Source organism: Cebidichthys violaceus, unplaced genomic scaffold, assembly GCF_023349555.1.
Source record: "Cebidichthys violaceus isolate CVI_PGR_0920_01 unplaced genomic scaffold, fCebVio1.0.p SCAF_20, whole genome shotgun sequence".
Taxonomy (NCBI): Eukaryota; Metazoa; Chordata; class Actinopteri; order Perciformes; family Stichaeidae; genus Cebidichthys; species Cebidichthys violaceus.
In genome coordinates this window covers 6,229,648-6,291,396 of record NW_027176373.1, presented here as the reverse complement: position 1 = coordinate 6,291,396, position 61,749 = coordinate 6,229,648, and the positions used below count along the sequence as shown (strand labels likewise).

The 61,749-nt window shown below is 39.8% G+C and overlaps 4 protein-coding genes across 4 annotated transcripts in view; 2 read left to right on the top strand and 2 right to left on the bottom strand.

Moving 5' to 3' along the window:
• Positions 1-17,101: 17,101 nt before the first annotated feature.
• On the bottom strand, positions 17,102-30,137 carry ltn1 (listerin E3 ubiquitin protein ligase 1). Its single transcript, XM_068715898.1, has 32 exons — positions 30,005-30,137; positions 29,700-29,906; positions 29,413-29,511; positions 29,082-29,312; positions 28,939-28,991; positions 28,655-28,835; positions 27,800-27,973; positions 27,495-27,685; positions 26,500-26,647; positions 26,148-26,405; positions 25,686-25,991; positions 25,341-25,556; positions 25,208-25,249; positions 24,910-25,099; positions 24,454-24,693; positions 24,223-24,376; positions 23,928-24,078; positions 23,550-23,760; positions 23,273-23,417; positions 22,995-23,108; positions 22,752-22,879; positions 22,422-22,557; positions 22,154-22,298; positions 21,679-21,892; positions 21,155-21,392; positions 20,354-20,431; positions 19,790-19,976; positions 19,468-19,633; positions 19,160-19,380; positions 18,839-19,033; positions 18,252-18,419; positions 17,102-17,873 (listed from the first exon to the last, which is right to left on the bottom strand). The coding sequence occupies exons 1-32, from the start codon at positions 30,044-30,046 to the stop codon at positions 17,811-17,813; spliced, it is 5,292 nt and encodes a 1,763-aa protein (XP_068571999.1). The 5' UTR covers positions 30,047-30,137; the 3' UTR covers positions 17,102-17,810.
• Positions 30,138-32,475: 2,338 nt separating this feature from the next.
• On the bottom strand, positions 32,476-39,968 carry tmem135 (transmembrane protein 135). Its single transcript, XM_068715897.1, has 15 exons — positions 39,784-39,968; positions 39,106-39,233; positions 38,582-38,674; positions 38,360-38,393; positions 38,191-38,256; positions 37,792-37,838; positions 37,629-37,670; positions 37,374-37,532; positions 37,222-37,291; positions 36,959-37,126; positions 36,776-36,839; positions 35,957-36,033; positions 35,407-35,505; positions 35,228-35,295; positions 32,476-34,496 (listed from the first exon to the last, which is right to left on the bottom strand). Exons 1-15 carry the CDS (start codon positions 39,919-39,921, stop codon positions 34,361-34,363), a joined length of 1,389 nt encoding a protein of 462 aa, XP_068571998.1. The 5' UTR covers positions 39,922-39,968; the 3' UTR covers positions 32,476-34,360.
• Positions 39,969-42,732: 2,764 nt separating this feature from the next.
• Positions 42,733-57,867, top strand: hephl1b (hephaestin-like 1b). Its single transcript, XM_068715894.1, has 20 exons — positions 42,733-43,045; positions 44,947-45,191; positions 46,696-46,908; positions 47,314-47,532; positions 47,830-48,084; positions 48,695-48,863; positions 49,771-49,910; positions 50,050-50,181; positions 50,700-50,905; positions 51,226-51,370; positions 51,560-51,772; positions 52,775-52,994; positions 53,110-53,249; positions 53,507-53,632; positions 53,714-53,820; positions 53,955-54,189; positions 54,954-55,093; positions 55,976-56,129; positions 56,288-56,308; positions 57,483-57,867. Exons 1-20 carry the CDS (start codon positions 42,873-42,875, stop codon positions 57,563-57,565), a joined length of 3,336 nt encoding a protein of 1,111 aa, XP_068571995.1. The 5' UTR covers positions 42,733-42,872; the 3' UTR covers positions 57,566-57,867.
• Positions 57,868-60,560: 2,693 nt separating this feature from the next.
• The window catches only part of slc43a2b (solute carrier family 43 member 2b), a 10,528-nt gene continuing 9,339 nt past the window's right edge, over positions 60,561-61,749 (top strand). The window contains exon 1 of the mRNA XM_068715895.1: positions 60,561-60,867. Within this exon, the coding sequence (XP_068571996.1) occupies positions 60,708-60,867 (160 nt within the window). The 5' untranslated portion in view covers positions 60,561-60,707. The remainder of the gene's footprint in view (positions 60,868-61,749) is intronic.

The window sequence follows — 61,749 nt, the reverse complement described above, 5'->3', positions numbered from 1 at the left end:
AGCACAAAACTGTAGACAGGATATTAAAATCCTCAATTATGAAAATTAGTTTTTTTTTTAAGCCAGGATGTTGTGAAGCAAAGACTTAATTAATCAATCTCTAATGGTCAAATGTCTTTATAGCATCTAGGGAGAGAATATCCCGAGGGGTTTATGACCTGGGGGGTGCATCACATAATATGAAGCAGATGTTAAACATAATCAGAGCTGCATCTTAATTTTAATGAATCCTTTAGGGTCATAATAAGTGCCATTAAATACCACATGGCACCACAAAGCCTAAAAACCATGGCGATAGCTGGTTTCGATTATGCGACAATATGGAGCGCGAGAAACTATTTAGTACTGTGAGTGGGGTGTTTTAAGAGGTGATATAGTGCAGGAGATACTTTATTTCAACAAGTAAGCCAACCAAAGTCATATGCCAGTCTATTCCTATGCCCATATGCCAGTCTATTCCTAGCAAGTCCAGAGGCAACACTTGTGCAAAGAGTACAACATAAAGACAGTATCTTTTTCCCCCTAAAAAATGCAGTGTCCTGAGACACTCAAGGCTGCTGATGGAAGACAGGCACACAGGGAAAATTCTGAATCATGCATATCATTAACGTTACACTCTGCCAAGCTCTGCACATTTAGTGTCTCATTAAAGGTCTGGTTTGACATCAGGTTCGGTGCGTTATTGCAGTGATCGTGTATAAGGAAAAGCTGCTGCATCAACAAACTTTTTGTTTGTTTGTAAGAGCCTGACACTGAAGTCCATACCACAGTCAGCAGACACTGCGGCTACTTTCAAATTAAAAGCCCAAATCTTTTCCTGAAAACAGTTTTGAAGAGTCTCCAGTTCCCTGTTTCTGCCTTACCTCCCTCTCTAGAAGCTGTATAGTCCCACACACACACATAGACAGGGAGCAGTTTTTTGTCAGTTAAGATGACATTGCATTAACTTAATTATCCTGGAGAATTACCATAACATGCTACGACTATTAGGTTAAAGCTCTCGGGGACCTAATGTGAGTTGAATCCCCATAATGTGACTGTGTGAACTGACTTTTGTCCCCACAACATCATAGAGAAAAGACACACACACACACACACACACACACACACACACACACAGACACACACAGACACTCATGATACCAGATATGATTGTGATTCTGTTCCATTTCAATAAATGTGTATATGTAAAATTTGTACACGCAGTAATTATCATCTCTCTTTGTTTGATTGATTTTGTGTTTGAGAGAATAAAGGAAACTACAGGACACAACTTTATTTAGTACAAAAATACAGGGCATCTTCCTGAGCTGTAACTGTATCCCTTACAATGATGTAATAATACCATCAACATCATTCTCTACATAAAGCATAATTGATGTTATACTGAATATCTTATCAACCAAAACCATAATTGAAAAGTAATTGAAAGTAGTGTCTGTTGACTTTTTTTTTGGGGGGGGGGACTTCTCAGTTTTGTATCAGAGCAGAAAATAACAAGAACAAGTACAGGTTAATATAGAATTTAATCTATAATGATGCTAAAGCGATTCAATATCATTGTTGCTGTCTAGGTTTATTGAAATACACAATTTTTTCATTCTCACTTTGTATTTAGCAGCTGGAACTACCGATCCTAAGCCTTTGACTAGTTGTTTGTATAAGGCTTCAAAATATTTCTGTAGGCAACAGCAAATGAGAAGAGCTGCTCTTACATATATTTAGTATAGTTATTGACCTCAAACCTCCATCCCTGTATGCAAATGTGATCTTTCTCTTTGTCAGCTTTTTCAATTCCTTTGAGGTACATTAAGTAGAGGTGGAGTGTCCCTTAATGCTTGCCATATCATTCTAGTTTAATTGAATCTAAGAATCTGTTACATGTATAGGTTTGTCATTATTCTCAATACCATTGATATATTGTCATATTTATGTTACAATAAATTAATTGTCGCCTCTTATGTCTATATTGATTGTTCTTGCGAGGTGAACACAAATTGCTGAATGTTTCCAAAATATTTGTTGCCATAAACTCTTCACTGCTAACTTACTCTAGACCCTTACACTTATTCCATACATCACATGCCAACAGAGGTGTATGGGATGCAACATCCTTCTGCTTATATAACAAACATATCTGCATCCTTGGGCCTCAACTTGTCCACTTGAGGAAAGCAAAACAAATGTAAATTTTGAGTGGATTATTTATAAATTAGCATAGGCTGAATCCATGTTGATGACATAACTCCGGAACCTTGTTAAAATCTCCTAAGCGTAACCATTGTAGCTAACCCCAACCCTTATAAAAACATACACATAAATACATATATAAAAGTCTTGCAAGTAAACATTTTTGGATATGTTCATCAACAATGCTCTTCCATAAGGAACAGCCAGGTATTGTCCTTAAGCTTGTTGCTTACATAGACTGTGTAACAAACATCTATCAAACATGTCCTTGCCAAAGTCATCTGTTGGCCTGTCATCACCAAACAAATGATTGCCGTGCCTTCATTGTCTCACCTCTCTCCCTTTTCTAACTCTACATAGATCTCTATCACCATGGGCATAAAGCCATCTTAGCATGTCATGTTTTTTAATATCCCCTTGTGCCACCTATAAATATGTATTAAAGATGTGCCATTAAGATGGGCCAAAAAGGACCCGGTGCTAGACTGCAAGCAAACACCTTTTGTTTGACTTCTGTAATACTCTTCTGGTTTAGAAGCCAAACTGCAAACGTTATAAGAGAGCAGACATGCTCCAGCATCGTAAGGCATGAGGACTTTTGCGCCCTATACAGCCATAAGCCTAGTCATGACTTTGATTTAGCAATTTAAAGCTCAGAGCCATGTGAGAAGACAAAGTAATGTAAGATTTAGAGGTAAGAAAAGAAAAAGGAAAAAACATACTGATATCCATATAGTTGGTACAAACTTCTAAATATCAGATACTGAGTTTGGAAATGCGAACAGGTTACATAATGTCTAGAATATTTCAGTACCCTTACAGGCCAAACAGTGTTTGGACACTTTCAGCAGGGCACACATCACAGTCTTAACAGGGATTAGACCCTCATGACTTCATGCTGAGGTGAAATATTTGACTGCGTGAAAAGAATTACCTTAACTTTGGAACAGCATTGTCATTGACAATGACGGCGTATCTAGGCATTTAATGGGAGAATACTGTAAATGCATTCATTTGAAAAGAGTGAGATGAGAAAGAAACTTGTGTTTTTAAGCCAAAGGGGCTTAAAAACATTGTCCTCTATCTGTCCCTTCTCATGTCTCTCCTTCCCATAACTCTTCACCTTATTCCTATTTCTTCCCTCTTCCCCAGTCACACCAGCCCTCCAGCCCCTCCACCTCTCCATTTGGCTGCTGTACTTTCTGTCCTGCTTCGTTCTCCCTCCAAGGCCCTGTCTGGCCCAGTTTAGATCAGCGACTTAAGTGTGTGTGTGTGTGTGTGTGTGTGTGTGTGTGTGTGTGTGTGTGTGTGTGTGTGTGTGTGTGTGTGTGTGTGTTTGTGTGTCTGTGTGTCTTTGCACCTTTGTCTGTGTGTGATGACAGTATGTGCTTATCAGCCACAATGTTCAGCTTTGCTCTGATTAGCTCATTAAGACTATTGGAAAGTTATATCTATGTTAATAAATTATACTTTCATGTCCATACTTAGGGAACGTGAGGTGAAGTACAAAAAGATACATTTACAGCAGCTGCAGTGACATTAACATCGAGTTTTACAATTTCTTAAGTAAAGTTAAAAAGTGCAAATGGGATGTCAAAGTAGCAGGCTTATGATGTTCATGTAATCCTTACGTCAACACACACAATGCACAATGCAGGGGAGGTATCAAAATGCAAATGCATCAGTGCAACCATATTTGTAAATCAAAAAGCATATAGCATTACTAAAAATCAATAAAGATCACAAGGGCAAAGCATCTGCCCTATTTTCTGCACAACTTCTTGCTTGTTTAACTGTGAGAGTGATACGCACGAGTTTTGAACTGACATATAGTCAAATTAGCACAGTGTTTGGCTCCGTGTTCTTCTTCTGGAATGCTGGCATTGTATCAACAAATAAGTGAAATGTATGTATCAAACTGAGCTTGATTTTCTGCACAATCTAGTAGTTACCCAATCAACGCATTGGCTACTTCCATTCTGTCCGTTTTGGTGATTGAAATCTTTACGTTTAATGCAAATTCATCTTTATTTGTGTAGTAAACACAATTTACACACATGTAAAGAAAGAGTGACATGGTGTATTTCAGGTTGTGGTAAATCGGTAAAAAATGAAACTTCTAGTTGTCCACACTGAAGAAAGCATTATATAACCAACTCATATTTAATAGTCACAACACTGTTAAAGAAGTGACTAAATACACTCAAGTTAATTATTTTAAGGAAAAAATTAAGCAGAGTTCCCGACAATTGCAGATGGTGGAACGAATGAAAAACTAAAAAAAATACATGTTTTAACTAAGTTTAACTTTTTGATATTAGGAAACACTGGCAATAATACCACAACTACATTGCCAACCATCTTTGAACATAGTCTCATGTGAGTAATTATAGTAATTAAGTAGTAATTAAGAGATCAAATTAATATGTTTATGATGTATTGGAGCAAAAACTAAATACTACTTGTGTGAATGTTTTATCTCAATTTTCTACACTCTTACAGCATCTAGCAGTAAATGTATTTTTTTCTGTAATAATTCACCATGTTGACGTTGATGTGCTGCTTCCTTTCTTGTAAAAACAGACATGTTGAAGTGCTCTTGGAGGAGCTCACCTTGTTCATGGCACCCCAGTGGATCATGCTCCAGAGCAGGTGTTGCTAACCTTTGGCTCCAGGGCACTCTCTATTAAAAAAAAAAAAAAAAGAAAGTCTGAGAAGTAATTTAATTGTGCAGTCCAAACTTCTTTTAGTCAGATGAATACTAATGACGAGACTGCAGGCAAGTCTTAGATGTGTTTTATAGCCCTCCCGATGCCTATAAAAGAAGTTAAAGAGAAAAATGATTACCTCATCTATCCATCTGTCTAAGAGACATGCAAATTAGAGTGGGTCAAGAAAGGGTCACTGAGGGGGGGTCAAAAAATATTGTACAAAAATGAGGTGAAGGAAATTGTGACCTCTTCGAGTCTATAAAAACACCTAAAGCTAATTGTTTGAGTAAAGCTTGAAGTCTGGTACAAGATCACAGCCAACACAGAGATTATTTAATCTTAAATCTGCACATAAAGAGAACACTGTGAGTACAATCCACAGGAAATGTCAGTGGGGAAATTATGTTGCACCGATAATAGTAGTCAGATGATTTTAAATTTATATAAATATATAAAGAGAGACAAGCTGGCTTTGACTGTTTCAGCACCTTGGAAAGAGACAAAATTGAAGACTGGAGGGTTTTACATTTGGTATTTTCCATCACTGATATCTATTCTTGTGCTATTCAGGTATTTCACTAACAAGCTGGTGCCATATGAGATACCTGTTTTTACTCATAGAGAAAACAGTTACTAAAAGTTATTCCTAGTAGCACATAGAAATGTACTGTATGGACACAGTAAACCATCAACCATAAATGGGTACACTTCCTAATGTTGGGTACACATACCTGGTAATAAACAACACTTGATCTGTTTGAAAACACGGTCAGTGGAGTACCTTTCTTTTTGCAAGAGGACACAAAGGAAATAAACAACTTAAATGATCATTAAAGAAAGGAACAATAATGTATTTTGAAAATCATGTATTGGTTCTGCTTTAGCACAAAATATGAGAGGACAAGAGTGTGATATACTGTATGTCCTCAATGGAGAACTGAGAATATTAACACTCAAACATCATAATAAATCCAATTAAAATATAATTAACACACATTATCTTCCAGGGCACTGACCTTTAAAATCCACCAGTGACCACAAGTGACCTTTGAGGAAAAGCACAAATAAAGGAAATTGAAGTGCAGTTCTTCAACATAAAACACTTCTCCATTATTTCCAGCAGTTAGTCACCTCTCAACCTTAAAAGCTTAATAAAGCCATTTTCGACCATTTGCAATGTTGAGAAATACATTGCAGGTGTGATAATCAACTGAATACAAAACACACAACAATACAAAGCACACTTCCTTTAAAGGGGTACTTTCTGTAATAGACCTGGTTTTGATCAATGGGATGTCTGAAGCAGAATGGTCCACTGAACATATGGTCCAGTTCAATAGTGCATTGATCCAGCTGTAGTCTGCCTTTCATTGCAGTTACTTCATTGTAATTTGAATGTGGACCATTAGGCTCAGTTTTGATGATATCTTAGAAGAATATCTAATGAGCATGTATTTATGTATATATTGAAATATTGTATATGTACATTATGTGTTTTAGCAAATATGGTAACTAATCCTGTATTGTGACATGCATTCAGTGCAACGGTTGTCTTTCGTACAGAGAGCATCTTTAAACACAATACTGTAGAGCAAGATTCATTTCCTATTTTTTTTGTTGAGCTGTTAAAATACATAAATAATATACATTTTAAATTCATCCATGATCATGAAACGCTTTTGGTACCTTTTGGCCTATTTTTCAGATATTTTGCAGCAGGCCTGGTGTCAAAAATGCTCAGAGTCAATCTCACTGACTTACTATGAAATATATATGTAGTCAAGGCTTGTGCAGTGCGCATTGTGCAAGAGTTCATGTCAGAAATGTCCTCAGTCAGTCTTTGGGACTTAATGTGTTTGACATTACGTCACACACCTGGTCACAGTGGCACTTGGCTAAAATGACACTGGAAACAAAAGTAGCTCATATGTTGTATTACAATATCCCCAAAATATAGTTACAAAAAAAAGTTGAAGGTTAAGTATGTAACCAACAATATAATTGTGTTATTCCAACCTCATAAAACAATGCTTTAACGGTGTCCTTGTTTAACTTTTACCAGTTTTCCTCCATAAAAATATCTCTCATAATAAATCAGATGGGGATGAAGGAGGCACTAACAACAAACTTGCTTTTTATTGCCTCACTAAGTGCGTGCTGACTTGACAAGATAAAGTGCCTAAAAAGGAGAAAATTTGGGACCATTTGCATTCAAGCGCTCTATTAACTGATTTATCTCAGACTAAACAAAAGGAAAAGAGTTATACAGTCTCAGTTTAAATACTCGTCCTATGAGCTCTCTCTGAATAGACCCTTACTACTGCAATAAAATAATTCACATCACTATTTCACAGACTTCAGGTTTATTTTCAGGTATATGGGAATTATTTGACAGACTGTTGTTTGGAATCTAGATACTGTACAGTGTGTGTTTGTGATACAAAAGCAGAGCAAGGAATATCTGATTGTGGTTCTGCCAGTGTTCATGCATTCATGCATGTGTGCAGAGTGTGTCTGTGCGTGCTTACATGTGAAGTTGATTATGTACATCTTTGTGTCTTCGGCATGGAAATCAACAATAATATTAATACCCTCGGGAGCTTATTAAAGAGTATGGTCTGTTCTGTGTAGTGTATATGTGTGTGTGTGTGTGTGTGTGTGTGTGTGTGTGTGTGTGTGTGTGTGTGTGTGTGTGTGTGTAAAAATAGGAGCCATGTGTTAGAGAGTTAGAGTGAAGCTTACTCAGGGGGTCTCTATTCAAATTAGCTTTTTTTCCCCCACCTTCCGTACAAGGACTCAAATATGGTGTGAATAGGTGTGTGTGTGTGTGTGTGTGTGTGTGTGTGTGTGTGTGTGTGTGTGTGTGTGTGTGTGTGTGTGTCTGTGTCTGCATGTGTGTCTGCATGTGTGTATGGATGCGTGCATGTATACACAAAAGGACTAAACGTTGTTTTGTCAGTGCGACTTACATTCCTGGATGTTCGTTCTTGAACACCACAAACAAACCATGGTACTATGGTACACATTCACTGTGGTCATCACACATCCCATTTTTTGTCAAATTGTGTGTGCCTAATCTTTTTTTTTTAGTAGCTAAAATAAGGCAATGAAACATTCTTATTTTGAAAAGAGGCTCTCAAAAAAAATCCTTAAAATGGAATAAAATTACTAAAAAGGCTCAATAATGGAATCCAAATAAAGGTGCATTCAGCTTACAACACAACACACCATCCTCTGTGTTTCATTGGCTGTACTGTGATCCTCTAACAGAGTGTGGTGTGCTATCACAGTTGGACAGCTGTGCAGCCATGTCGCTGAAGCATGCTATGACAGTAACACCGTGCTAATTTGACTGTCAGCATGTTCATTATAATACAAGCGAAAATGGGACAGAGGGACATGGACACATTCTGTTCTGGTAAAATCCAACCAAGATGTCTAGTGTGGTAGCACGGTGCTCAAACACAGCACATTACAGTAATGACAGGGACTCTTATCTTCAATAATGCATGAAGAAACAGCACAAGATTCCTGGCAGACAAACAGAGGAGGACAAATCTGAATGACTACAAATCTGTTTACTGTGTGTGTGTGTGTGTGTGTGTGTGTGTGTGTGTGTGTGTGTGGGGGGGGGGGGGGGGGTATGTCTGAAGTTAAAACACTTTACGTGTCCAAAGGGAAAATATCCACTCTGAAAAATGTGCAAACAAAAACCTGTTTTATAAAGTGTGCAATTCTCTGTTCTCTTGACCAAGTGAAACCAAACATAACAATGCTTAAAAACACAACCTATTTGTGTGTAAAAGTATGTTGCATGGTTGAAATGTATCATCAACGTGTTATAGACTTAAGACAGTGTGCTCAGTCTGTCGTTGTTTGTTTCTTTTTAAGGAACCGCATTTCTGCACCTTAACTTAGTTTGTAGTCAATTAAAATGGCAGTGAGATGAATGTACGAACAGATGAGGGATTTGAGGTGATTGTTTACTTCGGTTTTAGTAATCATGAAACACCAATTAAGTTCTGATTAGCATATTCAGAAATATCATTGAGATGAATGCTTACCGAGCTTGCTTGTGTCAACATGATTTGACAAAAGTGCAAACAGAGAACAAACAATAACAAGTATAAACCATAAAAATGCATGAGGAATGTAACAATATGCTCTTCAATCAAAATTTGCTACTTTGTTTTCCCTTCTTTTTTTATCAAAAGCTCATGTACAAACTGCTAGTTGAGCCACAAATGTGGAATCAGACTTTTTGGTTCAACATTAATGCATCTATCCTCGTTTAAAACATGAAATACAAACTGAATATGTGACAATACCAAAAGAACAATTACAGTTGCAGTTAGGCAGCTTGGATGATTGGCTGAAGACAGGCAGCCATGACAATTTCACAGAATCAGGCTGTAAAAAGGTGTAATGAGTCTGTTGTGAAACTGGGCCCTAAGTGTTTTTTTCTTCCTTTGTTGTATTTGCACTGCACTGTTTTGACTACAGATTTCTGACTATTTGAAAATGTATTTTCTTACCCGTGAGTGTCAGTATGCTGGCCATATATATATAAAGGAGTTCTCCATGTTCCCCACAGTGTGACCATTGCCTTTTAACAGTTCATACAGGGACTCATAAAAGAGAATCTGAAATAAACAATATCTCAACACTGATGTCTCTTCTTGAGTCTGTCGGATGGGAGAGGCCTGCTGTGTTGCCTCTATCAACTGTGTATCTGTGCACAGTAAGCAAAGTATCTAATGCATTCGTCTGTTAGATGCCGAAACAATTTTGCTTTACATCCTCCTCAGAAGACAAGAGTACACTACACTGCGGGGATATGATCTTTCATTTTATGAAGATTCAATCAAAAAGAGATTTAAGTCTATATAACATTGGCTTCGAGAAAGTATCTCAATCCTTTGGAAGCTTTGTCCCTACAAACAACTTCCTTATGTATGTTGCAGATGCAGTCGTGTGCGTTGTGCTGTTCATTTTGGGATGGAGGCTTACAGCAACCAGTGGGACTCCACTTCGCAGCTCTTATACTTGAGCCTGAAATGGCATTACTAACTCTGTAATCTAATCACTGGCCAGTGTAGTAATGTGGTCCACAGCACAAGCCCAAGGAAACTCCTGGGCATACAAGCAATTAATTAACTTAATTGCATGGTTAACTTAATTGATTACCTTGTTATTTTGCTAGCCTTGATATGGCTCTATTGCACAGTGAGATAATGTAGACATAATGTGAGTATTATTCCATTGGCAGCATTGGTTTCAGGTATCTCTCTCCCCCTCCCTCTGCTCCCAGCTCAGTGAAATACTAAAGTGTCCTAGTTGTGCAGGGGGTAATTGATGTTGAATTATCATTCCATTGTCATAAGCTTAATTTGTTTTATTTATTAACCATTAGCTGAATACATGCAGAAAATGACAAGCAGGGCATGTGAGTGTACATGAGTGCCGCTGACTGGTGCTAGCATGGCCGAGTCACGCTAATGTCACAGAGATAAAGGCTGGGTAGGACCACAGCATGGGAATGAATTATGTTTCAGATCAGCCAATAATAGTCTCCTTTTGTTGGGAGTTTATAATTATAGCTCAGATATGACTTATCTAAAATGGAAGTGTTACAAAAGAGTCGTTCTCTTAGATACAGAAAAAGAGCGAGAAAGTAGTTGTGCATTCATCCCTCAGTATGAAGGTTGGTAAAGCCAGAGGCATTCATCAGTGGAATGAGTTGGCCTCCGATTTGGCCTCAGACAACTGTCATATCATCACTGCTTTAGGGTAGGGCAGTCAGCTACACTCTTTTCCTCTCCACTCTTCCTCCCCCACTCCCTGTTCCAGTTCTCCATTATCTAGTTGCCTCCTCTCTCCGTCTTCCCCATCTGACTGTCCTAATCTTCCCTTCTCCCCTTCTGCTCGCTCATCTCCATTCTTTCCTCGGTCTCACACTGTTCCTCCCTCCTCTCTCTCCTCCAGTCCTCCGTCTGCTGTGTGTATGAGGAATGACTCTTTTTCCTGGAGTATATTAGTTCCCCGGCCTCACTCTTTCTTGACAGCTTTGACCTTGTTAGAACTGGAGAGTGAGACGTCCACTTTTACAGCTGTAAAAAGCTGCATGGGCAGTGAAACACCTTTTTTTTTACCTTTTAGCTTTAGATGAATGTACATAAACACATCATCATCAGGGGATGATCATTAAGAGGGGAGCTGCCAGCACCAAAACATCTCACTTCACAACATCTACAGTTGGGATTTTCGAGATTCTTTCCTGAACTTCTTTTGTAGGAAATGTTCTTGTAATGGCTCCACCCACTTCACAAGCACACCTTGATTTTTACACTTCTTATAAAAACCAATTACCATTCTCTATCATGCTCCATGGCACCATTAAATGAGCTCATTAAATACCTTTAGGATTACAAATCAAAGTAATTGGCAATTAGGATTTACCTAATTGTGTAAAAACTTCCAAGGATCTGATGCTTTGTCACTTAGTTTGTGGCACTGCACCGGGCCATATCACTTGTTTATCAGCTGAGCCATTCTGATGATTGATGCGGACAAGCAGAACCAGCCTGTATCGGATTTTGATATACTCACTGCAGTAAATGCTACAACTGAAGCAGAGAGGCAGGCAGTCCAGTAACTTAAAAAAAGGTGTCTCTCTGAATGATGTCGGCAAAGATATCAAGACAACCTTTATGTCAAGGTGAGAAAATGATGGAGTTTTGTTTGAGCCTCATGACTTTTTATTCGACTGACACTGAAAAATCTTTTGAGATAAAAAGACTAAGACTCTACAGAAGTGGTACATTTACTCAAGCATTGCACTCAAGTACAATTCGGAGGTACTTGGACTTCACCTGAATATTTATGCTGATTGATGATTTAAACTTCTACTCCACTGTAATTTGGAGTCAAATGATGCACTTTTTACTCCACATTATCATGCATTAGTTACAAGTTACTTTGAACATTTAGATTATCAATACAATATATAAATCAACCAATAAATTATGATATATTACTTAAAATTAAGCAACCCAGCAGTACATAAAGTAATAAAAACTACCGCCCACCCCTTTTACCAAGGGCAACATAGTTGTGATTTAGTGATTTATACATTAATGCATCAATAATTATTATCCTGTAATAGGATTCTGAAATGGGCCATTTTGCATAGTGAGTACTTTTACTTTTGATGCTTTAAGTATATTTTGATAATAATACTTTTGTACTTTTACTCAAGTATGAGTTTGACTGCTGGACTTTTACTTGTTTACGCAGTAAGTATTGCAACCTTTACTTGAGCAAAAGATCTGAATACTTCCCAACTCTGTGAGGCTACAGTGCTATGAGTTAAATCCTACTGTCAGCATTCTAACATGCTCACAATAACAATGTTAAAATCATTTGCTTGTTATCATTTCAGTCTGGACCAAAGTGGTGGACTGATCAACCGACCGACTTTGATATACATAGAGCCACACTGACAGCCTGGCTAAAAATACAGCTGTAAAAAGTTTGCAGTTTTGCTCAACAACAACAAAAAGGGAATGTGAAACATTCTCATGATAGAAAAAAAGTATCAAAACAAGAGCCAAATGTTGGATTTAAATGCAGAGTATGATTTTAATGTGATAATTGCAGTGCTTTCCTCTACTCCATGTGCCTTCTGCATTGCATGTTAAATGGATACTTTACAGCCTGATGTATCTAAACACCCCTAGGCTTAGCTATGGTAACACCAACCTTTCTGAAAGAGTGTGGCCATTTAAATAGAACAGTAAATCAAATTTTGCCACAGGGAATAGAAGTCCATTTCCTTAGCCTCTATCACAATATATAGAGCATTTGTACAATATATGGGCATGCCTGTGGGTTTCTCTAACTTTAGGGAATGGGATGTGATTGAGGTCTGTATGTGGACTCTCGGTAGGTCCCAGTAAGTCTCTACTTTTAATGACAATAACACTAAAGAGTAAACTCACAGTGAGCTAAAGCCTAGCTGTCACTATTCCCTGCATCTATTTAGCTCATGTTCAGGAGTTAACACACACACACACACACAACCTAAAATATTCAGGATGTACCACTCGTGTATGTGTCCTAGTTGCATCTAAAAGGATATGGTCGTGCTCGGATTCCTTTAACACTTCTCATGTGCTGTTAGTCCTGAAGACTAGGGCCCCACTTTTGGATCGGTTGACTGAAGCTACATGTAGAGGTTTTTCTGTTAGGACAAAAAGTACACAGCCAGTGCTATTTGTAGGCAGACTTGTGCTGCTGGTGCTTGCCTGTGAACTTAGGCAGAGCTACAGAATACTTAAATAGTCCTTTGCCATGCATTGCCCCTTCGGCTGCTAAGTTTCATCATGGGAGAGTTAGTTCAACTGGACTTAAAGGTGCAGTGTGTGGAATTTGGCAGCATCTAGCGGTGAGGTTGTAGATTTCAAACAACTGAAACTTCTTCTGCGTGCCAAGCTTGTAGGAGAACTGCTGTGGGCGATGCGAAAACGTCAAAATGCGAATGGCTCTATTGATTGGTTTGTCCGTTCTACTGTAGAAACATGGCGGCCAGCTCCTTGAAGAGGACCCACTCCGTATGTTGATATAAACGGCTTATTCTAAGGTAACAAAAACACAACAATTCTTAATTTCAGGTAATTATCCACTAAAGAAAACATACTTATTAGTATTATATTCAATTTCTGCCAATATATTCCCCTATAAATGTCCTTTTAAAATACACTTTTCTGATTCTAAGATATATATGTAATTAGCCTCTTTACAGTTATTCTGATAAAATGTTTTATAATAACATGATAAAATGAATATTCAAATTGTCATGAATAGAACATGCAAACATGCCTATTGATAACAGTAGGCCTTTCAATTCTTCTTTTTACTGTTACCACACATTCTGTAACAAAATTATATTGCATGCATTCTTCTACTTGCTCTTTTTAGTTTCTATAGTCTTAAAATATAGAATTTTCTAGCACTTTTTTAAACCAGAACACTCAGCCACCTGGTCTTTGGTGTCCTCCAATGCTGCTATAACCCAGCAGTGGTAATAGAAAACCATAAAAGGCCTGTACGTGATGACAGAGTAATAACATTAGATTTAAACTGTGGCAGACCAGGCGGCCTTCTCCAGCCTTAATGACTAACACAAATGAATGTCTAGGAGGCAAGAGATTGAGGTCAATAATCATTGTTTATTACCTTAATTATATGAAAATGGCAAATGTTAATAAAATTGATCATTTTGCTTCTGAGTGCAGTTGAGAAAATAACCCCAATAGAATTATAAAGTCCCCTGCTTTGCTTTAGGACAAATGAACCTGATAAATTCCCAGGATCGCATTCAACAAATTCAGATATTGATTGTATGCTGTGTGTAATTTCATAGTGTGCTATATGATGGTGAACATGAGAGAGAGGCACAGAGAGAGAGAAAGAGAGAGAGAAAGATAGAGAGAGAGAGAGACAAAGAGAGAGAGAGAGAGAGAGAGAGAGAGAGAGAGAGAGAGAGAGAGAGAGAGAGAGAGAGAGAGAGAGAGAGAGAGGAGCAGGAGGAGATGGAGACCAGCTACACAGAGGCAAATAAAATGAGTGGGATTCATTTCAATAGAATTAATATCAGAGTTACACTGACAGGAACATGCACGTGTACATGTAACACACACACACACACACACACACACACACACAAATTCAAAGACATTTCCAGAGCTGAGAAGTTGCCTGCAGTGTTGAGGAGTGGCGTGACTAGGATGGGACCAGCCACCTACAAACTGCTTGGAATGTTAATAGGCTCACAAATGGGTCAGGGAGAGCTAAATGAGAGCTAACTAGGCCTGGCTAATTATGAAGTAACCGAGCCTCCACCAATCAGGTTCGAAGGCCAGAAAGGCTGGTGAATTGACTGGTTGAAGGCAGGTTGGGTGCTAATTAGCTAGTACTAGCACAGTAGTTTCACACAAGTGGGTCAGTGTAAGAGGAAAGCTTATGGATGGATGGCATCTCAAGCACTTTCAGTATTAAGGAGACAGGTAATCTGTTACACGCTCTTTGTCTCTTTTAACAAAAGAAACGTAATATTCTTCACCTAAAGCACATAAATCCCGGTTTAATTTCTTTATTATTAAACAAATTGAGTCTCTTATAAAAGCAAAGTAGTTTCAAGTCTGATTACGTCAAAATAAAACCTAATGTTTGAGTGTATTAATTGATATTTTGATATCTCTTTTCAGCTATTTTCAGAATGGTCAAAGCAACGTTTCCATGACTTCAACCATGTTGACTGGTAGCACCCATCCCTAGAAAACTGTTTATATCCTCATGGTCCTGGGTCTCCAACTTTCAGACTGCAGAGGCTCCAGCATTATGACTGAATTTATTCGTCAAATTCATTTGAGTAATTAAAGATGGCACATTAACGATCCCCATGGGACCCCTTATTAATTCCCTTTTAAAATTCCCCATTAATTATTTTGGTGAACTGAAAAATTCTTTGTCTAACAAGCAACAAGACAGAACATGTAAAGTAAAAATGTGATCTTTGTAGGTTATTTAATCCACCTAAATAGGCCAGAAATAGAATTGCCTTTCTTTCAGTTAATATGTACATATCTCCTCAAATAATAGTTTATTCCTCACAGTCGTGTCTTGTGCTTATGCTGCCATCTTCTGGTAAAGATTGACCTGAAAATAATAGGCTGCACACAGCACCGTATTGTAGTGCATAACATTTGCAGCACTGCTTAATCAAGCAGATAATGAGCAGTAAGATTTGAGGCTGTCCGAGAGAGAGAGAGAGAGAGAGAGTGTGTGTGTGTGTGTGTGTGTCTGTGTGTGTGTGTGTGTGTGTGTGTGTGTGTGTGTGTGTGTGTGTGTGTGTCAAAACTTGTCAGATACAGGGATTTCAGTATAAATATGTATGCCTAGCAAACAGATCAATGGCCATTAAAAAGGTCAAGGGCAGATGATGATGGATGCTGGCTGTATATATTGATATATTTTGATCGCAATAATGAATTACAAATGCACACATGCTGCACACACACATAGACGGCAGACCAAATGATAGGGATTAATTCATTGATCATGCTTTAATCTGTCATAATTAATTCCATAGGAACAACTGTGATGAGAGCAAGCCTCCATTAAACAGATAAATTATTCAACGTGAGGAGGTGGTGGACCCAAGATAAATGAGCGTAGCAGACTGGTGCCAGCAGTCACAGGCTGAGGCTAATTACGGTCTTTTCCTGGAAACTAGCACAGGTTAATTTACAGTAACGGTTATATGAAAATATAACTGTAATTGGAAGCTCCGGTTAACATAACAGTTCATGGAAGCACTTGGGCTTCATTACAGTTGACTTTCAAAAAAGTTATGTAAGATAAAGTGAAAGAATATCATAAATGTCACATTTGTTGACCTATATTCCTCCATTCAGTCGTTTAGAGCTAAGAGCGAGAGCTGGTCACAGTTGGAATCAAATATTTAACATAGTCCCAAAAGGTTTTTCCTTTAAGCTGTGTATACACTTCATGTTTCTTTGTGATCATTAAACTTGATACTTAGAGAATCAAGCCCTGGAAACTGTATTATCATACATAATGATCATTAACTTATACAAGAGGCTAGCTTTGGCAAAGATATTTAATGCCTCATGAGCATAACAATACACCTGGGGCCAGATTTATAAAACTCTGTGGATTCAAGAGTAAAGGTATGTGTATGCATAAAGTAAAAATATGCATAAGCAGTCTTTGTGCCACATTCATATCCCCCTGCATATGCATTGTTCTGTATTACACAACTCATAGGGAAAATCTAAGCACTGTACTTTGTTCTGTTCTCAGTCTGGAAGCTGTAGCATCCTGTAGGACTGCCGACAGTATGTATGTAATGAGTCATAATATCTATTAAAGGTAATACACACTTCTATAAAGCTTTAACACCACTCGCTGTAATCCATCACATTCAGATCAGAACTAAAAAATATTAGTACGCAGTGTAAGCCTTACATGTTCCAGCATATATTTAAACTTTTTTTTTTTTTTTTTTTATATATATATATCAATATCAGTTTCTGTGTGGAACGTGGCTTGCACTTTTTCTCTATGCATGTTTTGTTTCACCCCTGTATTAAGTGCTGCATCAAAGACAAATTGCATCAGTTAATAGTATCCATCCAGAGGTATTTTATTTATCTTCCAGCATCATTTACAGCTGTATACAGGCACAGGGGAAGCATCGGCATTTTGAAATTAAAACCCTCCGTAAAGAAGTTCCCTTTCCCGCTTTTCATTCGGTGATCTCACCAAGTGATAATGGTATAAGGCATGTCGCGAATAAGACTCTTTACACTCCTAAATATTAGGAAATATTTTTGAAACCTTTTCTGGGAATTGCAGTTTTATATGCATTTTATATTTGTAAAATTACTCATTTTGACAGGTGCTTATATACAATTTAAGCCAGCTTTTGGTTTTTCCAACTGTGATTCGGCCTCTTCTACACACCAATATGTCTCTACGTAAGTCTACAAAAAGATAAAAACTCATCCTGAAAAACACTAGCAGGGATCTACTGATGCATATACAGCACTGATATAAACAAACTGTTGACAGCTTAACAACCTTAACTACTGGAATTCAACATTAAAGTCGCTGAAATATAATTATCACTAGTTTTTACTCTACTTAAGTTCAGACTTCCACTGAGCACATGAAACAAGATAATGCCAGCCATTTCACTCAGAGAACCAGAACCTGTGAGAAGGAATTTCAACCCATATTGTGATCTAATGAGCTAGATATTATTAACCTTCTTTATGAAATCACAAACACCGTCAACATTTAAGCTCCGGTCAACCGACTGCGTTAGAAGAACGTTTCTCTGCACAGTGGACAGGTGGACTTGTTGCTGGATGTGAACCACTTGTACTGTAGAAAGATGAGAGAGAAATATATCAGAGTAAACAACGACAACAAAACGATGTCAGAAAGCAAAGTATGTTCACATTAAACTATATGTCGTCGTGCATTGTATTGTATATGTGAGAAGTAAGACAGAAAAGCATATGACACAGCTGGTAGTGGGGCTGTGGATTTATGAATTACGTTTTTAATTAGGTCCCGGTGTAAAGAAAAAATCCTGAAGAAACATAATTGTGCCACAACACTTATATACAGAAGTGTTGTGGCACAATCTATCTATGTAAAATCTATGTAAATAGTTATTTTTAACATCTGCAGAGAAGCCCCAGAAGATCTTCACACCCCACCACCATATGATCTAATACATATATACACATATCTCACCAAACACGCCGAGTGGAACTTCTTTTTGCAGGTGCGGCAACCCTTCTTGGGTAGGGAGTAGTTGGAGCCGTGGATAACAGAGAAGCAGATCATACAATCCTCTATTCCCTCGAAACGCTTATCCACGTTGTTCTTCCACAGAGCCAGGCCCTCCATTATGCTGCCATTCTGAACAAACAAACCCACATTTACATTTTCTCTCTTGTTTCATCCTCTTTTTATTAGCTGATCCCTAAAAGGAAAGAATCTTTAAAGCCTCCTTATTCAGGTTGGGTGGTGAAACCCAGTATTGAATGGCCCCCAGGGATAAAGTATTAAAGACAGCAGTACTTTTTTTTACTTTAACATTTTGGTGTAATTTATTATCATGCAGCAACATCTCCTCTGCTCTCTGTGTCAGGATATCTCGAAGAGAACAACTATGCTTGTAGCTGTAAGTGCAATAAGACCTTTAAGGAGACATCAATCCTTATTCCTTGACCTGTTTTGCTCAAGAGAACTTCACTGGTAGGAATATAATCTAGCTTCAGGTTGAACAAAAGACACTACTTACAACTTGTATATCCATTGTGTGTTTGTGTTTCTACCTGATGTGTGAGGTAGGTGCTCAGCTGCAGCATCCAGTTCCTCCACTGCTGTACAGCAACTCCCACGCGTCTCCCACTCTCTACAGTGATGGAGCCTAGAGGGTAGTTTTGTGGGAGCTGAATCACCAACTCAATGAAGATGTCGTCCACAGAATAGGTAGCGATCACCTCCCGCGTTGCTGAGCGGGCCTTCACCTGCAGGAGTTAAGATAAATACACACAGTTTGCCTTTTGCCGTTGGGGGGAGTTCAGTCTTACAGTAAGTAACCTAAACTAGTAAATGTTGCAGATACACTCAGAGCAATGTATTTGTTAACTTACAGTCATGCTGTCAAACAATTGAGTGCTCGAGTGGACGGATGAGATTTCCTGGGCTGAGAGAACAGGGCTGACGTATTTAATGGTGAACTTCTCCACAGCTGCGCTCACTCTCTTCTCCTGGCTGTTCCACCAAAGCCGCACCATTGCAGGCAGATCCTGCACTGTGCTATAGTAGACACTGCAAGCCAGGTGAGGGAGCTCCCACTCAACACTCTCGCTGTCTGCGGGCAAGAAATGCAGAGGTGAAAAGCTTGTTTACATTTCACAGCTAAGAATGGACGTTTTGTATGCGCGTGTGTTCCATTTACTGTGAACAGCCAGAGACTGGCTCTCTGTAAAGAAGGTTTTGGTCTCCTTTGTGTCTGGCCCCTGGCCGGGATAGATGGGGTTCTCAGGCATCAGTTTGAAGAGGTGAAGGAGGAGCTTGTTAAGGGAGCCGCTTCTCCTAAGATACTGGGCATAATGGGCTCGCAGCTAGAAATAAATCAGAAGAGCAGTCAATACTGTGACAATATTTCAAAGCACACAGTCTTATAAATATGTTTGCTTGTACATAATCTCATACACTCAAAAAAAAAAAAAAAAGCCAACACAATGGACTAAATAATCTGAGGAATCATCATGACTCACATGGGAGGGTGAGGCTTTGAAAAAGGTGAGGAGCAGCTTCCAGGCCAGTAAGTAGCCCAGGATGCAGGAGTACTCCACACCGAGAGGCTGGACCACTGCGAACTCTCCTACTTGAACTCCTGCCAGTATACTATCACACAGTTCCTCACAGGTCGACAGGATGGCCATCAGAGACGCGGGAGGAGAACTTAACACAGAAATGAAATGGAACTGTAAGAACTTTGAAAAAATAACTTCCTTTAAATCCATACATATATATATATATATATATACATACATATACATACATATATATATATATATATATATATATATATATATATATATATATATGTATATGTATGTATATATATATATATACATACATATACATATATATATATATATATACATACATACATATACATATATATACATGTGTATATATATATATATATATATATATATATATATATATATATATATATATATATATATATATACACACACACACACACACACACACACACACACACACACATATATATGAAACACACAGTATTATGATTTCCTCAGTTTACTTACAGACATGGCTCATCACTATCATCATCAGACTTGTTGTTGTCTCCTTCTCCGTCACACTCGGGCAGCTGAGGCATGACCCTGAATTGACAATAAGCAACCATGTTAATGTTTCTTTTATATATTGTGGTAAGCATGAGGGGATCATTCTAGGCTTGTGCAGATTGACAATTGTATGGAATATCAACGATTGAAGGGATTGTTGATGATTGTTTTTTCCATTCACCGATATTAAGGAAATTTGAACTAACTTACTTCTCTCTAGAATCTGTGCCCTCTTGTACATTTAAAGATATTTCTGATGGAGCAGCATGTTGAAGCCCGCTGAGCCCCTTTAATGAGCACGAGTGAATTTTAAATCCTCAACTACAAACCAGTTTACTGTCTCTTTTTCATGGAAAAAGAGCATACATTATACATGGAACTATATCAAATGGGTTTATTTTTTTGCGTTCAAAACTTCTATTGAGGTTTCAAATGAAGCTTAGAACGTCCGTAGTCATATCATATGATGCTAACATCTTTAAAAAAAAAATTGAAAAATATGATTGTGTTATAGTTGTTCTATAAATGTAATTTATGGTGCTGTAACCTTGCTGCTAGACCGCCCTGTTAATACAGGTGCATGCGGGAGAGGTTTTTTTTGGGAAATGATACAATACATTTTTAGACCTTTTTAGAACTGAAACCATAACAGAGACAAGTACTAAGTCACTTTTTAGCAGAAATGTTTTTCTCTGTTAATTTAAGGAGAATTGACCCACATTTCCCCACTGATACACACTCTTATAATAAAATCCTTACTTTTCTAACAAGTAGTGGACAGTGATCTGCAGAGGCCTGGCCTTAAACAGCAGCAGCGGACAGAAAGTGTTGAGGAGCGTCTGGAGGGGCTCTGGCAGGTTTGTCTTCTGGTCCGCTATGAACCGTGGTGGAAGGGAGTTCTGTGTCAGCTGCTCCACACGCACATATGTCAAAGCCATGCCGACTGACTGCAGTACCGCCAATGGGAAAACAGGGTCATCCGGTTCAGTGAAGGCATCTGCATTCAGACAAGAAGGACTATGAGTTGTGAATTCAGGACTGTTACATAAAGTGGTTATATACATTTTAAAAGATTAGAGATAGACATGCATAAACGTTCATTATTTACTAGTGATAGGCTAAATGAAAAGCAAGTATTTGGCACATTTGGTGCCTTACTTTTCCTGTAAGTAAGCTTGCTTCTCAGAGATCGTTTCATAAGTTAACCTCCTCAAACTAAATCCACACACACACACACACACACACACACACACACACACACACACACACACACACACACACACCTGTGATGTTGACCGGTAAAGGAAACAGCAGGTTGAAGATTCCTTCCATAAAGAACTCCGTCCATTCACGAGTCAGTTCGGACGGCAGTTTCTCCAGTACATCGGGAGAAGACGATGTGAAGAACTGGTTCAGCTTCACTATCACTGCAGCGTTCTCACACACAAACAACTGCACCCAAGGGTTCCATAAGCTGCTCACATTCTCGCTGGCAGTCTGAAATTGGAAGCAAGAAAATTAAGTCGAAGATCGAGAGGGACAGCAGATGCGTACCGTGACTAAGAAACAAAAATAAGATATTCCTTTATTTAGGGTCAGCAGAGTAGCATGGTGAGCACTCTAACAATTCAAATACGTGAGGTGAAGAGTTCAACCCCTGAGAGGAAGTATCCACACTGTGGCTCCACTCTGTGGCCGACAATGGCCTCTGACCTCAAAGTCCCCAAAACAACACAATATGCACGATCGATGTCTCACCTCCAACCACGCCAACATAGAGCAGAGCAAGAAATCCCACTGGCTGCCCCCGAGAACTCTGGGACAGTTAGTCACCAGCCAGGACAGGAAGCGCATCATCTCCGCAGCAAGGTTCAACTGTTCTGCAGTTGCTTTAGACAGATCACTGAAATACCAAGATGTGACAGATGTAGATAGATCAGAAGAAAGTATCGGAACTTGGACAGTGTTTCAAGAGATAAAATAAATATAAAAACAAAAAAAAGTGTGATTTGTGTGACTATATTACCTGCTAAAGAGGAACCAATCCTCCTTGCTGCTCCTCCACTCCATCACAGTGGCCAGGATAGCCTGCACAACCTCTTCCTCTACGTGTGTGTTGGCTTTTAGACAGCACAGCAGCACCGCAAGACACCCGTACACATCTGTGACACACACACACACACACACACACACACACACACACACACACACACACACACACACACACACACACACACACACACACACACACACACACACACACACACACACACCAACATTATTGGTTTGGTTCAAGTCCAAAATGTGCATGTATGCACTTGTGTGTGTGTGTGTGTGTTTATGTGTGTAATCTCACTGTCATTTTCTTGCCAGTTGATTATTCCAGCAGTTGCCAGAGCCACAAGAGTCTCTTGGTCCTCTTTGGTCATGGTGGGGCAGAGCACCTGGAGCGTGCTCAGTTTGCCCTGAGACACCGGGAACAAACTGACCAAACGCAGACAATTTTTAATTCGCAACGGTGGTGAGAGGGGCCATGTAAAAAGATTTGAGTGTGAAATTAAAAGCATTTAAAATGACATTAATAAATAAATGATCAAACCTGTCTGCACTGCCATAAAGCATCCTCACAGTTGCACTGTGTGTTGCTGCCAAGTTATTGGTGTGGATATAGTTCTCTAGAGTCAGAGACCAGAGACCGCCATCCTCCACCGACCTACAGGGCAACAATACACATATATTCAGTGGATACTAATAATTGGAACTATAAATCTTCAGAAGCTATGTAATGCATTACATTTCTTCAAAACGTTTTTTTTCTTTTGAAGGGGCTCCATGAAATATCTGTTTATGCAAAAATGATTACATGTGTTTGAGTACCTTGAGTAGAGTGTCCCCAGCAGATCTTTCATTGGAACCTGGCTCTGGAGTCCTCCTAAGAGCCCCGAGTCAGTCAGCAGGCTGTGATAGGCAGGGATGTCCTCTACCTCCTTACACCACTGCAGTGCATACAACAGTTCTGAAACTGCCAAAGAAAAGCACGCACATACAAACATATTAAACAGCATCATAGATTGACTGGGAGAGAAAAAAACACTGAAAAAAAACACCAAAGTTACACAGACATTTAGTTCATTTCCTGTGAGTGTTTGTGTACCTGTGTACTTAAGGTTTGGCAAGCGTGAAGCACATTCTGCCTCCTCTTTGTCACAAGGTGTGAATGCGACAGTCTGGGCCACCCTCCCCAACAGGGCACAGGCACAGAGGTGGGCTGGTGGCCTGGCTGACACCCTAAACTTCCAGATTTCCATGGAGGTGTTTTCACAAACTCCTCGGTGACGGCCGGACAGTAAAGGGGTTTTGATCCACTGCAGAGGACGGGGAAAAAAAATGGAAGAACGCATGCATGAATGAATGAGGAGAATCTAATTAAAGCAGAATCCTTCCACAGCAAGTTCTGTATAACAAATGTATAGTAGTGTCTGAATTAGAAGTTGATTTTCCTTATGTAAGGATGATGGATTGGCTGGCTCACCTGAGGGGGTAAGGCCCGTCTTATTCTTGTCCATTCGGTCTGGCTCGGCGTCAGTTGTGTAAAGAACAGGACGAGGAGGGGGGAATCTTCATCGCAGACAGAAATGATTGTCTCCACTAGGCTCTGTACAGCCACTATTAGAACCTGCAAACTAAAACGAAACAGAGAAGAGGAAGCTTGAACCACGGCCTTGGGACAGATTCTTAAGATATGGTTGCATGGATTCAGACACAATATACAGACACAAATTTAAGGGAAGAGATTACTGACAAACCCACAGAAGGTATTTTGTTACCTTTTAATATCCAGAGAAATGGTGAGTAGTTGCTTTGTCACCCAAAGGGCTGCGCTGTTCAGGAAACCACCTTCCTTGACCTCATATTCAGAGTGTTGAACCAATGACTGGACTCCAGCCACACACACTTTCCTCAGCTTATCTAAAAGTGAGTCTTTGAAAAAAAAAAAGAACTTTGTCAGTCAGCTTGCCTGAAAAGAATATGTGTTTGTGTGCTGTGCAAGTACCTACCAGACAGGTGTGTGTGTGTTTGATCTTGGGCGGTGAGCTGGAAGACGGTGAGCAAGAGTTCCTCAGCAGAGAGAAGCAGAAGACAGTCTTGCACAGAAGAGAAGAACGTGGAAGCCACATCACAGATGAAGCAGATGAGTGGCTCCATGTCGCCTGCATCTGACAGACTCTTGGTCTCGGAGAGAGTGGCGTGGAGCCTCTCTAAGATCTTCTCCAAGTACACCTCCCCTATCACAGGCCCTGTACAAGTAAATACAGATAAAAAAAAGATAATTGTCTGGTGACAAATAGTAAAAATCTACAAATGATGTGCATCAAGAGTCAAGCAAAAAGGTACTTTTACACTGAAAAAACAAAAAACTTGCTAGTGCATGTGTGGTGATGGTGTGTGTGTGTGTGTGTGTGTGTGTGTGTGTGTGTGTGTGTGTGTGTGTGTGTGTGTGTGTGTGTGTGTACCATTGTTGTGGTGCTGAGAGAGGACCAAGCTGATAAGTGTCCAACTGTGGTTGCTGGTAGAAGAGGTAGAACTGGGAGAGCTGCCTCCCACCTTGCACAGCTCCTCAGTCAATCCCAGGAGTTGCTCGCCAAGAACTGAACCTTTCAGCCAATCATGACAGCTGGTGAGCGTCTCAGGATCTGAACACGCCTGACAGGACAGATAGTAACACAGATGTTTATAACTAGTAACTACCTATATCTACACATGATGTAAAGGTAGATAACACACTTTGATCTGTGAAGGGAAGAAACATACCCTCTGAATAATTTGCAGGATAATTCCCCACTGTAAATCCATCTACAAACCATAAGGGAAGAGAGCACTTATGTCAGCAAAGAAACAACAGCAACATCAGGTCAGAACTTCTGGCATCGGCATCTAAGGTTACCGTGCTGGTATGGTTGAGGATGCGGGTGGTCTCCTGCTGGCTGCAGCAGTAGAGTGAGCTGAAGACCATCTCCACCAAGTGCTCAGTGTCTCTGTGGCCCTTCTCGGCCAGCCACACCACCGCCCGCTCCAGCAGGAACTGCATTGCTGGATTCTTCATGATCCCCTCATCCCTCTGCTCGCCGTCTGCTAGTTTGTCTTCCAATTCAACCAACGTCTAATGCAAGAACGGTATAGGGGGAAAAGTATTTTTTTCACAGATTCAGCTATTACAAAGACCGATACATGGCTCAAAACGACTGACACTGAATTACACTTGTATCTGTAATTGTCTAATATAACTTACACTGAAGACCCTGGGTGTGTGGAAAGACTGCAGGAGAAGGGAGAGGAAGACAAGATGTCTCTCCGAGTTCTTCTCATTCACATGCGCCAGGCACAGCTGGGCCAGCTGACACACTACGTCCTCGAAATGCTGGGTCTGTAGGGACCCAAACGCCTTCTCATTGACCAGCTCCGACTCACCAGGCTTCTCAACGCCTTGACCCTCAACTCCAGTTTTTTCGTTGTTCTCTGGCTTAGAGAAACAGATCTTGACAGATTTCTTCTTCTGGACATGCTTTCTTTTTACCCTCGCAGGGTAGCGCATTACCTGGAGACACAAGAGAAAGGGAGAGTAGCTTTATTAAGGCATTGTGTTTTCGGTTTCACTTCGGTCACTTTCAAAAAACACAAATGGCTCCGACAGCCATATTGAGCTGCTGTATCCTTGTATGTCTAAACCAGAGATTCCCCATACCAAACTCACCTGCAGCAAGGTGGCTACTCCCTCCAAAGCCTGTGGATCTGCATCGTCATTGTCGGCATAACGCATAAACAGAAGGCCCAGCCCCTCCCAGAAGTCTGCCAGAAGCACTTGAAAGACCTCCCTGCTGTCATTAGCTTCGTCTTCACTATGGAGGCCGGCCTTTTTCTCCCAGGAAACAAGCATTTCAGTGACCAACAGGAAGAGAGGGCCATTCTGAAGGTAGGGGTTTCCAAGAGCCTTTTCTAGAAGATGCAGGAGCTACAAACAAGACACAACAAAACAATGTGAAACCGATAGGGACTTAAGTAGATCTGACATGTACGGGAAAATATGTGTAACTCCGTGATCCCACCTGCTGTGAAATAAGCATGGTTCGTATTTTCTTCTGTTCCTCCTCTTCTTCTGTATTTTGCAGTATGCAGTACCTCAAGCACTCAACAACAGAAGTCACTACAACGGCACTTTCCGAAGGACTTGTCGCAGCACGCTCACTAGACAGCCTGAGACAAACACAGAGACACTTAAGGTTATGGAGATGAGCGTGATACGAGAAGAATGATTTGTAATTTATAACAAGAACAGATGGATTTTTTTTGTTTCACAATAGATCTGAAGATATGACAAATATATGCAAAATCACATCCCAAAGAATTTAAATTACTGCTCAGTGGAATGAACTGTGTTCCACTGTTATGCGTTATAACAGGGAAAGGTGTTTTAATCTGTAAAGTAAGATTTCAAATTACAATTTCCTTTGACTATAGTTAAAAAGTTGCATAGAATCAGATTTGGCCAACAGGATTTTCTAAAGTGACCACACAAAATGAGCATATTTTTACAATATTGTTTCCTAGAAATTTGATAAATAATAGCATATAGCGCCTTGGAAAAGTATCAACCCCCCTTGTTTTTTTTATCCATTTCGTTGCATTATAACCAGGCATTTGAATTGATTGCATGGAATGTTAAACGTAAAATTAAAAAAGATTTTAAAACCTAAAAAGTGGTGCGTGAATATGTGTTCACCCCTTTTGCTAAAAAAGCCCCTAAATAAGATATGGTGCTACCAATTGCCTTTGAAAGTCACATAATTAGTTAAATAATTGCTGTGTGTGTGTGTGTGTGTGTGTGTGTGTGTGTGTGTGTGTGTGTGTGTGTGTGTGTGTGTGTGTGTGTGTACACACACACAAGATCTTATTTAGGAGCTTTATAACAGAGGGGGGTGAATACATATGCACGCACAATAGAACTCCATTTAAATTCCAGGTTATAATGCAACAAAGTAGGAAAAACACCAAGAGGGTGAATACTTTACAGTGTACCAACACACACACAAAAACAAATTACCCTTGTATGACTGAAGAGAAGAAGGTGGTGTAGAAGTCCACGGTGGGATTGGTGACCTGCTGGGGCAGTTTGCTGAGGAGGGGCATTAGATTATGGTGTAGGGCTTTAGCCATGCCTTTGCCCCCCTCTCTCAGTAGAGCCCAAAGTTTAGGTAAGAAGCCCTTCTTGGCGTTCACATGTGTCCAGCAATCCTGTAATAGGAGCAGGAAAATCAGAGATTAGATACAACATGTCAGAACACCTGACAATACAATGGCAGTAGCATGACTGTACATGTGAAGTCATTCCTTTCAACACGAACTTACCGGGATCATAGAGACGACGTGAAGAACAGCCTCCCACACAGGAGGCAGCACTACGGGGTCTGTGTCGTCAATGCTGAGGAGAATAGCGGGGCAGAGTCGGGCTGCTTCAGCCTGGACCAGTCCTGGAGTAAACTCACACAGAGCACACAGAGTCGAGAAAAATGCCCCTCGCACCTGTAGAGAAACATAGTAGTAGTAATTACGAATTCAAAACACATTATTGCATGCATATTAGTTGGCATTTGGCAGGACAAAATGTTATTTAACATTTATCCGTTCTCTGCTTTTTTTTTTAAATTATGTTATTCTGTAGTATTGTTTGTGTTTTTTATTTGTTGATGAATAAGAAACATTTTCCAAAAGTTTTAGTGTGTTTGTAATCCAGAGGGGTTTTTAAAAAAAAATTAAATAAAAATATCTGAATACAAAGATTGAAAGCTGAATACCTAACCATCGAACAAATTACCAAAAAGTAAAATGAGAGAGTCTCATGGAGAGTAAAAATCTTTTTTTCAAGAGCATCCTGGCCAAGACACGCATTATCATAATTAACAAAGGTGCAGGAACAAAAGCAAAGTGCATAATTTAAAATGAAAACAAATATCATAAAATATCAAAAACAACATGAGGGAGCAATCAACTGAAACATCCACAGCCAGATGTGTCTGCCTCCAAGTCATTTAAAACTCCATTAAATGCATCCAGAGAGACCAGCTCACAAAGATTAAGGTTAATATAAGGTATTTTGGGGATATCACATATTATCCCTTACAATCTTTGCAAACTACAACCTTTCATCAAAATGAAAACATATACCAAATGAACTAGTTCATGGGTCCTACTGAATGCCAGTACCTGTGGTGTCTTGTGTTTGCTGTACTTCCAGAACTTCCCAGAGTTTAGAAGATGTGCTAGTCTTTCCTCCAGGGCTGTCCTGTCACTCTGGAGCAGCAGGGAGAGCAGCCGCTTCACCCCCAACAGAGAACTGGTCAGCATGCGCACATATTTGCCTTCTCTCTCCTCCTCCGTCACACTTCTAGAGAACAAGGGGAACCAGTTCCTCAGCAAAAGGATCTGACAGAATGTAATATTGTTGTGCCTACAGAGTGAGCGGAATGGACACAGAGACTTTAACTTACTGTGGATCACTCAGTGTGTCTGCCGTTTCCTTCAACAAAGTATCTTGAAGTACCTGCAATATAAGAATAAAAACTATTTACTGTTTTTAGTTCAGTTGATAACAAACTCCCTTGTCCACACTATGGCCACCAGTACTACTCACATTGAGGATATCTTCCTTGCAGAAGCTGAGAGCCTCCGGCTGTTTGGTGGGAGAGAAAGCAGCCTGGAAGGCCTGGCATGCGGCGGAAGCTGCCGGTGTGTAAGTGTCACACTGGGACAGAATCCAGTGGCCCATCAAGCTCTTCAGAAAGGGGGCCAAGCTGCGACGCACTTTCAGCACCAGCTGCTCAAAGGCCTGCTGGGTGGCCTCCCTGATCCGGCGATCGTGGTCCTGATGAGACATATCGATGGAGACAGACATTACAAAAGTTTACGTAGACAAGCGTCAAACACTTGAGCACATGAAGTCGTGTGGTGAATGACCAGCTCACCACAGATATCTTGCAGTAAATCCTTGGCCAGTATGGCAGGACCCCTTTCACCTCATCAGCATCCCGCTCCTGACACATGGACCCAAAGTCCTGCACCGCCTGAGAGGAGAACCCAACATCAAGACCAACACCAGGACCGAAAGACACCCCAGGGAGATGTCAACAACAGCCAATGGAACATTGTTTTTCGTGATATTTTAAGTGGTTGGTTGTAGCTACCCGTGTTATATCACATGTGTGTGTGTTATCTGTGTTTGGAAGACCATATAGTTTAAGTTTAAACTTACTTTCAGTCTGGTAACAACATCCCTCTTCGAGAGTTTCCTGAGCACCAGGCGGAAATCTGCGTCCACCAGGTTGTCTATCTCCTCCGCGCCGTGGACAGCGGGGACATAACTCAGCTCCGAGGTGACCGACGTGTCGAAGCCCACAAACCCCGGGATGACACCACCCTCCCGGGTCAGCACCGCAGCAGCTCGGCCGCTACTGGACGGCTAGTAGCGGGAGAGAAACGTTAGCCAGGCAGACACGTTGTGGTTATGAAACAGTTGGGACGTTAGCTACGTTGACGTCCAGACGTATCAGTACTTACCCGAACATTTCCTTTAGTTCGCTGTTTATTCTTACCCCCCATGGATTCGCATTAATCTTAAAACTAATCAGTTTATATCCTTTTAAATGACTCAGAGTGGAGCCACTGATCGGAATAAGTATGACGGAACTGAGGACTTCCTTGCTCTTCTTCTTCATGTGGGGATTTTACGGCAGCCGGCAGCCGTTATGTTGCATTACTGCCTCCTTCTGGATCTAGAACATTACTGCGCCATCTGCGTACTAGATCCTGTTTATGCAACCAGTGTCTCTCAAGAAGTCAAACAGCTAAATTACTCCTTTTCCTTTAGTTCTGTACTCTAAAATATTTCTTGCTGATATTTCTTTTAATCCAATTTTCCTCATTTCAGTTAACATCACTTCTCATCCATGACATAAGTGCACTACATGCTGTCTCCGTCTGGTGGCACTGCTCACATAACAATGTTAAATGCTTCCACAAGTTATTTTTAGGCTTTGTGAATCTGTTGACTAATACCTGTTTGTATTATGTTGCAGCTCAGCTGATTTGGGATTGATGGATATGGGAGAGGGAAGGTCGAGGACCTGTGAGAGACAATAGGCCAGCAACTTTGAAAAATGAATCATACTAGACAAACTGGGGAATAATACTATATACTAACCCTAAACACATAACCCTGAATATGTAATAGATATCATCATTATATGTGGTCATACTGCAGTGATGCTGCATGTCAGGAGTGCTGCAGGGTGAGGAGGACCAGTGATAATGGCTGGGTGCTGGTAGGTGGAGGAGCAGTGATATAAGAAGCTATAAACTAGTGATGAAAACACTATTTATGATCACAACTAATGACGTTCCATAACTTAAGTTGGGGGAACAAAGACCACACCTTATCTCCCAAGGGATTTTTCCTGTCCAGGCCTAGGTGTGTCTAACCCTTTCTTCTGTCTTTTTCTCCCTCTCTCCCTGTCTCTCTCTTTCAGGACCAGAACCACATGAGTATTCAATGGAGACAACACCAGCACCCTCACCCTGCACCTTGAGTCTCAACTCCCTGGGTTTTGCAAGCCTTTCCCTGGTACTTTAAATAGTCTAAATTGAATTTGAATTATCCAAAGGTGTGGTATTTGTTTGTGAAAAACTGCAAATGCAGTGTTTTAACACAATTACCTTGTCTTTTTTTTTTGCTGTTGTAATCATAAGTGATATCAACTTCATTCAAGAATGTTATTTATTTGATTGACATTTTAGATTTGTTTCCAGTGAGATATAAATTACTTTATAGTGACTTTGCTGTTATTGCTGTTTGTTGTTGTAAACATTACTGTTGCTGCTCGAGAAACAATATTTAGCTATTTCTAAATGATTTAAACCTGTTCTGAATTATTTGTTTTTAAAATTCTATATATTGATAAGAGTAGCTCCTAGCAGTAATAAATTCCTAAAGATATATTCCTACCTGCAGAACGGAGGATTTTATTGTTGTTTATAAACTGCATCCTCACCACTAGACGCCATTAAATCTCACACACTGTTCCTTTCAACAAAGGAACTTTAGATGTCAACGAGGCAGAAAACTCAAGCTGTTACACTCACTAATCCTCAAATATTAGCACATTTAGAAGTCTATAGAAATATTGTGATGTTACCTCTTCTGACCTTACACAGAACACTTAATGGAAATCTGGCCACTCATTATGGATACCTCGTGTACAAAGTCAATATATTGTATTGGCAAGGGGGAATTTTGTGAGGGTGGTCAGCTGAAAGGCTTAGGTTTCCAAAATCACAAGGAATCATAATGTGGAACCCACGAAAGGTTAGTAACATGTGCTGCTCTGGAAATGTGAGATTTTAGACTTGGATGAAGTTATCTTCTAGCACTATCCCTGACAACAAATAAACATTAAAATGATATGAGAACAAACTCAGCACAGAAAACTAACAACTCATGCACTTGGATTGAAAAATATTTTAATATACACTCTTTTTGCATCAATCAAAAACATTTGCTGAGATTTGTAATATAACTCTGTAACCATAGATTTAGTTAACATGTCACTAATATTTAAACACCGCTACTTTAGTCTAAACATGAATTGTGCACTGTACAATCATAACTTCTGCTGTGGAGGTCAGCTGTGTCTAAAGCTGGAATAGAAGTTAACAAACTGCCAGTTCAAATAAACTACCAGGCATATGAGATGTGCACAAAAAAGATGCAACAATTTTACAGTTTAATTATAAAATTATTTCACATCTGTAATTAGGTAATGATGAATGGTGTGCAATGCAATAGTAGAATTTGCAATGATCACAGCAATTTTACATAAACCATAAGTACCCACTGCTCCCATGAACTGCAGAACCACTCGGACCATTTATCACTTAGTAAAAGGTGTAATGCATACTTTTCAGAAAACATGAAATCAAAACATCTTTTTTTGGTAGATATCCTCTCTCAGCAACGAAAAATCAAAAACAAATGTGGGTTGAGCCGTGTGCTTTTTATTCACAGATAAGATTCTTCATTGCCTTCAGGCAAACACTTCAATGTGGTCCCAAATTCCTGTCAACTAAGCTTCAATCAATGTGGATTTTAAGCCATAGGGTTCAACGTGGAATTGAGTTTTAATTAGAACAGCCAACATGATCTTTTTACATTTCATGAGCTCATGTGAACCAGATAATTAAATATTCAGCTGTATAGATTATTCCTTTCTAACCCAAACACCTCCAGAAAATGAAATGTAAAGGCTCGATGAGGTCGACTGAGGCAATAACTCTTTAACAACCTGTGTAGACGAGATATGTTGTGGTAGTTCAATGGATCTCTGAATTTAGTCTCCCTTCCATTGCAAATCATCACGCTACAAAATCTTGGCGCATGTAGTACATTAGGGAATTAACATGTTTCTAAACTTAGAACATTTTCTGATCAAACCCTCGTGCTATTGAAACAGTTTCTGCATTAAATAGGTGGCAAATATGTATGTTACTGTAAACGAGAGGTGGAAAACACACCAAGTATCTGATTACAATCATGTACCAAACTAAAATGACTTGGTTTGCAGTTAAAAGCAGACCATTAGTAAAAATTAAGACATATGCACACAATTTGGAAAAATGGCACCATCAACCTTTCCAAGAGCCATACAGCCCAATATATGACTACATGTTTCTTATTTGATCTTTTTAATAAACATATAAATGTAACTGTTAATGCAGGTTTTAAAGTAATCAGATAAGTGCTTTGCAGCATGTGTTGTAAACACATTCTGATTTCCCGCCTTAACATGATTTCACCCAATAACCTGCTTTCTTGTAATGAATAGTCTGTGTGATTTACAAATGTTTATTTAGCTGTGTTTACACCAAATTTATGTGTCTTCAAGGTGAAATTATTGGTATTTTCATCACTTAATTAACAGTAAATTAGTCTTGTAAACTGACAAATTACCAAACCATTTTGTTTATGCTTCACCATATTCTCCACCAAAGTAATATCCATATTCACCACGTTCACTCATTCTTGCTGCTTCCTCAACCACATCATCTATAAAAGTGACTTGTTTGATTGCAAACATTATTGTCAAATGTAGTTAAAAAAAAAAAGAGTCTAGCATGAGATTTGGTCACACTTGCATTTTAAAAAAAAAAGGAAGAAAAAAAAGACAAAAACTTGATTTGTGTAACTTATTAAAAATTGTGAATTTCTACCCCAGTGTTTCACATCATGGATCACAATCTAAATGCATTTCCCATTGTTTACAATAGAATAAAATATTTGATCAGGCTACATAATTACATTTATCATCACTTACACAAGTTGAAACAGTATTCAGAAATGATCGAGGAGTAATGAGCCCAAATTCTTTCTTCTATTAACTCAGTCAGTATCACAGTTCCTGATTGAACAAGAAGAGTGACTTTCCCTCTGTTGTTAGAGCAACCATCCAAATCACAGTACACTTATCTACCGTACTACTACCATCCACATCTGACAGGACAGGTAACGTCACCCTGCCAAGTATAAATAATATTTATTATTAGTATACATATATCTTGTTCTGCTGAGTCTTTCATTAGGGCTTAATATAATAATATATGCATTTCATTCATTTTACCAGCAACCTGTTTTCTTAAAAGCCCAGTCAGTAAAGGTGCTTGTGTAGCACCACATGTGAAACTCATGATGCCCCGTTTAGGGTTAACATCCTCCAAAGCAATATCCCATCTCACAACACCACATCTTCTGAGCTGTAATAACACCTTCAGAAGTAATCCGTAGGTTACTCAGAAATAACATACAATCTTTCCATTCCCTGTTGAGGGAAACCCTGAAAGACCCTCCCACAGCCCGGTCCCAGCTCAACCGAGCTGGATGTCGGCTCCTGGGGGAAGCACCGTGGTGTAACGAGGGTCCAGTTTGGGAGCAAAGCCTTTAAAGTCCCGGGAGGCTTGAGTCCCAAACACATCTAGCAACTGTCGGTTCATCAGAGCAAATCTAGGAGTGGAAAACGGAAAATGATCTCTGTAATGTTATGAAAAAAAACGTAACATGGTAAAAAATAGTTGGACCATTGACCGTTAAAAAGACAGGATTTGATGACATTGTTCAAGGGAAAAATTGCTAATTTCTAACCTTATCTCATTCTATGCGAGTTAGGGATCTAGTATGAAACCCGCCAGCATTTGTTGCCGATGGGGGTGCAAGTGATCACAAAACTCACATCAGTGCAGACTGAATCATGGTTTTTAGTCTTGGGCCGGATGACGATCCCAAAGTTAGTGTAAACCGTAAACAATACTGAATGTTACCCTTTTACTTTGTTATAATCATCCTCAGTGGTTATTTGCATAAAAACACACTACTGAGATAATTAACAAATAAAAGATCTAGGTCGTTTTAATGATGTATTACAAGCTGCTTAGAGCGAGTGCTTGGAAGGTGAATATGTCATAATTGCCTCTCTAGTATCTATTTCACATCTCCTTAAAACAACTGTATAATTCAGGTTTCTTAACTTGCAACTCAGCTACACTATGTTTTGGCTGGCGCACAATGCATCCTGGGACATGTAGGCACTGCCGGCACACCTCAGTGAGCAGCATAGCAAGCACTGAAGAATTTATTGCTTCAATGGACAACATTTACCACTGACACCGATTGGCAATCAACGTTAAAGGTGGAGAATTCTCCCTTTACAATGACAGCGTCCACACCAGGTTTCATACCTGCCCTTTGTTAAACGCAGCAGGAACTTCCAGTACGAAGGCCTGAGGTTTTGCACTTCCATCACAGCCTGTGTAACAGTAACGAGTCACATATTATATCCTTACTCAGCAAAAAAAATGTGTATGAATGAAGCATATTTTTGTGAGTAGGTATGCTTGTTTGTATATGTGCTACTTACAGCTTGGAAACAGATGGCAGTGGAGATGGCATACAGGACTGTGTCTGCATGAGGAAAGTAAGGGAACCGTCCCGCCTCAATACCTTTGAAGTACATGGTCTAAAGACAGAGATTTGTACAAGTGCTGTTAATGATGAACTGGTGAACACAGATGCACTTCAGATAAGCAGACATGTATAGTAGCGCGTTACTAACATGCAAGTCTATCTTCTGTTATAGTTGTTCTGGCAACAAGCTAACTTAGGAACTACTACCATGTCTACAACATTTCTACGGCTCTAGTCTGTATGCATGCAAACATACTTGTACACACCAGGATAGTGTCTGGATTTTGAAGAAAATTAGGTATTCATCAGTGAAGCCCTACATTAATATTTAACACAATAATGCACGTCAATGTATTATTTGAAAGCTGTCTTCTACCTTTAATGATATTCAGTAAATATGGTTTTGCTATCCTTAAGATGAGAGATTAATGTTGGTGTGTATATCTTTCTGACAAAGTCATTTTCATTTTACTGTTGAAGTGTTTCTGAGATATTCTTTTTACCTCCACCAGCTTAGAGAAGAGATACATGGATATTGACGTGCTTTTGTAGAAGAACATCGACATACCAGCCAGGAAGCCTTGAAAAGACAGAAAGAGACAATCGACAAAGAGATTACAGGGATGAACGTTACTACAGAGCTAGAGCAAAGTCTGAACTAAAATGTGACATGCTTTACATCATATAACCATGTGACAAAGGCCTGTGCTATATGCTTGACCAAATAGTATTCCCACAATTGTTTGGCGTAGCCAGCCAGCGGGGAAAAATATGTAAACAATTGTGGCCTGTAAAAGCCTTCATTTGGTGGCCTCTGGTTGTTTTTGTTTTTAATCCCATGGCTTATTTTATTTATTGGTTTTAAATTCAGTTGTTGAAGTTGCTGCAACCTGTGTTTTACAATGTAGAACGTCAATGCAAATCTTAATATATTTTAACATTAATTTTTTTTTTAATATCTGCGTAACACTGAAGACAAGTCTCTGCTCTCTACTCGGCAGGACACGATCTCTCTTAGCTGAGCACACACACACTCAAATTCGTATAGCGCATGTGGGGATGGGACTGAAACAGACAGACAGAACTTTCAGCAACCATTATGCTTGCATCGTTTTAAAGCGGAAGCAAGCGGTCCTAAAATGTATGCGCACAGCAAATCGTAATTTGTTAACCCTCGCCTCCCCTGAGCGAGTTGTTGTCCTTAGACAGCTGGTCATGTGTCAGCTGTTAGATCAGCTGGCACATGACCCGACATCAGCTGAGACAATCCGGAGGATTGCTCTAACTGTCTTTGTTCGACAGTTTACACAATACCGTCTCACCAGCAATCAGTGCATGGAGTTCATCGTCAATGTTGCGCAGCCAGCGCAGCAAGCAGCTTGTTCCCTGAGTGAAAGAGAAACATAGTTAAAAAGAAATTGACAAGAGATACTTAGATGGGAAAAATATGGCAAATAGTTAACATAGTACCAAAAAGACGTTATTTTAGAAATAACAGCATGTACCTTATAGATACTGACGAACGATCCTAGAAAGGCCCCGAGCTGGAAGTTCTCCTTGTTGTAGAAGAGGGCCGGGAGCCGGGAGGGTTTGGTAAACACGTGCCTGAACGCTGAAGGCACTTTGAGACAACACTGAATCAGGTAGCCAACACTGAACATCCGGACAAAACCCTGGACGATGAGAGAAAATGAAAAAATATTTGATGTATTATTGAAAGAAGAAACATTTTGAGTGTTTAATATCCATCATAACAAAACTGTCTTACTTTCACACAGTAGGAAATGCAATTGTCTTCGTAATGTTTACAACATCTGTGTCTTGGACCCTTTTTGCATCTGAAAATAATAATATTAAAAGGTAAATATTAGGCACTCTGTACAGATCTTTGTGTCAGTGTAAAGCAGTGTATCCTCTCACATTGACTGTAGCAGTTCCCTGGTGTGGGCTACCAGAGTTCTGCTCCTAGGTGGCCTTTCTCCTGAGGCCTGGGAAACCTCCATCCTCTCAAGGGGCCTCGAGCTGATCTGTTCTGCCACGACCGAGTGAGTTGGAATCTCTTCTTTCCCAATGATGAACCTGTCACAGAAAAAGCACGCCACCTACGTAAGCTTTACCAAAAACACTACCAGTCGATGTAAACCGAGGGCATCGGTGGGAGAAGGAACGACTTACTTTAATGCAGAGAATGCAAAGCCTTTGAGACCATCTTTACTCCTGCAGCATAAAACACAAAAATTTAAGTCAAACTCTAATGTTCACTCGAATACATTTTTCATTTTTGACCACTTGACCAACATTCCAGATTTTAGGAATCTGTCCACTGTGCTGCTCTGACCTGAAGAAGAACATGTAGAGCGACGCTGTTATGCAGAACAAGAGCACCTAATGGAAGACAGAAAAAAGGGCATCCGGTGGAAAAATAAGCACTCATTTCAACACCATGGTACAATCTGGCCACATCTGTAATGAAAGTCATAAGATACAATGATTTAATCGTCAAGGGACACAAACTATTATCAAGTTTATTTATACACATATGACAACTTTTGCTGAGTTACTTCATATTCTTTACTGACACATGAGATTTGAGATTGGCAATATGTGAAAAATAACAGAAAACACACCATCAGGACCTTTAGCAGCTGAATATTTTTATTGTATTTGGGCCCCCGAGCCCCATTATTGAGCTCCCTCCCTTCACTCCCAGCTCACCCACACCTCCTTGTCATCTCACCTCGCCGTGTCTGATGGGTTTGACGATGCCTCGTGTCACTGCCATGCGGAACAAAGTCTCAGTGGCCTGACAAGAGGACAAGGTCACATATACATTGTGTGGAAAAAAAGCATATACATATCTCTTTAAGTATATCAAATAATGCTTAAATGAACAAAGTAGCTCTTACAAGATTTGTCATGTATATTGTCAGCAGCCCTCTCCTGACAAGGGGAAGAAAGGAGATACAGATAAATTATCAATAAACACAGAACCTGATGCTTGAAATGCATCCAACAACCTAATTAGGTCCCACAAAATAAGTGCCATGTGTGTGCAGTGTTGTAGGACTTTCAGAGAGAAGGAGAACCGAGAAAAATCAAGTGAGAATAAAAAAAAACTGGAATGTCACCTGCTCTTGCGCTCCAGGAGGATGGCAATATAGGAGGCAGGCAGTGCAGAGCCAAACCCAGCAGACCAGGTGTAGAACCCTCCCAACAGTTTCCTGAAGTTAATAAATAAACAGTCATTTCTTTTTTAACTAGAAAGTGGACTCAAGCACAGTCAGCACAGATTTTATTTAAAGAAGCAATGTTTGGGTAGACATTTTGAAACACCTTCAGCACTTTTGAGCTTAAAGAATATGCACTAGGTGTTTAGGTGAGTAACACTGAACATGTATATACAATTTTTGCTTGTTTTGATCAACTGCAATGCCTGACTTTCCTCTCTGGAGATCAACAAAGGCTCATCTTATCTCATCTTTCCAAGAAAAACGCAATAGGGCACATTCAAGCAACTCAGCAGACCGTGAGATAATTATGAATTAAGATCCAAACACTGATAATATAGCAACTGAAACTCTTACATCTAGACTTGAACTGAGCTGGGTCATTAACAGTGTGTGTATCTATGTGTTGAACTAACGTTACTAACCTGAGAAGGCAAAAGAAAACAATGTAGAGGCCTCCATTGGCAGTAAGGAAAGAGGTAGACCACAAGATCTCCGGGAGAAGCCTTTTAAAATAGTAATCCTTCTTCCTTCTCCTCAGAACTGCTGCTATCTGCAATAACGTCACATAGAGTAGAAGAGTTCACATTTGGTTGCCGAATTATTTCATGAGAGTTGAGAAAACTTAAGGATTGTTGTGCAGTTGTATTAAACTCTCCAGCTGGAGCTATAAATAATAATAATAATAATAATAATAATAATAATAATAGTGGTTGGCTGTGCGGTATTAGAGAATGCTTACAGTGCGTCAAAAACTGGTTGAACCAATTTACAGCATTGACTTATCAGATCCTGTTTACGGTTGACTAACGTTACATGTCATTAGCCACTCACTCGTGATTGTGTCATGCAGTTTTATTTTATAGGGCAAGGGTAAAGTAATGCATGCAATGTTTTATTACCTCTTACTGAGATGTATCACGAGCAATACATTCAAACTTTGTCCCCTAATGAAAACTAGCGACGTGTCAGCTAATCTTTACGACGTTACCTCAGAAGTAACGATAGTTAGCCTAACTTGGTTAAGCTAGCTAACTTTAGCTTCAGAGTCTCACCTAAACTGTCACAAGTTCAAATATCGCAGGGCAAACGGCCACATTTACCAGGTAGAGAGGGGCGTATATTTTGAAAGAGACCTCCAGAGCACCCCTGGCTACGTCCACAGCAGACTGCACACACGACGGGTCCCAGGTATGACCGATCTCGTAGCAACTGTGCGGTATTTTGCTGAGGGCGGCCATGTCTGTACCACTACTGACCGTCCTGCACGACAACCAACAGCAGACAGGACTCAGGAGGGCAACGCGCTGTCGTGCGCGTTCACTGTGACGGGAGCACAGGCACGTAAACGAGCTGTGCACGTGCACGGCGCTGTCGGGACTATATTCTACTGATCTACGAATAGGCCACATCCTATAATCTATGGCTTCAATATGAATCAATGGTTTATTAAACATCAGTGAAGTAAAACCCTTCAGATTTTCTTGATTCTTTATTATCAGATGTATTATATTTATGTATTATATTACTATTACATACATTTACTTAATCACCTAATCTTTAATATATATCATATAGTTTAACTAAATGATGAATGAATGGAAAAAGGCCATACCGTTTATTATTACAAATTCTTAAATACATTCAATTGCTAAACATTCACATAGAAATTAGATTAATCCTTTTCCTTTTCTGAGTTCTCAAAATTTAAGATTATAAAACATGCAGGTCCATTCAAACCAGAATCAGTAAGGAGATGGGTAGCTGTGTGAAAAGATGTAAGAGGTTTGTTCTTTGCTGCAAATCTACAAACAGGTGCAATGCTCCACCTGCTCGCCGTGGTAGCACTGCAGATTAATACGTAAATCTCCCTAAATCTTCAACTAAATCTGGAATCAGATTAGGCTTAATCTGACACGAGATGTTAACCATCGCTGTGAAAAGAAAAAAAAGTGTAGGTCCTGTTCAAGTGAAGGTATGTGAATGTAGCCTAAACACTAGCATGATTTTGCCAGTGTTTGGCAGTGGAGATACGACACACTAAAATGTACATACTTTGTCTCTCTTGTTAGACTGTAACATAATGTAACAGCACAAACATTACAGAGCCACATACGAATGAGAAAGGCATATCAGTTGAGATTGCAAATCATAACTCTAATGAAACATACAGGAGAAGATCAAAATCAGACAGCAGGCACCAAATTAAAGTGCTGGGCTGCCTGGCAATAAATAAAAGCACGGGTGATTATGTGGAACAATGTGTTCTTTCGATGGGCTTTCAGGGGGCACAATGGTGCTGCAAGACAAAAGGAAACACTATCAACTCCTGTGCCGAACGTGACCCTGGTGACACACGAGCACATAGCAGAGAATAATAACAATGCAAGACAACGGGACACTTTTTTTCAGACTTGCTGCTTCCTAATTATAGAACCACTACCCAATAAACTTGTTTTCATTACTGTGCATGAGTGGCAAATTGTACTTAAGAGATTTGTGGAGATTATAATAAAAAAGAAGCTCAAGATCCACAATCATCCAAATGAGAGTAACAAGAGCAGAGTGATCAGAATATGCTTATGTGTTTTGTGTAATATCAACGTATCCTGCATACTTTGCAGAGGCAGAGCCATAGCTTCACCCACCTTGGTCTCGACAGTTGTACAGCTCACAGCTGGTCAGCAGGTGTCAGCCTCACCACTTTGATGCACAGAACGACACAAAGCTTCAGGCTGAATGCTGCAGGGATGTAGCTGCTGTGCTGGGTTGAGAGCATGAGCTGGATCAAATTCAGCCCAAGTAGGATTATCTTCAGACAAGATTACCACTTATAAAGGGTTTGTAAACTGTATGGATTACAGTGTTCATGGTCAATAAATTGTCTCATTGTACTTTAAAGATCAGTTATAAGAGACAGCTGCTTTATCCTTTATGCTTGACACTTTCTGTCAAACACTGTAAAGAATCTGGACCAACATTTATTTATTAATTTACTTGTTGACTTCAGTGTAAAACCTACAATTTAAAAAAAAAATGTAATTCATGTAGTAACATTTATAGCAGCAATGTCACCAAATAGCCTACAGAAGATAAACACCAGCCAGGGGGATTTTTTCACAACCTGGAAACCAAAGTTGTTCTTATTGAGCTATACTCCATAAATGGCGTATTAACCATGAAGCCACTAACTGGTGACTAAGGTGTCTTATCAGAAAATGGTGACAAAATGCTGATTTATGATTCAAGACTCCATCTGGCCTCAATGACTACTGACCGGTTGCCCTCACATCTCATGTGAAGAAGATGCTGGTCTTGGCCCACCTCCCACCGCATTTGAAATCATCACTGGACCCTCTGCAATTTGCATACCAGCCTCATGTGGGAGTGGACGACGCCATCATCTACCTGCTGTAACGAGCTCAGTCGCACCTGGGTGGAACCGGTGGCTCTGTGAGAATCACTTTCTTTGATTTCTCCAGTGCATTCAACACCATCCAACCACTGCTGCTGAGTGAGAAGCTGCGGATGGTGGGGGTTGGCACGTCCACCGTCCCCTGGATCACTGACTACTAATAATCTTATTGCATATATTGTGCATTTTTACATTATATTATTTATTTTTTTACTCTGTTTCTTTGATTGCTTACCTATATCATAATGCTGCTGTAGCGAACACATTTCCCCTTAATAAAGTATGTATGTATGTATGTATGTATGTATGTATGTATGTATGTATGTATGTATGTATCTATCTATCTATCTATCTATCTATCTATCTATCTATCTAAACAATTTGATTTTCAGACAGCTGACTAACGTTCATGACCTCTGGAAAGTTGACAACCAATTAAGACACCCCATGGTGCCTGAGTCTGCACAGCATAAGTGGATCAATTACCTTAATTTCCCAGTTGGCAATTTCAATAACATTTTATAATAATTACCGCGAGAACACTGAGTGTTTATTATCCCTGTACTCTGATACCACAGGAGGCGGTAACACCGTGGTCGCTCTCTGGCTGAATAGGCCGGCTGTTTTCCTTTGCAGAGTTTCATAAGTGCTGCAGCCCCAAAGCACACTGCTAGTACGCGCTTGCATGGACGAGTCAACGGAGGCTTCCACTTGCTCCTCTTGAACCAAAATCCGCTCAACATTCAGCCCTGCATCAAACGGAGCTACCAGGCGGATATGGCGCGGACTTTGGGGCTGTTTGCGAATTGTTTGTTGTTCCTTCTCTCCTCCGGTGCGGAAGGGAGGCGCAGCAGGGAGAGAGTTTACTATGTGGGGATCATTGAGGACTATTGGGATTACGCACCAAGTGGAAAAAACCTGCTTAACGGACAAGGCGTCGAAAATGATGAGTGAGTCGAAATGCAGTCAAGTTATTTCGAGAGAGAGAAAAAAATGTAGTTTACAGATTGTGGGTGCACTTAAATGGCATCGCAGATCATTCATGTCAAATACACACATGGGGTGTTGAGTTTATCTAAAGCGATTATAATATACTTTGTAAAACGAAACAGAAGCAACCCAAACTAAGATTACAAAAAAGTCCTATGTCATCTTGTCAGGGTGTGACAGTGTCTAGACTTTAGAGGGTAGAGTTGTGTGCTTTGCTGGTAGTCTGGCAGATGTACAGGAAAGATGATAGTACTTGAGTGACTAACAATGAGTGACTTCTTTCATGAGGTTGGAGGCTTCCTTTGCTAAGTGTAGTAATGACCAAAATAAATCAGGAAACAAGGATAGCTGCCTCTCATAGAGAGAAAATTGCATCACACCACCACTACTGTTATTTTACATAGACGTAAAGATATAAATACCTGACAGGTATCTAAGTCAATCTCTTCTTCTAAGATAGCTAAATACCTGACAGACATTTGAGTTGATCTCCTTATGTTAGACAGGTGAATAGCCGGCAGCTTCTTGACCTGATCTACATATCAGACAGTTTAATAACTTTGAAGCATAGTACAACTGTCACTTGTACCCTTGCATAATGCTGGAATCTCCTGACTTATATACTCTATCAACCAGCCAACTTACCCAACAGTCATTAACAATGTCAAATACACACAAGCGCAGCAGAATCATTGGTTGTACTCAAACCAAGCTATTTTAGCATACATTGATCAATACTTCTTATCTTCTCCAGATATCATATTGTCTATTTCTTCCTACTATTTGACTTATTATTAAATCCATTGGTGGATCATTTCTACGAAAGATACTTAATTCATTTGGTTCTCATACATAGCTTTTCATTAAAAAATCTAATATCAGCCAATGGAAAACCAAGCTGTGATGTGTTTTACTATAACTTTGATTCAGTTACATTGCATTGCAATAACAAAATGTGCATACAGTAGAATGCAACATAGAGATGATTGTCTCAAATCTCATCAACACTGAAAGAAGCACGCCGACAAAATGATCAAAAATAGGTTTGTGTTGCCCCCACATTAGCACTAAATTGTTCTGACCAGGTGCTCCTTTATCTGAAGGTTGTCAGTTCGACCCATTTGTGAATCAAGTAAACCTAATTCTTTTCATCCTCCCTGTTGTTTTGGATATGGGCTGGATATACAGAAGCAATACTGTTTGCTACAGCTCCAGTAACACGTTATTAGCCCACAGAAACGTGTAATCACGATAATGACAAGTCTAATTATTGGAGGGCTACAACCAGATGCAATTTGTTCTGCTGCATTACATCTACATTTAAGGGATTCATCACCTTCATGTACATTTCATAATGACATTGAATCTGCCTTCGGAAATCATGTTAAATAATCTCAACATAAATCAGAGCCTTTTGTGAGATCATACAGAGTGCGCTTAAATGGCATCACACGTTTTGCCACATTGGCACTTTGCTCCTTTTTAGTAGTTATTCTACTTTTTGCACTAATTACAGGTGTGCACTTAGCTGCAGTCACACAGTCAGTATCTTGGCAATAATTAAGCAGCTGCGCTGTTGTCATGGTGGTGTCATATCGTTTGCACATGTGGATGTTGTGCTTCTCTCACTTGTATTTAAAGACTGATTTATTTATTCATGCTTCTTTTTTGAAAAAATCATGTCACATTATGAAGAGATAAAACTGCATGTCATTGTGTAATCCTGTACTCTACAATAGCCTGACCTTGACCTGAAGAAATGGCCAACAAATCAGGATTAGTGGCTGTCTCTTTCTCCTCTGCCTCCTACACACTTTCTTCCTTCTGTTTAACCTCTTCTCTGTCTCCACTTCTATCTCAGGTATGCATCTGTGTTCCTGAAAAGAGGACCCCACCGTATTGGCAGTGTTTATAAGAAGGCCATGTTCAGACAGTATACAGATGCCACGTACAGCCGCCTGGTCCCCCAACCGGCCTGGTTGGGCTTCCTGGGGCCGATACTGCGAGCAGAGGTTGATGAAGTTATTGTGGTTCACCTGAAGAACTTTGCGACCAGGAGCTACTCTATGCATCCTCATGGAGTTTTCTATGAGAAGAATACAGAGGGTATAGTGCTACATAATATCAACCCTGCATGTAGAGATACACTGTATTCACACACAGAAAGCCGTACAGATTCAATTGTGATATAACTCAGACGGAAGGGAACACCTGTTCATGCAAACTGATACCTAATAGTTGCTGTAATAATAATAAGACAACTTCTGATATTTCATATTGCATATTATATTAAAGGATTTCCTTCTAAAATGAATAGCAGTTTATCAGTTTTAACGGTTTACAACTATATATGTTATAATGACAGCAATGGAGATACAGATATCTGAAGAACTAAGTCTGATTAGTGCTGATTCACTAAACAAGCAAAACTGTTTTGCTGAATCAGATTCTTTATTCTAAGTATTTTATTGAGGCCATGGCTTATTTCACCCGAAAATAAAGAGACATAAGCTGTGCAGGAGCCATTACCAAGATATTGGAATCACTGGAAGGCCTTCAAAGTTTGGACATTACTGTACTTCAGACCAGCTGGACAATTTGATATGCAGGCTCAGTGATGTACATTATCATTGCCTTCATATTTATATTAATGATTCTGTCAAATGGATAAAATCTTTTCAGATTTTTTTCCTTAAGCTTTGTGTAATGCTAGTGAGACGGTCTCTGACAAAAAGATACTGACAGACTGATAAGATAAGATAAAAGGACTATTAAATGTGATACTGACTAAACGAGTGCAATATGACCTGTGAGAGTACAAACAGTGACACAGCACAGTTTCAATAACTGGGTGACTAATATGGTATTTTATGGTAAGTAGTATTCTGAACTTTGCAGCTCTTTGTTATGCAACAGGCCCCCATCCCCCGCTCATCAGGGGAAATGCATTGTGCTTCTGGAATTTCCAGAGATGGACGGGAACTGAAACTAACAACATTTTCTTTTCCCTCTTAACATGGATGTATGTACTGCTTTATTAAGCAATTCACATCAATCTGTCAATGAGTCATGAAGAACATTTCTGTTAAGTGACAACTAATTTTGATAAATAGCAAATTGGGCAGGAAGGGAGCGAGATGAAGGGATAGACGAAGAGGAGAAAAGGGGTGGTGTCAACACATCAAGACATAAAACTGATAAAAAAATCTGCTAATTCTGTGTTAAACCATGTCATGTGATGGGTGCAGATTGGTACAGAGGTGAATCACCAAGACTGAGGTCATACATGTGTTCATATATGACTTATACACGTAAAGGCTGAAAGTTTAACAGAGATAAGACCCATAGAGGAAATAAATATGACCTGGACTTGGGAAACCTCCATTGAAGAATGTGCTTATCAAACCTATTTGCAACTGAATCATTGAATTCATGCATATTATGTTTTACATCATTCATGCACTCAGTTTTGCATTTTTAAACAGATAAGTCAAAGAAATGTGCTTGTTAAGACCATAGCATAAAGTGAAAACATACAGGCTAAACTGCTCTCCAAACTTCAGAGGAAACAGAATAGTCTCAGCATAAACATCTTGTATTTGTCTACTAGGGGCGCTCTATCCAGATGGGACATCAAACAAGCTGAAGGAGGACGACTCTGTTCCTCCCGGGGGCAGCTACACTTACCGCTGGGAGGTCAGACCAGAATTTGCCCCCACAGATGATGATGCCAACTGCCTGACATGGGTCTACCACTCTCACTTGGATGCGCCCAAGGAAATTGCCTCAGGACTTATCGGGGCTCTGCTCACCTGCAAGAAAGGTATGACGATATGTGACCACTTGCTATTTAATCTTACTGATTTTACATCAGAAGAGCTGTTTCTCATGATGTGTCTGTATATTGTCTGTTTGATGTATATGCCAAATGTAATTTATTTTTATGTTCCTTGATCATAGCTACAGTCACTAGAGTCCTCTTCACACCCATGCTTAAAAAGTCAATTACACCAACGCTTCGTAGTCTTAAGCCCTTAATGACTACAGTGAGAAAATGCCAACAAAAGAAAGCTTCATAAGAATACAAATATGGTGGGAAACCACAGGGGGGATTTCCCCACACCACATCCAATGAATGAATGAGATTAAATGTTGTTTTGACTGCATAAATATTTAACAAATTCATCCTGCTTCTTTCTCTATGTCTCACCTTTCTCCATGAGCACAGGAATCTTGAAGGAGACCAACGATCCAGTCCGGGGTCAGGCAAAGCTACAGTCTGTTGTAGAGTCGGCCCGAAATGACGTGGACCAGGATGTCTTCCTGATGTTCAACGTGGTGGACGAAAACCTGAGTTGGTACCTGGAGGACAACATTCAGAACTGTTCTGATCCAGCCGGAGTCGACCAGAAAGACCCAGACTTTGAGGAGTCAAACCTGATGCACGGTGAGAGGGATCTCTCTCAGATTCAAATCATACTAAAACAACTGCACACACATAAAGTCGGTTGACAACAAAGATATTATTTTTTAACGTGAAGTTTTTTACAAAATCTAAAAATGGTTATCTCAGTTTTCTTCCTTTCCCACCTGCATGCCCTACATTATTTAATTGACTATGTTATGTGAGTTACTCATCATTTCAAATTCCTTTTACAAAGTGCATAAAAGAAGGTTTAAAGGCTAAGTTTGTTCTCTTAGTCCTTTCCTCTAACCTCTGTATGTGTTTTTCTCTGTGTGACAGCTATTAATGGCTACATGTTTGGTAACCTGCCCGGGATCAAGTTATGCCAGCACCGTGCAGTGGCCTGGCATTTGTTTGGTATGGGCAACGAGGTGGACATTCATTCTGCCTTTTTCCATGGGAATACACTGCTGGACCGTGGCCACCGCACTGATGTCCTCAGCCTGTTCCCAGCCACGTTTGCGACAGCTGAGATGCTCCCGAAAGCAACAGGAAAGTGGTTGCTGACCTGCCAGGTTAATGACCACTTGCTGGGTAGGGCACCTGACCTTTAACCTCTGTGCTCAAATTGTGCAGAGTTGATGACGTGGGGAATGCATTTCTATTGTGAGGTACACCTCTGTTATTTTTTCAAAGGGATGTTATGAGTTTTCCCTCAGCTGAGCTTGTATTTCTACTCTAAACACGTCAGGACTTATACTTTAAGGCTGTCTAAAGTCCATTGAACTAAGAACTGAGTGAGCCATACTTGGTCAACATTATGACTACATTATAAATAATGCTTACACTTGTGAAATTCCTTTCTTTTGTATCATACCAGGTTTACCATAATAGCCTATTTGTATTTCTGGGACTTTAAAGAAACATCCACAAATATATATATATATTTGGTCGTTTTACAGGTCCTGTGTCCTGTCTGTCTGGTGTGCTCAAGGAAAAGATAAGGAAGTAATCTGATAACTGAACCCTGGAATATTTAATTTGAATAGACTATTAAATCTGACCCTTTAGACTTGTCAGGTTTCAGACATAAAGATTTCCTGAGGCTCTGAAGGCCCAGTTTCACCACAAGTTTTAACTTTGTGCATGGGAAGTATGGTCCATGTAACGTTTGTGTGTGTGTGTCTCTTTTTATCTATTCCAGCTGGGATGCAGGCGTTTTATGAAGTGAAGGCATGTGGCAGTAAAGCCGGCTCTACAGTGATGGGAGGCGTTGTGAGGAACTACTACCTGGCAGCAATGAAAGTCCAGTGGAGCTACGGTCCCTCAGGAAGGGATCTGATTAATAATGTATCCCTCACTGAGACCGACAGGTGGGCAGGCACCTTATCAAATTAGTGTCATACTGCTGCATCCAACCTAATCAATGGTAATAGCTATGTATCGCAAAACTCTACTGAGGTTTGTACCAAACTCACAGTGAGCTGTGCACACATGGTTTCATGCCAGCCTTCTCCCAACTATTCAGTTTATCAGGGATTATGTCCATTTGGCTCATTTAGCTCATACATTTAGCCTAATATATCATTTGTACTGTATATAGTTGTTACCAATCTATCCTGTTGTTATGTTTCAATAGTGCCTTGGATTCTTAAGTTTGCATTTTCTTAACAAACTGAAAATATCGTCTGACTTTTTTGTAAGGATGTGGGCTAGTTACAGTATATGACACAACTGGACCAAATCTCTGTAATAGAATGTTAATATGTCGATCAAATGTCTCTAAGCACCTAACACAGAATAATTCCTGTGTTTTATAGCCAGGCTAATATTTTGCATCTAGAAAGTACAACCTCAGTAGTTTTGGAAAAGGAAGCTCGGGAGCTTACTGACTAGATAATAACTATTTCATTAAGGGGAGAACTTCTGAAGAAAGTTGCCTGTCTGTGTGTATCTCAGGCTTGATTATACGTGAACTGGTTGTTCCTGTGGTGAGGCAGTTTTGTGGCGTCCAGAGTAAACGGTGTAGATTGTGATGCAGTGACTCAGTTGTTATTGTGTCTCTGTTATTGTTCCTGACCCTACATATTGTGCCCCTCCCCCTTGACTGGTCAGCTATTTGTTGTGTTTACTTTTTTTTTCTGTAAGGGAAAATTACCAACTTGCTGTTTCATCAAGGCCACATATTTATTGCATATCAGTCATTCTCTGTTCCCTTCACTTACAATACATTGTGTTTCATATCCTTCCTCTCACACACCCCACCCCTTTCTCTCATAGTGCATCTGAGGTGTTTTTTGGTAGAGATAATGGGAGGATCGGAGGTGACTACATGAAAGTGATATACGTAGAGTACACAGACAATACCTTCACCGTCACAAAGCCACCAACCCCTTATTCTCAACACTTAGGAATCTTAGGTAAGGTGTCCCTTTTTCGCCAAATTCCAGATTTGGCAAAACATGTCATTCTCACTTTGTTGTATCTTTGTGGTACACTGGTGTCTTGTCTTACTCCTAAGTTCTCTTGTCTGGTTATAATGTTTTTATATTTGTCCAGGTCCAGTCCTGAGGGCAGAGGAAGGAGACACTCTCAGAGTCACATTCCTGAATACAGCTGATAGAAGCTATAGCATACAGCCTCATGGCCTGCACTATGATAAACACTTCCAGGGAATCAGCTATGAGGACGGTGAGGAAGCAACCAGTTGCATTGCCATCATTACAATTGTTTGATTAACTTGGGTGGTAATAAGGGGAGGGGATTCATTAAACTGTGTTCTGTAAACAGGAGCTATATCCGATTGTTAACATTTAAGGTTGACGGAGACATTTATTTGCATGACTATTGCTTCAAGACTGAAAGAAATACCCATGTCTGTCTGTGCTTCTGATGTTGGCTAGACGAGGGAATTCATTTAATTTGAACAAAGACCAAAAGCTCAAATGATAATTGGCCTTCCTTTTCTGTATGCATTCATGCTGAAAGGTTTATTATGAAGGGATGAGAATATCTTCAGTGCACACTTTCAAATAATACAACTTAATTAATCACATCAACCAAAAAATAAAAGTCATGTTTCAATAGAATGAGTTTGTATTTCTGAAAGAAACTGTAATAAAAAATAGAAAAACAGTTTCCAATTTATAGTTTTACAGCAAAAAGCCTATCTCAAACAAACAGTTACTTCTTTGTGTGTAATACTGTAGGTGTTGACAAGCCAGGCTCCCACGTTGGTCCGGGGGAGAACTTCACCTACACCTGGCAGGTGTTAGAAGGTCCATCTTCATCTGATTCTCCCTGTATCCCCTACCTGTACTACTCTGCAACTGATCCCGCCTCGGACACCAACTCTGGATTAGTAGGACCTCTGCTCGTGTGCAAGAAGGGAACGCTGGGGGAGAACGGAGCCCAGGTGCTGCTTTATTATCCATTCACACACACTTTCTCTCACAGAGAAATGCGGAGAATAATCTTTTCAGCACTATTGGGATTTGATAAAATCAAATAATCTTTGTCAGGAAATTGGGCCATCACAGATCAGATAAGATAAAAACAAAGTACACTGTGCTGAAGATCATATAGTTGGTTGTAACAACAAGACAGTTCACTTCTTTGAAAGGCAGGCATTGTCATTAAAAACAATGTAATGTATTTCTTTTATTAATGCTGTTAACGGCAACTGCAAGCTGCAATGTACGTCCTTACTGTTACTGTGTGTGCCTTGTTTTACAGAAGGGTATAAATAAGGAGTTCTTCCTTCTGTTTTCTGTCATGGATGAAAACATGAGCTGGTATTTGAAGGACAATATTAAGATGTTTGGCAGCAGCAGCACAAATCCAGAAGACGAAGACTTTGAGGAGAGCAATTTGATGCATGGTAATCAATGTGTTTGGCAAAGAGTGTGTTTTACCTCAATGCATGTATTTCATTTAAATATTATTTGATTGATACTGATTATAACTCCATACCATAGATACAATATTTTTAGTGCTATTTCTAGTATTTCTTAAGTATTTTCTTACTTGACTCTGTATTTTTCTGTTTTAATCTTCCCTTTGATATCAGCTGTAAACGGACGCATGTATGGGAACCTTCATGGGTTGGAGATGTGTGCTGGGGACAAAGTTAGTTGGTACACCTTTGGGCTAGGTACAGAGGTGGACATCCATGGTGTTTATTTTGAGGGGAACACCTTCAAGAAGCAGAGCACAACACGTGACACTATTAGCGTGTTCCCTCACACCACTGCCACTGCCTTCATGCAGCCAAGCACTCCTGGTTAGTCATATTGCACACACACACACACACACACACACACACACACACACACACACACACACATACATACACATACACATACACATACACATACACATACACACACCACACAAGCACACACTGCTGCCACTCCAAAACCACATCCCTTTCCTCACACACATTTTTTATAAACATGCTTATATAACCTTGTGTGACGTGTACACTACTCTCAAATGGTGACATCAATAACCACAATACAATTAGGAAATGTCAAAACTATCTGCAGTATTTGCATTATTTACAGAGACATATTTGAGGGCTTCATCCCAGGCCACTTAAAAGAAAATTCCAAAGTAATTTTTAAAGCTAGACAAGCCTGCTTAAACTTATACCGTACTTATTTCCTTATTAGATGTACATAGTTTTTAAGTTTTAGAATATAAATACAATTTCACAAAATCACTGACATTAATATATGAGAGGCAAATACAGTTTAATTGAAGATGTAATGTGATATAGAGGATTCTGTACATGTGCTATTAAGATGGTTAACTAAAAAAGTTGACTATGGATTCCCCAAAGTCCAAATAACAACAAAGAAAAAGATATGTTTCCCCTCAAAAAGGTTCAATTAAAAAATACACTTTAAAGACACTTCAATCTACGAATATGCAAAACTGTTTCATTTTTGCATATGACTTTGACACATACATCATTCTGCACAATGAAGCTGAAACATTAATAACACATTTTTAGTGGAAAGGGAAATTGCTCAGATAGCTCAAAACACTCGTAGAACACAGAAACGGTGTGGTAATATGCAGTCTACCTGTTCAAGTTTACTCAACATCCAGACATTTGCAACCCTCCCAAATAAACCAGTATAATGTGTTCAGGGAGCCACAGAGCAAATACTTAGAGGATTTGTGTGTTTCAGCTGCAAATGTGTGCTCCTAAGGTAAAGCCATAAACATATTCACTCATGTGTCCAAACCTTTTAACCTTTTTTCATTCCCCTTTCAGGCATGTATGAGGTGAGCTGTAGAGTAACAGACCACTACTCATCTGGCATGAGGCAGCAGTACAGAGTGAACTTCTGCCCGCAACACAAACCGAAGCTCCCACCGTCAGGAGGGCCAACCAAGATTGTGCAGTATTTTATTAGTGCTGAAGAAATAGAGTGGGACTTCTCACCTGAGAGAGACTGGGAGCTGGAGAAACACCACACCACACTAGAGCACAGGTGTGTGAGTAAGATAATTGTAGGATGATGTATTTCTGTGTTGGAGCCGGAGCCTGTGATTAGTGGCGTAACTTATTACTGTTTGTTAATGGAAGCAAATTGGTATGTCTCCCAGTCCAGGCAATATATTTGTGGCGAATGGGAAAAACAGAATTGGCTCGCGCTATAAGAAGGTGGTATATAGAGAATACTCTGATGACACCTTCAGAGTTCAGAAGAAACGAAAGGCCAACCAACAACACTTGGGAATTATGGGTAAGCTTAGTGCTCTTTATGATGTTATTTTTTTTTTACCAAGAAAGGATTGAAGATTATTTATTTTGTTGTTGTTGTTATAATTGATATAACTATGTAGTCTTCCTTTATTACTATTTGATTTTATTTGTCTCTCCACTTATTGTACGTATACCTCAGCATCATTGAAAACGAGCATTCTCCCTCTTAATTGGTTTTCCGAAGTTTAAAATAAAATAAATTAAAATAACACTTTTTTTTTTCTTTCTCTTCTGTAGGTCCTATAATCAAAGCAGAGGTAGGAGAGCAGATCGTGATCACATTCAAGAACAAAGCGAGCCGTCCGTACTCGATTAGCGCACATGGAGTGAAGGCCAGCGGCGCTCACATTCCTGTCAAACCTGGTAAGAATCATATTTGAAAAAAAGTATTTAAAATGTCTGCTGTTGCTTTCTAACAAAAAGTTAATGTTCTCTTGCCTCCAGGCCACATAATCGAGCTGACGTGGGATGTTCCTGAAAGCTCTGCTCCAGGGGTCTCAGATCCTAACTGCATCTCTTATGCCTACTACTCTAATGTTGACTATATCAGGGTAAATACAGAAACAGTCACATAGAAGTACATAAATCTGTGTTGCTGTAAAAAGAATGAATTTAATGGACATGTTTAGGTAGGAGTTGAAGTGTGGATGATTATCACGGAGCGGGTTCATTTGTTTGTGTTCAGGATCTGTACAGTGGTCTTCTGGGGCCTCTGGTGATATGCAGGCCTGGGACTCTGCAGCGTGGGGAGGGGCCCGACAGACAGAGGGTTGACGTGGAGAAGGAGTTTGCTCTGCTGTTTATGGTGCATGATGAAAACCAGTCCTGGTACTTGGACGACAACATCAGAACATACCTTGACGTCAACCCGGATACCTTCATTCCAGACGAAGACTTCAATGAGAGTAACATGATGCACGGTGAGCGATAAGAAGAGAGGAGGCGGGAGGTTCATCCCAGCAGGAAAAAGATTAGGATGGAATTGAACATAAAAAAAGGAAAATAGAAACGTATGGAGAATACAGTGTAGAACTGACAGTCAAACCATTGACATTTTTATACTTTATCTTTATTGTCCATAAGGGGAAATATGGAACTCACACAGACTCAATCATAAGATATGTAATATATAATAAGATACATAAAACATATAATTAACATTACAGTCATTTAGCAGACGCTTTTATCCAAAGCGACTTACAATTCAGTATCTATCTATACACTGTAGGCACAACGTACGGGAGCAATTTTGGGGTTAAATGTCTTGCTCAAGGACACATTGGCAGGAGCCGGGGATCGAACCACCAACCCTCTTATTGAAAGGCGGCCCTGCTCTCCACTTAGGTCACACGGTCACCCCATTAAATAACAAACAAATGCTTAAACGCAAGCTCACAAAAAACAATGGACATCCTTGAACCTAACATCTAGATATGCAAACCAAGACTGTATATTGCTTAGAACATAAACCCCTCAAAAGTCAAACCAACAGAACATACTGCTCCTCCTCAGCTCACAGAAACGGATGTATTAGATAAAAGGTAAACTAAATTAAATCCTATATTAAAATTAGCCTTTGATACGTTGTCATTAGGGGAAGTCCCGCTTGTGTCTGCATACCTCTGTCTGATTCTATATGTGATGAGTGTGTGGTAATCTCTATGTGTGAATGTGTCTATTGAAGGGATCAATGGTAAACTTTATGGTAACCTCCATGGACTGGTGATGATCAGGGGCCAGAAAGTTGACTGGTATCTACTGGGCATGGGCAACGAAGTGGACATGCACACCGTTCACTTCCACGCTGAGACTTTTACCTACAAGGTAACCCTAAAAGCAAAATATATACAAATAATACTGATCTTACAAATGTCCCATCTTTCCATATCAACACAGTGTAGAACAGGTCTGTTTGAATTCAGTCGAATACTGAAATTCTGATATCGGGTGTTGTCAATGTTTATAACATTACATCTGCATTGGGTGTTGAAATGTGCCTTCAGTGGAAGCTTGTCTTGAATGCTTTGCATATTCGGAAAGCAGAATGCGCTGAGATCATTTAATATATTTTGTTTATGTTAAATATAATTTAAGTTGTATGATTTTATTTTTGTTTTGTTTTATTTGATTTCAGTCCAGTCAACAGTTTAAATTTGGGAGAAGTTTGTTTGAGTGTATCCGAAGCCAATCAGTAACTGTTTATGAATTATTTATGGTCTGAAGGAGTCAATAACATTTCCGTTCAGTGTTGTTTTTCCCCATCTATCCAAAGATGCACCTTTTGGATCCCTCTATAGATAAGCCTTGGCTAAATATCTTGTAAACAAGCTCAGTAATAGCGTTTGATGTCAATTCAAACCAGATTTCCTTTTTAGTTTAGTGGGTATGATTTAAGATGTTCCTCGTTACCAGTGTTTTGGTACATTTTGTAGAAACAAAAGAAGGGGGGGGGGGGGGGGGGGGGGGGGGGGTTGGTGAGGTCTTGGGTGGGGCGGTGAAGGCGGGGCATCAAAGTGTGGTTTGCATTTCGTGCTGCCTTGTCATTTGCAGGTGCCTTCATCATTTCAAGTGTTGATTGTAGAAATAAATGTTATTCTTGAGCATGAAAATCTCTACATGCCCACGCAGAAAGTTTCTCTGCTCAGTTTGAGCATGTTTCTTTTTCTTTGCTCCCCTCTGTTGTATTGTTTGTGCTGTGTGTGTTAGACGGACCGTGTGCACCGTGCAGACGTCTTTGATCTCTTCCCTGGGATTTTCCAGACTGTGGAGATGGTTGCTGGGAACCCGGGGACTTGGTTGCTCCACTGTCACGTCACTGACCACATCCATGCTGGCATGGAGACCACTTTCACCATCATAGGTGTGTATGCATGTGTTGTGAATGTGTAAATGACATGTGCGTCAGTCTCACCTCCATTTGCATGTGTGTTAATGTCACGTCAGTATGTGCAATAGTCTGAACAGCCATTGATGAGGGGTTGTCTGTTAACTCCCTTTTTCTATCTTTTTCAATTCCAGAAAACTCAAAATTCTCAAATGGTAAGATCTGTTGTTTTTTACCAACACTTCACAGCGTACGGTGTGTAAAGTACCACAGTATATCAGCACTGTGTTGAAATTTAAAATATGTCTGTCACTCTTTAGCAACCTTAACATTACATTACATTAAAACTAGATTCAAAGCCAGTTAAATTCGGCATAGATGTTATACATGTATGGCAAACAGGCAGGCATTGCGTTCCATTCTTTTATGTAAAGCATAACTATTGGTTAGATGACTTTGAAACTTGCTTAAGTTGAGTAGTTCATCGCGCTTGCATTAGTTATGATCAATGTTACATTACTATTGCTTTGTAATGCGGTTTACACACAGATTGGCTTCAAAAGTCTTTACTGCATTAACCTTGCACAAATAATGTACTTATGTCTCCTTTAATACTGACAAAAATGATTGATGAATTACTAGTAAAACTACATAAGGTGTAATAGATTATTAGTATATAATCCCAGCATGTTTCAAGAGTGTGCTCATAGATTTTCATGTCACAAAGAAATTAACAGAAATCAATCGATCCCTGGAACTGTAGACAAAATACAGTACATCTACATTTCTAATACACAGCAGAATGGTATGTACAATTCTTAGTTGTGATAACGTAGGAAAATGCATAAACATGGTCCTTTAAGATTATTGATAGTTCCATTTGGTCTGTTCACGGCTGTAGCATACCATTCATTTATCTAGTCTAGTTCAACAGAGGTCATAGGACAGCAGTTATTGGAGTTTCTTTGTTTCTGCTGTGATGTAACGGATGTGGAATGTTTTGTCAAATGTTATCTGTTTGCTTAGCAAGTATTGGGTATTGGGAAATGAATTATCTGGGTTAGACATTCCTTTAGAGCTGTGTTCTGTGCACTGTTGTAAGATGTAAGCAGATACATTCTTGACGATATAAACTTGATGAAAAGGATGAAATTCATTGTACTGGTGCTTCAAGGCCAGTATAGGTGAGGAACAGAGATTTTTGGGTAATCGTGTAACACTGTATACATCACTAAATAAGGAATTCAAAGATACAGCAAAGACACACAGGTTAGGTTGTGCATTTACATGTGATAAGATGTCATGACTGTAAAGCGTTTCATCATTTACTTACCCCTCCCTTCCTGTCTCTGACTTCCTCTTCTACTCTCTGCGTCTTTCTTGTTGCAGCGGCAGGAACTGAAGGCTTCAGAAAGACCTTGCTGCTCTCACTGGCACTTGGTCTCATGGCTGTACGGGGTGGCCTGCACTGATGAAGGGACTCTGACAACTGTGGACATTAATGCACTGACAACAAATCCAGGGACAAAATCACTGCCTGTGTTATTAATGGAGCTCATGTATGTAAATAGCAAGCAATGATCAGACCAGTAAAGTTGGAAATTATTTTATTTCTTCGGACTAAAAAAAGCATTTTATATTTGTGTTGTTTCTATGTTGCTGTTTTTCTGCCATGTTGCACTGTGTTTGATGTTGTTAGTTTTTGCAAAGCATTACTGTACCAAAAACTTTATTCCAGTTATGAATGTGCAATAAAGACATTTATTCAACCATATGGTGATGTGTATCATTGTTCTTTCATTTGCTAGCACCACCTTTAACCACAAGGTGGCGTTAGTTAATTCCATTTTAAACAGCAAATTGTCAAGAGAACAGATCAACGATAACTAATTTTCTTATTGTGTGTGGCAACTCTTTTGTAGCTTTAATGACAACCTTTTATTTCAAGTGTCCCCATGGATACTAACACAATACAGAATTTAAAACTTGAGTATTTTACAGTTTATTGTGGTAGTTCAATTACACCTCAGACAACTCAATCCTGTCTTGAAAATCTGTGGCATCCTGTAAAATGTTGACTCTCCTATCAGATCAATGAATCCTTTTGATGAAGTGCAGGGAATAAACACTTCACAGTTTTGCATTTAATGTGTGTGTTCTGTAATGAGTTTGTGACAATGACAAACCGTGATATCAGTTGATCAGTTAATGGCTGATACACAGTCTGATTGGTTAACCTAGGAATGATTGATCAAATGCCCCATCAACCTGAATGGGTTTACAGGCTGCCAGATAAAGATAATTTGAATTCCAAACATTTAATCTGAGATATTGATCAACATAACAGCACAAATTACCATATCAGTGTTTATTTAGATAGAGTCACTGTTGGTCACTCAGTGACTGCTTTGCATATCGATTACAGTTTCAGCTAGTGCGCTGCAAGTGGACAGACAACCTGGATAACAGGGTTTGACTGATGATATAAACCCTACTTACTTTTAGACCTGCAGAGAGTCAACATTATTTTGTAAAAGTCTAAAATGAGCAAATGTGGATTACGGACTAATGTCTACAATGGGCCACAAACGAACAATGAAAATAAACTATTAAAAACTGAACTCCATTATCAGATAAGAGTTCCTGCTGCATTATTCACGACAGTCAGAAGGCAAATTATCGGTCATGCAAATTGTCATCATGTTGATGAGGAATTATGGATTAATCTTTGCGAGATGTTGAGAAATGACTGCAGCACGTTTAAGTAATAATGACACATTGTCACATTAGAACCCAGAAATTACCTAATTCAGTCATTCGTGGATGATGTGTTAAATCGTGTGTGTGCGTGTGTGTGTGTGTGTGTGTGTGTGTGTGTGTGTGTGTCTGTGTGTCTGTGTGTGTGTGTGTGTGTGTGTGTCTGTGTGTCTGTGTGTTTGTGTGAGGACTTGCAGTCTCAGCAGATAATTTCTTGGTAAACACCGCACACGTAAACACTTTACACAACTGAAACAAACAAGGGAGTCCCCGCTCCAGTCTTCCTCCCCATCATTAGCCGTTATTGATCTAGTCAACTATTGATAGGCTCCACGCACCCTTATCTACAGAAGTCCATTCTGTTTTTCAACCAGACTTTGTTTGGCTTGATTACTTTTTTTCACCCAGAGCGCTTTCCCATTGCACAATGACTTTGATAAAATCCAACTAGTATATGTCATTCTTATTAATACAGACTTTTTTTTTGCTGTACCATTAAGAAAATTTGAAAATGATTGTCTATGGGCCTATACGAACTGATTCCCACTCAAGACCCTATTATTATAGCTTATAAAGCTATATAAAAGCTTATAAAGCTTTTACACAATGTTGTGGAGCGCTGGTTGGCCGAGGTGCGGACATCAGGCAGCCAATGGTCAGTAGGAGGCGCCATGTGAAGACGCCTGGCTGTATAAATGTGGCTTTTCACAAATAACTGGTCATTTAAAGCCAACCGGAGTTCATCAGGCTGTTTGGAGTTTGATGGTGCTGGTAACAGCCTGAAGAGGTAAGGAAGTTTGTAATTTACCTGCACATTGTATACCTGTAATTTTTTTTTTTTAATTGCATTGAACAGTAGAAATGTGTTATTTAATTAAATGAGACAATAGATATACAACAAGAGGCTATTCCTGATTATAATATGTTCTCTAGCTTATTTATTTCCCATCTGATCTACTGGTGAAGCAGATTGTGTGTGGGTGCATGTACAGTAGGGTGTGTGTGTAGGTGTGTGTGTCTGTGTGTGAGAGAGAGAGAGAGAGAGAGAGAGAGAGAGAGAGAGAGAGAGAGAGAGAGAGAGAAGAGGATGGCTGTGTGAGCTGATTTGTTTCTGGTTTGTCTGGCAGCTCCTTTATGTTTTGGATGCACCACAGTAATTGCAGAGGAAAGTTGCGGTTGGATGGGCCTGAGACATTTTAGTTGTTGTGCAGTGAGAGAGAGGGGCCATGGGGTGAGGGAGCAGGGAGAAAGACCCATTTTTCTCTCAGAGTCCAGTTTAGACCAGTTTGCCTTTTCGAACGAACAGCAGAATCTCTGTGATGCCACCACGGATGCTTCTTAAGTTCTTGGTGCCTATGATGTGATGTAAGCTCTTTGTCCCTGCCAGCAGTTGAGTGATGCTATGATCTTTGTACTAGCAGGAGAGTTAATAATTTGCCATTCGTTGTTAGCAACTGCTAATACTTCTTCTCTGTGTCTAATGAGAAGGGAGACTTTCAATTAATCCAAAAAAGTTATGAATCAAACAGAGCATATGTTCAGATATCGCAGGTTCATTTCCTCAGTTATCTTCAGTCAGGCTCAAAGTTGAGTGCTTTTATCTTGTGATCCTTTAAAAACTCAACCTTCCTGTCCTTCAGTAACTACAGTGATAGGCTAACTATAAAACCTCCCCCCCCCCTCCTCTTGTGCCTTTCTTTTCACAGATAAGTGATCAGTGATCCTTCATCCTGAGCGTCAGTCTGGGAGGCTCTCTCTGCGTTTTTCTCTCCTCTCTTGTGGTCTCTCTCAACCTGCTCTCTACATTTCTCTCCTCTGCTGCTTTGCCCCTCTCTCCCTAATTTATAACCCTCGACCATGGCTCCGACCCTGGCCACGGCGTTCGCCAGACGCTGGTGGATGGCAGTGACTTCTATCATTGAGAATCTGCTCTTCTCCGCCGTGCTGCTTGGATGGGGGTCGCTCCTCATCATGCTCAAGTCAGAAGGCTTCTACTCTTACCTTTGCAACGAAGAGGGTGAGTCACAACTGTTGATTTTCTGTCAAAATACGGGTCTGTCATTTGCCCCATTATACTTCCCACAACTTTGCCTTAATTTGCCTTGATGGTGTAGTAATTGCTCATTAGGAAAAGCATGTAGTCTTGAGCATATGTCTTCATGAGGTTATAGTGTTGAACTCTTTCTTCCTGTAATGCACTGTATAATGAGCTGTTAAAATGAGAATTGATGAGGGGTGTCACTGGCATTGTGGATTCCGGCAAAGGGAGCAAGTTTTTATTCAATAGATGTAACTTAACATTGCTGCCTTCCACTCTTACGTTCTCGGGGAAGAATATGTGTTTTCTCTGAAGGGGACATGGGCTGTTTAGGGACTCAGGAGATTAAACTTGATAAAATAAATTAAAGAGAGAGCAGGGTTGCAAAGTTGACAAAGTGTTCCAAAGTTAAAGAGTATAAGGCTCCAGTGTCTCATAAACTCTGTACTTGCCCCTTTGAAAGCTTTAACTTTCAACAGCTCCAACTAAATTGAAGACTCAGCAGCAGACTGATTGAGAGGGATCTGATAAACCAATGACGCACTGGATCAGCTGTCCTTTTGCCCTCGCCCCTCCGTCTACTCTTTTTCTCCTCATCCCTCACTTTGAGCAAAGTCAGGCTTTGTGTTTTTAAGTACAAAGGTGGAATTGATACAGACAATGGCCCCAGTCAGGTCTTAAGCAAAAGGGAATGTGAGAGAGGAACCAGGCCACACTTATCCTTTGGACCTGTGGTGACACTGTGTCGTGCCCAATGTCCAGACACTAAACTATTGGTTGGATTCAGTTTTCCCCTCTTACTATTGGCTACCCTATCTCCAAGGGAGTTTACACAATTATCTGACTGGAAATTTGGATGTA

What these genes read in the sequence shown, in the direction of transcription:
- ltn1 (XM_068715898.1), bottom strand. Translation starts at nt 30,046, where the DNA reads ATGGGGGGTAAGAATAAACAGCGAACTAAAGGAAATGTTCGG. An exon ending in GAACTAAAGGAAATGTTCGG is followed by an intron (nt 29,907 to 30,004) that starts GTAAGTACTGAT and finishes TCCCGCTACTAG; the next exon opens with CCGTCCAGTAGCGGCCGAGC. An exon ending in CTTTATGGCAGTGCAGACAG is followed by an intron (nt 22,880 to 22,994) that starts GTTTGATCATTT and finishes GCGTTTGGTCAG; the next exon opens with TTTGTTCCCGGTGTCTCAGG.
- tmem135 (XM_068715897.1), bottom strand. Translation starts at nt 39,921, where the DNA reads ATGGCCGCCCTCAGCAAAATACCGCACAGTTGCTACGAGATCGGTCAT. An exon ending in TATACGCCCCTCTCTACCTG is followed by an intron (nt 39,234 to 39,783) that starts GTAAATGTGGCC and finishes ACGTTATTGCAG; the next exon opens with ATAGCAGCAGTTCTGAGGAG. An exon ending in TCTTCTCTAAGCTGGTGGAG is followed by an intron (nt 35,506 to 35,956) that starts GTAAAAAGAATA and finishes CTCTGTCTTTAG; the next exon opens with ACCATGTACTTCAAAGGTAT.
- hephl1b (XM_068715894.1), top strand. Translation starts at nt 42,873, where the DNA reads ATGGCGCGGACTTTGGGGCTGTTTGCGAATTGTTTGTTGTTCCTTCTC. An exon ending in ACAACACTTGGGAATTATGG is followed by an intron (nt 53,250 to 53,506) that starts GTAAGCTTAGTG and finishes TCTCTTCTGTAG; the next exon opens with GTCCTATAATCAAAGCAGAG. An exon ending in TGAGAGTAACATGATGCACG is followed by an intron (nt 54,190 to 54,953) that starts GTGAGCGATAAG and finishes TGTCTATTGAAG; the next exon opens with GGATCAATGGTAAACTTTAT.